The sequence below is a fragment of the Manis pentadactyla genome, chromosome 8 (genome assembly GCF_030020395.1).
Source record: "Manis pentadactyla isolate mManPen7 chromosome 8, mManPen7.hap1, whole genome shotgun sequence".
In the NCBI taxonomy this organism is placed as follows: domain Eukaryota; kingdom Metazoa; phylum Chordata; class Mammalia; order Pholidota; family Manidae; genus Manis; species Manis pentadactyla.
Window position 1 is genome coordinate 102,195,555 of NC_080026.1, and position 72,089 is coordinate 102,267,643.

At 41.0% G+C, this 72,089-nt stretch overlaps 1 pseudogene; it reads left to right on the forward strand.

The window, feature by feature from the left end:
• Positions 1–9,464: 9,464 nt before the first annotated feature.
• On the forward strand, positions 9,465–54,565 carry LOC130684478 (tigger transposable element-derived protein 1-like; annotated as a pseudogene).
• Positions 54,566–72,089: the final 17,524 nt, after the last annotated feature.

Genomic DNA, 72,089 nt, shown 5'->3' on the forward strand with positions numbered 1-72,089 from the left:
ATTTGTCTTGAGGTATCTTTACCACTTGGAGGAGTTATGATACTCGGTAAATTTGATATGAGGCACGAATTCTATTTAAGAATTCGTTGTAATTAGGAAGGAAGAAGAAAAGCTATAGAAGTAGCAGGCAGGAGAAAACATGGGAAGATTGATTATTTCTTTGACATATCTTCTTGTAGAGTAACTTCAGCATGTATAGATTTTAAGCTACTACTTAAATTGCGCACACACATTAACATAATAGGAGTATAGTTACATAACCAAAGCATACCTGTAATTACCAGCCATCTCCAGTGAAACCAAGAAAACCAGTTAGGCACCCTAGGCATTTGTGAAAACTTATCAATGATATGATGGTTATTATCTAACTGAATTTGAATAGTTTGAGAAAAATCAGACAAATTAAAACAACCCATTCCTGGGCACTGTTCACATCCCATATGTTCTTTTAACAGTAAATAGTCTGTAGTTGTAAGATTTTGGAGCGCTACAATTTGCACTTCTCCTAATTCTTGGTTGAGTTCCAACAGTATAGATCCAGTCAAATTTGTTGTTTTACTGTATGCCCAGGCCAGCTTAGATATCTCCTTCATTCCCATGGCAAGTCCAGGAGCTGGTGGGATGAGTGCATCTACAGCTGTAGCAGTGCGTGGATCTTTGTTGGGGTTTTTTGATGATCATCTTCTGGCATGAGTCTTCCCGAGAGTGCTGATGTTGGAAGTTCTCTTTCATATCGTATCTTAGTTCATTTTCGGGGTAGCCAAATTAGGCTTTGATCCTCTGTATAAACACAAACAGACCCTTTGCCTACACTTTTATATGTCCTTTATATCATTGTGTAGAACTCATTAGAGGTCACCACATAGGAACTGCATTTTTTTTTTTAATCATTAATCTACCCTTACATGACGAATACTTTGTTTACTAGGCTCTCCCCTATACCAGGTCCCCCCTATATACTCCTTTACAGTCACTGTCCATCAGCGTAGCAACCTGTTGTAGAATCACTACTTGTCTTCTCTGTGTTGTACAGCCCTCCCCTTTCTCCCACCCCGCTATGGATGCTAATCTTAATACCCCCCTACTTCTCCCCCCCTTATCCCTCCCTACCCACCCATCCTCCCCAGTCCCTTTCCCTTTGGTACCTGTTAGTCCATTCTTGAGTTCTGTGATTCTGCTGCTGTTTTGTTCCTTCAGTTTTTCCTTTGTTCTTATATTCCACAGATAAGTGAAATCATTTGGTATTTCTCTTTCTCCGCTTGGCTTGTTTCACTGAGCATAAAACCCTCCAGCTCCATCCATGTTGCTGCAAATGTTTGGATTTGCCCTTTTCTTATGGCTGAGTAGCATTCCATTGTGTATATGTACCACATCTTCTTTATCCATTCATCTATCGATGGACATTTAGGTTGCTTCCAATTCTTGGCTATTGTAAATAGTGCTGCGATAAACATAGGGGTACATTGGTCTTTCTCATACTTGATTGCTGCATTCTTAGGGTAAATTCCTAGGAGTGCAATTCCTGGGTCAAATGGTATGTCTGTTTTGAGCATTTTGATGTACCTCCATACTGCCTTCCACAATGGTTGAACAAGTTTACATTCCCACCAGCAGTGTAGGAGGGTTCCCCTTTCTCCACAGCATCGCCAACATTTGTTGTTGTTTGTCTTTTGGATGGCAGCCATCCTTACTGGTGTGAGGTGATACCTCATTGTAGTTTTAATTTGCATTTCTCTGATAATAGCGATGTGGAGCATCTTTTCATGTGTCTGTTGGCCATCTGTATTTCTTTTTTGGAGAACCATCTGTTCAGTTCCTTTGCCCATTTTTTAATTGGGTTATTTGTTTTTTGTTTGTTGAGGCGTGTGAGCTCTTTATATATTCTGGACGTCAAGCCTTGATCAGATGTGTCATTTTCAAAGATATTCTCCCATACTGTAGGGTTCCTTTTTGTTCTATTGATGGTGTCTTTTGCTGTACAGAAGCTTTTCAGCCTAATATAGCCCCACTTGTTCATTTTTGCTGTTGTTTTCCTTGCCCGGGGAGATATGTTCAAGAAGAGGTCACTCATGTTTATGTCTAAGAGGTTTGTGCCTATGTTTTCTTCCAAGAGTTTAATGGTTTCGTGACTTACATTCAGGTCTTTGATCCATTTTTAGTTTACTTTTATATATGGGGTTAGACAATGGTCCAGTTTCATTCTCCTACATGTAGCTGTCCAGTTTTGCCAGCAACATCTGTTGAAGAGACTGTCATTTCGCCATTGTATGTCCATGGCTCCTTTATCAAATATTAATTGACCATATATGTCTGGGTTAATGTCTGGATTGTCTAGTCTGTTCCATTGGTCTGTGGCTCTGTTCTTGTGCCAGTACCAAATTGTCTTGATTACTATAGCTTTATAATAGAGCTTGAAGTTGGGAAGTGAGATCCCCCCTACTTTATTCTTCTTTCTCAGGATTGCTTTGGCTATTCGGGGTCTTTGGTGGTTCCATATGAATTTTTGAATTATTTGTTCCAGTTCATTGAAGAATGTTGCTGGTAGTTTCATAGGGATTGCATCAAATCTGTATACTGCTTTGGGCAGGATGGCCATTTTGACGATATTAATTCTTCCTAGCCATGAGCATAGGATGCGTTTCCATCTGTTAGTTTCCCCTCTAATTTCTTTTAAGAGTGACTTGTAGTTTTCAGAATATAAGTCTTTCACTTCTTTGGTTAGGTTTATTCCTAGGTATTTTATTTTTTTGGATGCAATTGTGAATGGAGTTGTTTTCCTGATTTCTCTTTCTGTTGGTTCATTGTTGGTATATAGGAAAGCCACAGATTTCTGTGTGTTGATTTTGTATCCTGCAACTTTGCTCTATTCCGATATCAGTTCTAGTAGTTTTGGGGTGGAGTCTTTAGGGTTTTTATGTACAGTATCATGTCATCTGCAAATAGTGACAGTTTGACTTCTTCTTTGACAATCTGGATTCCTTGTATTTCTTTGTTTTGTCTGATTGCCGTGGCTAGGACCTCCAGTACTATGTTAAATAACAGTGGGGAGAGTGGGCATCCCTGTCTAGTTCCCGATCTCAGCGGAAATGCTTTCAGCTTCTCGCTATTCAATATAATGTTGGCTGTGGGTTTTTCATAGATGGCCTTTATTATGTTGAGGTACTTGCCCTCTATTCCCATTTTGCTAGAGTTTTTATCATGAATGGATGTTGAACTTTGTCAAATGCTTTTTCCGCATCTATGGAGATGATCATGTGGTTTTTGTCTTTCTTTTTGTTGATGTGGTGGATGATATTGATGGACTTTCGAATGTTGTGCCATCCTTGCATCCCTGGGATGAATCCCACTTGGTCATGGTGTACGATGGTTTTGATGTATTTTTGAATTCGGTTTGCTAAAATTTTGTTGAGTATTTTTGCGTCTACGTTCATCAGGGATATTGGTCTGTAGTTTTCTTTTTTGGTGGGGTCTTTGCCTGGTTTTGGTATTAGGGTGATGTTAGCTTCATAGAATGAGTTTGGGAGTGTCCCCTCCTCTTCTATTTCTTGGAAAACTTTAAGGAGAATGGGTATTATGTCTTCCCTGTATGTCTGATAAAATTCCGAGGTAAATCCATCTGGCCCGGGGGTTTTGTTCTTTGGTAGTTTTTTGATTACCGCTTCAATTTCGTTGCTGGTAATTGGTCTGTTTAGATTTTCTGTTTCTTTCTGGGTCAATCTTGGAAGGTTGTATTTTTCTAGGAAGTTGTCCATTTCTCCTACGTTTCCCAGCTTGTTAGCATATAGGTTTTCATAGTAGTCTCTAATAATTCTTTGTATTTCTGCGGGGTCCGTCGTGATTTTTCCTTTCTCATTTCTGATACTGTTGATTTGTGTTGACTCTCTTTTCCTCTTAATAAGTCTGGCTAGAGGCTTATCTATTTTGTTTATTTTCTCGAAGAACCAGCTCTTGGTTTCATTGATTTTTGCTATTGTTTTATTCTTCTCAATTTTATTTATTTCTTCTCTGATCTTTATTATGTCCCTCCTTCTGCTGACCTTAGGCCTCATTTGTTCTTCTTTTTCCAATTTCGATAATTGTGACATTAGACCGTTCATTTGGGATTGCTCTTCCTTTTTTAAATATGCTTGGATTGCTATATACTTTCCTCTTAAGACTGATTTTGCTGTGTCCCACAGAAGTTGGGGCTTAGTGTTGTTGTTGTCATTTGTTTCCATATACTGCTGGATCTCCATTTTGATTTGGTCATTGATCCATTGATTATTTAGGAGCGTGTTGTTTAGCCTCCATGTGTTTGTGAGCCTTTTTGCTTTCTTTGAACAGTTTATTTCTAGTTTAATGCCTTTGTGGTCTGAAAAGGTGGTTGGTAGGGTTTCAATCTTTTGGAATTTACTGAGGCTCTTTTTGTGTCCTAGTATGTGGTCTATTCTGGAGAATGTTCCATGTGCACTTGAGAAGAATGTGTATCCTGTTGCTTTTGGATGTAGAGTTCTGTAGATGTCTATTAGGTCCATCTGTTCTAATGTGTTGTTCAGTGCCTCTGTGTCCTTACTTATTTTCTGTCTGGTGGATCTGTCCTTTGGACTGAGTGGTGTGTTGAAGTCTCCTAGAATGAATGCATTGCATTCTATTTCCTCCTTTAGTTCTATTAATATTTGTTTCAGGTATGTTGGTGCTCTTGTATTGAGTGCATATATATTTATAATGGTTATATCCTCTTGATGTACTGAGCCCTTTATCATTATGTAATGGCCTTCTTTGTCTTTTGTTACTTTCTTTATTTTGAAGTCTGTTTTGTCTGATAGCAGAATTGCAACACCTGCTTTATTCTCTCTGTTGTTTGCTTGAAATATCTTTTTCCATCCCTTGACTTTAAGTCTGTGCGTGTCTTTGGGTTTGAGGTGAGTCTCTTGTAAGCAGCATATGGATGGATCTTGCTTTTTTATCCATTCTATTACTCTGTGTCTTTTGATTGGTGCATTCAGTCCATTTACATTTAGGGTGATTATTGAAAGGTATGAATTTATTGCCATTGCAGGCTTTAAGTTTGTGGTTACCAAAGGTTTAGGGTTAGCTTCTTTACTATCTTACTGTCTAACTTAACTCGCTTGTTGAGCTATTATAAACACGGTCTGATGATTCTTTATTTCTCTCCCTTCTTATTCCTCCTCCTCCCTTCTTCATATGTTGGGTGTTTTGTTCTGTGCTCTTTTTAGGAGTGCTCCCATCTAGAGCAGTCCCTGTAAGATACCCTGTAGAGGTGGTTTGTGGGAGGCAAATTCCCTCAACTTTTGCTTGTCTGGGAATTGTTTAATCCCTCCTTCATATTTAAATGATATTCGTGCTGGATACAGTAGTCTTGGTTCGAGGCCCTTCTGTTTCATTGCATTAAGTATATCATGCCATTCTCTGCTGGCCTGTAGGGTTTCTGTTGAGAAGTCTGATGATAGCCTGATGGGTTTTCCTTTGTAGGTAACCTTTTTTTTCTCTCTGGCTGCTTGTAATACTTTGTCCTTGTCTTTGATCTTTGCCATTTTAATTATTATGTGTCTTGGTGTTGCCCTCCTTGGATCCCTTGTCATGGGAGTTCTGTGTACCTCTGTGGTCTGAGAGGCCATTTCTTCCCCTAGTTTGGGGAAATTTTCAGCAATTATTTCTTCAAAGACATTTTCTATCCCCTTTTCTCTCTCTACTTCTTCTGGAATGCCTATGATTCTTATATTGTTCCTTTTATATTGATCACTCAGCTCTCTTAAAATTCTTTCATTCCTGGAGATCCTTTTATCTCTCTCTGCATCAGCTTCTCTGCGTTCCTGTTCTCTGTTTTCTAGTCCATTAATGGTCTCTTGCATCTCGTCCATTCTGTTTTGAAGTCCTTCCAGAGCTTGTTTTATTTCTGAATTCTCCTTCCTTAGTTCTTGCATATTTATCTGCAAGTCCATCAGCATGGTTATGACTTTTGTTTTGAATTCTTTTTCAGGTAGACTGGCTAAATCTATCTCCCCAGATTCCTTCTCAGGGGAAGATGTAGCAGATGCGGAAGCTGTCTGGGTTAGTCTTGTCTGGATCATATTTTTTTGCCTTTTCATGTTGACAGGTGCTATTGACTGTCAGCTGGGAGGGCCAAAATTTTCACTTACTACTGGCCTTTCTTTACTGGGGCAACTGCGACCCCTAGTGGCTTGTGTTGGGTAATTGCGTGGAGAGTGGGTCTTTGTGTCTTGCCTGGCCGGAAGGGAGAAATTTCCCTTTCTGTGGGCGGAATTTGTCTCAGGCTGCTTCTCTGCTTTCGCAGTGCCCGGTGGGGTGATGGATGGGGGTGCTGCTTGACTGTTTGCCTCCGTGAGGGGTCTCAGAGCTGTTGCCCAGGGGGTTAGTGCACCCGGTTTTCCCTGTAATTTCCAGCTGCTGTACTGTGACCTGGGTTGTTTCCGTCAAGCTGTTAAGTCCCTGTCCCTTTAAGACTTTCAAAAAGCCCCCGCTTTTCTTTGTCACAGGGGCATTAGCTTCAGCACCCGCTCAGAGGTCTTACTCCCTGCTCCCCCAGTATCCAGGGCCCCCTGGGCACGTACTGTGTCTGCGCTCTGGCCCGGATGGCTGGGGCTGGGTGTTCGGCAGTCCTGGGCTCCGTCTCCCTCCCGCTCTGCCTATTGTTCTCCCGCCGGGAGCTGGGGGGAGGGGCACTCGGGTCCCGCCGGGCCGGGGCTTGTATCTTACCCCTTTCACCAGTCGCTGGGTTCTCGCTGGTGTAGCTGCAGTCTGGCCACTGTCCTGCGTCTTCTGGTCTCTCTTTTAGGGCTAGTTGTGTTTGTTGTATTTTCAAAAGTATATATGTTTTTGGGAGGAGATTCCCACTGTCCTACTCACGCCGCCATGTTGGCTCCGCCCCTCCACAATTTCTTTAAATAAATTGAATGTTTAAAATTGTTTCCCAAAACTTTTAAGGCTGCAACTTTTAAGTATGATTCTTTCTGAGGAGTAGAGTCATGGATGACTTTAGTTTCTTCTTTATGCTTTTTCGGTATTTTTCAAATTTTGTACAATGAACACTTACTACTATTTTAATCAGAAAACAATGTTTACCAGAGTGTTATAAAATGTATGTCAAAAGAATGCCAGCTTCTGTAGTTGTTTAAAGGCAAGGGAAAATGTCCTGCTAAAGGTACAATTGTACAGATTATGGATATTTAAACTATTTATGAAATTGGACCTGAGGTTTAGATTCCTTTTTTAAATCTCTCCTTTAAAATATGAGTGGTGGTAACCTCTGTAGTAACATGATCCTGCTGACATACGATTTTTTCATTAGCCTCAAATTATAGCATTTTATCTCAGGTTAGACATGGGACACTTCCCCCTCTGAGAAAGGTGCCCCTCCTTCTGGACCCTGATCCCACTCCACTGCAGGGAGTCCCATTTCCTTGGTTTGACATTTGTCTAACAGGGAATCAGCACACAAGAAAGTAGAGACGGGCCATCATTTAATGAATTTGATCAAGGCAGAAAGAAAGTCTGAGCAGATGTCAGTGCAAATGATCTCCTCCAGGGCTAGGACTGGTCAGGGCATCAGGCTTCTCCAACAAGACCTTGGGTCAGGGCTGCCCAGAGTGCTAGAGCACAGACATGAAAGGACCACGTGGCGTCTTTCAGCACAGCCCCTGTGCTCAGTTAACTGCCTTGTAGCCAGCCACTGGCCTTCAGGATGAAGTAGGTGGCTAGTCTTCTCAAAGGCATACATTTGAGATATATTTAATGAAAGAGGGAACTGACTTTCCTTGAACTCACAGTTTCTTATGAAATGGGCTAAATGATGTAAAAAAACTAAATTTAGTGTGGAAAACTCTTCTTGTTTGGATTTTGCTTAATTAAGATGTGACTTGCAAAGGGTGCCTTATATGTTTATTATAAGTTCTCCCTCTTCTAAGAAGGATAGCTTGTCTAAAGCAGATGGTCATGTTGACTTCTTACATAATCTAACTCAAATCATAGGAGCAATAATCATTTTTCTTCTTCCTTCTAACAAAATTCAATGTGGTTCACTGTTCTAAAATGCTGACATACAAATGAGCAAAAAAAGATAGGGCATGAAAATTCATCTGGAAACAAAACAAAACAGAAGAGTGAAAGATTCCTCGAGGACTAGATTATAATCACAGATTTTGCATTATAGGAAATAAAGCCGTCACATCCTTAATCAAAGCTCTTACCCCAAAGACACTGAACTTTAGAAAGCACAAAAACAGATGCAGATGAAGACTGGAGTTCAAGACCAGACAGTCTGAAGGTACAAGGACCCTTTTCTTATCTAGGGGCTGCTCCTTTCCTCTATATCCTTATTACATACCCACTATCTCCATTGTTTGGAGGATGAGATTCAAAATAGTTATTTGCTGCTCTTCAAAATTGCTGGTTTGGCTCTAGTGTCAAGCAAAGACTGAGCCCTTGATCATTTTATTTTACAGGCATAGCCAGGTTATATAACTTGCAGAAATGTATCTCAGGATACCCAGATCAACCCCTCAGAACATAATTGTTGCTGTTACATCTCTTCATGAATCAGGACCAGAAGCTTACTATAAAAACTTAATATGCCTTTCATAAATATTCTCATTACAAACACTAATAAAATAGTCCCCCAAACATTTTCCCTTTTAGTTTAAAAATTGGAAATAACATGTTCAACTTGAAAAAAAATAACAGCTTTTAAGGCTTTATTAAGAGTGGTAGAAAATAGAAATCTGTAACCCGAGGGATACAAGTTAAACACATACTTTAAAGAAGTCAATATTTGAGAAATGTGTGAAGCAAATATGAGCACATTTGCTCAGTTTAAAATAAAAACTTGAGGTGATATACAATGACTTTTCTTGTGATTACAGGTTTCCCAGAGTGCCAAAGACTACATACTGGAAAAAAACAGATCATAGGTCATTCTTGAAATGTTCTGAAAACTACAAATCCTGACTTTGCTCACTTTTCCTAAAATGGAATAATCAGCAACCTAACATCTCCATTCTCTTACTAAGGCCATCTTATAATTGGAATGTGAGTTCTTCCAGTGTGATTTCTTTTTACGAATAAAAAGAGAATTTCATTAGACTAAGAAGAGGGTGGAAAAAACAAACAAAACACCTCCAATGGAAAATCATTTCCAACCTTTAGAGCTACGCCTGAGTCTTTTTGGTAGATTAAAAAGTAGCTTTTTGAAGTGGTCCTCATCAAGAAATGGGGCTATTTCCCCATTCCCAGATTCTGGATGGCTCTATTACCTGCCTTGGTCAATAAGTGTGATGGAAGCAAATGACACTGTGTATATCCTGAGCCTTTGCCACCGGCAGCCATGGAGCTTCCATTCTTGCCTTCATGGGATGCTGCTGTTGGTGAATGAGTCTGAGCTAGCCTGATGGAGCGGTCAGAGGGAGGAGAACTGAGGCACCTAGCTGAAAGCCCACATACTGCAAGACATGTTAAGTGCGGCCACTGAGACCATCCAGCCCCTGTTTAACTGCTGCCCCATAGGGGAGCCTAGACAAAACCAGCGTAAGAAGTTTCCAGCTGAGCCCACCCCAAACTGCTGATCCACAGAATCATGAGAAAATAAATGATTTTTGCTTTAAGCCACAATATTCTGTGGTGGTTTGTTGCTCAACAAATAACCAATACACTTGTCCTAATGTCCTGTGCTGTCAATCCCTTACTGACAGATGCCATAATTACCCAACCAGAAGAAAACATCTATTTCATATTTAAGACCTTCCATGTAAATGTTAGAATTATTTTTGACCATCAGGCACGAATCTACAGGTAATTCATTACTGTAGTCCTTGTTATCAAACTTGCTTCCCTTACACATACATGCACACACACAGTCACTCATTTTCGCCCTTATTTGGGCTGCTGCTTGAGAACCACTGTTATTAACGTTGTAATATTAAGGAAGTTTGCAAAACCAGAGTAACACAATACTTGAGAATCCGATGGCCAGACAAAATCGACTTTAATTTCTCCTACTCTTCCCTAAATCTCCCTTCCTGTCAAAGCCTGATTATTTCCTCCTCGTCTTTGATAAGTTGTCTAAAATTTTCACTGATGATAGACTTATTTGAGCTAACAAGCTTCCTCTTCAAAATATGCAAATATATGGGGGTGGTGGTGAAAGATTCATCATTCAAATCTTACTGTAACTTGATTTAATTAGCTGCTTTCTTTCATATCTCTGTCTGAGCTAGCTGTATACAAAACATGGGTATTTGAGTGGAGTTTGGAGGCAGGAAATTTGGAAATTATGGACTTGTGAGAAATGGCAGGCTAGGTTAGGAAATCAGTGTCATAGGGCATTATGTTGGCACAGGCTTCCTGAAGACCTCAGGTGTAAGAGATTGAAAGGACATTTAAGAGGAAGGAAGGAGAATATATAAGGTAAATACTTTATTAAAATACAGGCCTGCCTTATTTTATTGCACATTGATTTATTTGGCTTCACAGGTATTGCATTTTTTACAAATTGAAAGTCTGTGGCAACCTTGTATTGAGCAAATTTATTGGCACCATTTTTCCAACAGCCTTTGCTTACTTTGTATCTCTGTGTCACATTTTGGAAATTTTAGAAGTGTTTCAAGTTTTTCATTATTATTATATCTGTCATGGATATCTGTGTGATCAGTAATCTTTTGGTGTTACTACTGTAATTGTCTTGGGATGCCATGAACTGCACCCATATAAGATGGCAAACTTAACTAATAAATGTGTGTTCTGACTGTTCCACAAACTGGCCATTCCCTGTCTCTCCTCCTCAACCATCTATTCCCTAAGATACAACATTGAAACTAGACCGATTAATGTCCTCACAATGGCCTCTAAGCATCAAGTGAAAGGAAGAGTGGCATGTCTCTCACTTTAAATCAGAAGCTAGAAACGATGAACTTTAGTGAGGTAGGCATGTCAGAAGCCAAAATGGACCAAAAGCTAGGCCTCTTATGCCAAATGGTCAGCCAAGTTGCGCAAAGGAAATGTTCTTGAAGGAAATTAACACAGAAACAATAAGAAAGTGAAGTAACCTTACTGCTGATACCGGAGAAAGTTTGGTCTGGCTAGAAGATCAAACCAGCTACAGCATCCCCTTTAGCCAAAGCCTAATCCAGAGTAAAGCCCTGCCTCTCATCAATTCCGGGAATGCTGAGAGAGGTGAGAAGCTTCAGAACAAAATCTGAAGGTAGCAGAGGTTAGTTCGTGAAGATGAGGAAAGAAATGTCTCTGGAGCATAGAAATGCAAGGTGAAGCAGCAAGGGCTGATGTACAAGCTGCAGCAAGTTATCCAGAAAATCTAGCTAACATAATTAACAAAGGTGGCTACACTAAACAACAGCTTTTCAGTGTAGAGGAGACTGCCTTCTTTGGAAGAAGATGCCAGAAGTCAATGCCTGGCTTCAAAGCTTCAAAGGACAGGCTATCTCTTGCTAAGGGCTAATGCAGCTGGTGACTTTAAGTTGCAGCCAGTGCTCATTGACCATCCCCGAAGTCACAGGGCCCTTAAAAATTATGCTAAATCTATTCTGTCTGTGCTCTATAAATGGAACAACAAAGCCCAGATGACAGCACATCTGTTTATAATATGGTTTATTGAATATTTTAAGCCCACTGATGAGAACTACTGTTCAGAAAAAAGATTCCTTTCAAAAGATCACTGCTCACTGACAATGTACCTGGTCACCCAAGAGCTCTGATGGAGATGGACAAGATGAATGCTGCTTTCATGCCTGCTAACACAACATCCATTCTGTAGCCCCTGGATCAAGGAATAATTTTGACTTTCGAGTCTTATTATTTAAGAAAGACATTTTGTAAGGTGATAGCTGCCATAGATGGTGATTCCTGTGATGGATTTGGGCAAAGTAATTTGGAAACCTCTGGAAAAGATCCACCATTCTTGATGCCATTAAGAACATTTATGACTCATGGGAAGAGGTCAGAATATCAACATTAATAGGAGTTTGGAAGAAATTGATTCCAACCCTCATGGGTGACTTTGAGGGGATTAAGATTCCAGTGGAGGAAGTCTCTGCAGATGTGGTGGGAATAGCAAGAGAAGTAGAATTAGAAGTGGCGCCTGAAGATCTGACTGAAGTGCTGCAATCTGAGGATGAAACTTGAACGGATGAGGAGCTGCTTCTTAAGGATGATAAAGTGGTTTCTGGAGATGGATCAACTCCTAACGAAGAAACTGTGAAGACTGCTGAAGCGATGACAAAGGCTTTAGAATATTACATGAGCTTAGTTGATACAGCAGTGGCAGGTTTTGAGAGGACTGACTCCAATTTTGAAAGAAGTTCTAGTGTGGGTAAAGTGCTATCAAGCATCATCACATGCCAGAGAGAAATAATTTGTGAAAGGAAGGGTCAATCAATGCGGCAAACTTCATTGTTGTCTTATTTTAAGTAATTGCCACCAGAGCCATTCCAACCTTCAGCTGCCCCCACCCTGATCAGGCAGCAGCCTCAACATCAAGGCAAATCCTTCCATCAACAAAAAGTTTATGACTCATTGAAAGTTCAGGTGATGGTTAGTATTTTTTAGAAATAAAGTATTTTTAAATTCAGGTATATATATTTTTTAGACATGATGCTATTACACATTTATTAGACTATGGTACAGGTAAAAATAACTTTTATATGCACCGGGAAACCAAAAAATTAATTTGACTCATTTTATTGTGATATTAGTTTTATTGCAGTGGTCTAGAACTAAACCTGCAACACCTCCAAGGTGTGCCTGTATTGTACAGTGGGTTAATATCCCAAGTATATAAAAAACTCATATAACTTGATAACAAAACAATTACCAATTTAAAAATAGACAGAGGAACTGAATAGACATTTTTCCAAAGAAGACATACAAAAGGCCAACATGTACATGAAAAGATGCTCAGCATCTCTAATAATCCTGAAAATGCAAATCAAAACCACAGTGAGATATCACTTCACAGCTGTTCTACTGCCTATCATCAAGAAGAGAACAAGTGATGACAAGGATGTCAAGGAAAAGGAAATTTTGTGCAGTGTTCAGTGTGTAATATAAATTGGTTTAGCTACTATGGAAAACAAAATTAAGGTTCCTCAAAAAATTAAAAGTAGAACTACCAGTAGATCCAGCAATTCCACTTCTGTGTATATATCCATAGGAAATGAAAATAGGATATTGAAGATATTTCTGTATTCCCATGTACTTTGAAAGCATTATTCACAATAACCAAGATATGGAAAAAACCCGGCATCAACAGATGGATAGATAAGGAAGATGTCACACACACACACACACTGAAATACTATTCAGCCATAAGAAAGAAGGAAACCCTGCCTTTTCTGGCAACATGGATGAATTCACAGGTGTTATGTGACATGAGATAATTCAGACAAAGAAAGACAAATACTGTATGAAATCACTTATATGTGGAATCTAAAATATGAAATCACTTATATGTGGAATCTAAAAATGCCAAAGTCATAGAAACAGAGTAGAATGGAGGTTATTGGGGTTGGGGGCTAGGGAACTTGGGGAGATGTTGGTCAAAGGGTACAAACTTGCAGTTAGAAGAGGAATAAGTCCTGGTGATCTCATGCATAGCATAGTGATGATAGTCAACAATACTGTTTTATAACCTCAAAGTTCCTAAGAGACTAGACCTCAACTGTTCTTGCCACAAAAATGAAATGATAATTATGTGACATGATAGAGGTGTTAGCTAATGTTATGCTGGTAATCATCTTGCAATTTATAAATGTCAAATAACCCAGTGTATACCTTAAACCTATGCAATATTATATGTTAATTATATCTCAATAAAAAATGAATAAAATTTAATATGATTAATTTTGTATATATAAAAGTATTTCAGGAATTTGGTTGATATGTTACATTTTTCCCTCTCAACACAACTACATGAAACCAATTAAAAATATTATTTAGAAACATATGTATGCTACTATTCAAAAACAAGAAATACCTGTACAGCAGACGTTTTCCTTAATGAAAAGACAGTGATAGAAAACATCTGGCTGTACATTAGGAACATAACTCAACCGCAGTGAAACTAAATGTGTGATATAAACATATGTTTGACTACTCATGCTTTTAAAACAACATGCAACCTTACAATCAGCACCTTTTAGGATATTCATTTAGCAGAATGGTCACCATGGAAACAATATGAACCTGCTGATTTGCATGTGCTTTCTCATCTGAGCCCGAATGACGAAAGTAGACAACTTGGCAGCTGGTGTTTCCAGTTATAACAACATGCTCCCCAGAGTTCATAAAATTGCTCCTCAGTCGATCTGAGTCAGTTGCCGTGGTAGCCAACTACCACTGCCGTGGTAGTTGACCTTGCTGAAGATCCTGACATTTTGGACATTATAGACCAGAGTGGACCATTTTGGTCATATGATTTTCAAAGTAGAAGCATACTGGTTATGCCCACTGACCTTGCAGGGTAATCTGCAGCAAGATAGATTATTAGATAAAATCATGTAGGTGATTAAATAGGCATCTAGATAAAAACAAAAACCACTTAAATCATGTGGATAAGGAATTAATGCTTTATATTTTATTCAGATATTTAATATCATATAGACACAAAATTAATTTTTCATTTGTATCAGTTTTAGAGCAGAGTGATGACTATTGCTTTTCTTCTCATCAGCTAATCTCGCTTTAAAACTTAATATTAGGAAGAAAGTAAGAGATTTTTATGGGTGCAATTGGCATATGGAAGCTCATCAATGCATACTAGTTCAATGAATGAATGAACAATGAATTTCCCTGATTGGAAATTTCATAAAGAATATTAATTAAAACATGCTTATAGTTTATGATTTGGAAGTATAATTACAAAAATTTAATTTTTAATCTAGTGTGAAAGTTTATGATTATTCCAATTTTATAGGTGAGTAAATATGAGGTTAATAGAGATTGCATCTCAATCAAAAGCACAGGGCAGATAGTGGTAGATTAGAATTAAGTCCAAGATTTCCTAATGCTAAGTCTCATGGCCTTTAAAAGTTAATGTGATACTCAATATAGTAAATGAGTTCAAAATCATGTTAAGGAAAACAACAAGGTGAGATTTTACCCATTTACTTCATTGCAGTTTCTGCACAGTTTATAAGAGTTTGTTGAATGAATAAATGTTTCAAGTCGCAAATGTCAAAAACAGAATCTTAATAAGTTAGGAAGAAAATAAAGGAAGCTATCTTTTATACCTGAATGGAAAAGAAGCCATTAAGTAAACCACACACAAAAGCACAAACTGTAAGAAAAAGATCGGTAACTTAGTTGCATTAAAATTTTATTTATTACAAAGAACCCACAACTGAACTTAAAAGGCAAGTAAGTCAAGGACTGAAAGAAGTTATGTGAAATGCTTACAATAAAAAATAATTGTTATTTTGAATTTTTAGGGAAATTCTACAATTGAATAACCCCCAATAGAAAAATGAACAAAGAAATATGAATATAAAACTATGATCAAGTTTGCTGGGAATACAAAATAAATAAAACAAGAAATGAAGATTTAATCATTAAGATGCAGTTTCACATAAGCTATTCTGGTAGTGTCAGCAGCCTTGAGAGGAGCATTGACCAAGGGACAGTGGCTTTGATTGAAGGCTGCCAGCTCAAGACCACCTTTCAGAGAGAGCCATGGGAAATAGATATACTCACTTCACTCCCCTACCTCATTCTGATCTCCTGCCAGGACTCCCGATTGGCTGAACCCAACTATAAACTAGAGGGATATGAATGTGTTGATACAGTCCGTATGGCCAGACTGCCAGCACAGACAGCAGGTGAGGAAGAGTAGAGAGTATATCTGGAGGGATGAACTGAAGATACTTGGCACAGAGGTTCTGATGCTTGGTGGTCAAAAAATGGACAAATGTCTATAATTACTAAGTCTTTGTTAAAAATTGTACAATGGGCATATGTGGGAAAACAAACCATTTAAATTTTTTAAATGGTGAATTAAAAACTTCTTTTACATTATTATAAAAAGTCTAGTTTTAGACACTATGTAATAAATCCCTTTTTTGATTCAAGTACATAAATTATCTTTCTACTGGGAACATATTTTACAAAACAACCTATTCTTAAGACCAGGCTATAAAAACAGAACATTTTAGCAATACCACTTTAAAATAGATTTTTTGCGGCTTTACAAAAAGAGTCCTCATTTCTAGAAACAGTACAGAGAAGTATATTTATTCTCACTGTTGAACAAGATTCTTTATGTCCTATAATTTGTTTTTATTTTATGCTGTTGGCTTTTGGCCTTTGCAAGTAGTAATCTAAAATGTAAGAGTTCATTGTACTCACTTGACTGCTCTTTTAATTATATCCTTATGGCACTGAAGGAGCATCTACACAGCCTAGTTCTTTCTGAATTTAGACGGAAATGCATAAACTGAAATCCCTTGAAAACATTTACTTTCAAACGAGTTTAGAAATGACTTTCTTTACTATGTGAGCTGGGTGGCATCTACATTAGTTAAGGTAACTCAAACTACTTAAACAAATAAACATTTAATTCTTAGTGGTTTAATGAAATTCGACAATTTGTCCAAAACATATATTTTGAGTGCCTTCTAAGTGTTCGAGAAGTTTGGGCTACATCACTGAATTATAAAGATTCCTGTGCTTTTGAAACTCATATTTTAGCAGTGGAGACAAATAATAATTAATGAAATAACAAAGATATAAATTCCATAGTATGTTAGAAATGGATATAGTCTATGGAGCAAATAAAGTAGGGCAGAATAAGAGGTACTGGGATGTGGACATGTTGCTTACTTAGGATTAGCTCCATTGAGAAGGTCGTATTTGTACCAAGATTTGAAGCTATAGCTAACCATATATAGAGAAAGAGAGAGAGAGAGAGAGAAAGACCCGAATTTAAAATAGAAACTTAACCTCTTATTTTACTTTATCTCATATTACATATGTACTACTAATATTATTACCACCAGTTTATGATTACTGAAAATAGTTAAGAAACATTTTTGGCTCTTCCAATTTTCCCCCATTACTTGTGATTATACCATGCTTACATTGTAAGAGCATATAGCCATTGCATATTATACTTTCTCCTTTTTATTTACAATAAGTATTAATTCCATAAGTAAGTATATATTTGATGTTTACCGCCAGTCTTATATTGTATCTCTATAAATATTGATTGTCTTAAGTTTGATATTTAATTGCTCAGTGAGAGATTATGGCAACAATGCTTCCTGAATTCTTGTACACTGATAACAGGTGTGCCAATTACATTTGAAAGTCAGTTTTGCTGGATATAAAATCCTTTCCTAAATATTTAAAATATATAAATCCATATTCATTCTGGTATAAAGTTCTGTTGTCTAAATTCAGATGATAATCCAATACTATTTTTCATATACTATTTTTATCTAGACACCATAGTATTTTATTCTTTCTTTTTAAGATCTATACTAAAATGTGTCTTTTGGTTGGCTGTTGTAGGTTATACATATAACCATAGGTATACAGTATGCCCTTTAAAATTTAATTTTCCTAATATACTTCAATTTGTTTTGAAATGCTAAGTTACAGTTTTAATCTGTTTTATGGATATGCCCATCTGGCATTGCGTTAGTTAGCTATGTGAATTTTATTTTGCTCCTTATTCTCCTCTTTCCTTATGGTAATTTTGTGTGGATTTGTTCCTGATACCTTTCTATATAGGTCAGTTTCATTTGAAATTAGCTTTCTTGGGCTTTTAGAAGGTTTAATTTGGAATGGCTTCTCTAATTGAACAGAACCCCATTTCTATTATTTTCATGTAGTATGTAAGAATATGGTGATTTGCTTTCTGAACGTTCATATTCATTTCAATTTTAATTATGCTCCCAGCACTTTCTCTTCAAGGTTGAGCCCTGTCTTGGAAGGGAGCCCTGCTTAGTGTCAAGAGTTCACAGGGGCTGGATTGCTCCAATTTCTTTAGACTTTGTCATGGACCCCTCATGTTTCCTTACTCTTGGAGTAGTCAAAACTCTTTCAGTTGTAGATATTGTTCTATGCTTTTCAGTGAGTATCTGGGTTACTTAGGGCTCTATATTCTTAGGTCATCCATTTTTCAGTGGCCCCATTTTTCTCTCTGCTTCTTCCTTCAGAAATGCTGATACTGGGAAGTTCTAGAAGGTGTTGGTAGATTTTTGTTACAAATTTGTACCTTGGGGTTAAAGGGAATGCTTTGTTGTCTATAGCTTTCAAGTTTTGTTACTTAGTTGTTCTGCCTATTGGGATTGGGAAGTTATTTAAATTATGCTTCCTCTATAGCCACCATCTTCCTAGGATCTCCCTCATCTTACCTTTTAAAATTGAAATACATCTACTTAAATTTGATCTCATTGATTATTTGAAATCATTATCCCATCCATGGATTGTTGCAGTCCATAACTTGCTATAAGAATTCTCATGACAATTAACCCAAGAACAACCTACAAAATGACTAGCTAACCTGTTTAGAGGATCAGATCACTTTCAGTAATATTTCTTGGTTGAATTCTTTCTAAGACTCAGACCTTCTGCAAACTGTTTGGAACCTAAGAGATCAATGCTAGGTATTCCCCTGGTAGGTAGCAAATTTTCCATTATGTGCCCAAAATTATCTTTCTCAAACTTTCTGCCCTTCAATAGAAAAACATGATCATTATTTTTAGAATGATTGTCATTTAAGTAGTTATCACTGATCTGATCTGGGCCTAAATAAGCTAAAGACATTTTGGGATTTGGCATGCTACCACATCTTCAAATGGGCCACTTACCAGGGTTTCATGTTTAAGTTCCTCACAATCATAAAAGAGATGAGAAGATTTTGATATTATTAATATAGCTTTTAAAAGATGATAAATGAATCATCATATTCAGTCAATTATTCACTTTTTATTACCCCCCCACCATTTTTAATCATGATGTTATTATTTGGGGCCAATAGTCCCAATGACTAAATTATCTGAGATATAGAAAATTTTATTAATGAGTCATTGCCTAACACCCTGCATGATTCAACAATATCTTGAAGTAACAGTTATCTGGATGTACAAATCCAGGAAGAAGATTAAGGGACATTCTTTAAATAGATATAGTCAGTACTACAGCACCTAATTAAACAGATTTCTACTGGGGGTGAAAATGTCACTAAATTAGCTGTGGTAATGCTCTGATTAGTCATTCAAGTAAACTGCCAAAGCCAAATGAATCTCCAAGCAGCCATAAGCTTTCTAATAATGCATGTATTTTAGAATGTTTTTCCTTGAGATCAATGTCAATTCCACTGAGCAATAGTTTTCAGAATTCATCACATTCTACATTTTTTGAAAACTCAGGCAACATCAGCTACATTATTCTATCCATTTTTCTATCACATTTCTGGCTCATTAGAATTTGTCAGAGATTATCAGCAGTGGTTCCTTCAGAAGGGATTTGGTTAAAAACTTTTAAACCTTTCTGTTAGTGTAAACATGGCTTTCACATGCTTTGGTGGTGCGATAAAAGTTATCATAAATGTTCTGCAGGGTACTTCAAAAAGTCTAAAAAAGTATAGTCTCTTTAATTTGGCAATCCCACTTTCAGGGATATATGTATTCTGAAGAAACAATGAGAGCTGTACACATAATTTTATGTGAAAAGGATGCTCATTGCAGTATTTTATAACAGGGGAATATTAGAAACAATCACATTCCACTGCTATTAGGAGAATGTCAGCCATTAGGAGAATTGGTAATAATGTGTGCAGCAGCTACATTGATGGTGGAAAACCATAAAGCCATGGGTATCGTATTTGTGAGTATTTGGAAATAGACATTACATTTAATTTTTTAAAGCAAGCTAAAAATTGGTATATGAATTATGAAAGCTTTTTAGTGCATAAATTATAAATTTAAATATACCTATATGGAGAGAAAAGATAGAGACAGACACAGAAAAACAGAGAGAGAGAATGAATTTTAGATACTAACATCAGGCTGTAAGAAATGTTACATTCCTATATTTCTTTATTTCTTATTTAGTTTTTTCCAAGACGTCACTCATTACACCATTACAAAATTTAGTCTGTCACCGTTAGGGCCTCCTGCTATCTCATAGGAGCTTAAAAATAATTCTGGATTCAAGGAGTGCCAGAAAATATAGGAAGGAACTAAGTTATTAATTAATCCACAATAGTTAATATCTTTCCATTGTTCCTAAGCTACAGGATATTTCTATCAAGTACAGTCTCAACTATTTGTCCCTCAGACACTAGTGCTTCTGGAAGCTTCAGGGACATGTCTCAAGTGGTCCTCCTCATTGGCACACATTTGGTACCCTAGAACTATTATTTCCCAATCTAGAAATCTCATTCCTCATTGTTCCCCAATCTAAAGGGAAGCACTAAATTTCCCCAGCTCTTTACTTCTGACTCTCTCAAACTCCTCCCTTATGAGACACATTGAATCCTCAGAAAGGGAACCGAACCCCAAAGCTCTTGACTTTCACAATAGGTTGGAAGGAGATAATAGGGAAAGTAGTTTTCTTTCCTATTGGTGGAAGTGGAAAAAAGAGATGTTAGCACCCATGTACGTCTTCATTACTGACCCTATGACATAAACTAAGTAGAAAAAATTTAAGACTGAAAGTATACAAGAAAACAATGGTCATGATTGAGAATGAAGACAGTGAGTGTTTTTTCAGTTACATTTTTACTTCTAGGTATTTTCCAGATTTTCTACAATGAACATATAGAATTAGATAAAAATTATAATAAAAAAATAAGTATTTCATGTTTAATGGGAGAAAACCATACTAGAGTAATAGCTGTCCCCACTGAGAAGAATTACCAAGTCTACTGGAATAAGAATATGCTAAACATTTGTATTACTCAAGAATTATTGACAAATAGTCAATATCACCAAAAAAAGTCTAACTGGACCAGTAAATGTAGGATCCCAGATACTGGATATGGGGAGGAAGAGCAAGTATGTGAAACTATGGAATGTGTGAAGTTGATATTGAGAAGATCAAAAATGTAAGCATGAGGATGAAAGGACAAGGTGCTTTGAAGTAAACAAACCAGTGTTTGGTCCTTTACGGACAGCCTGCTGTGACATCATGAGATAAGCAGAAAGAAAGGAAAAGAAAGTAACTTGATAGGAGAGAAGTGTCTGTTGGCACTTTGTCCAGGACTATGACCTGGGAAGGGAAAAACATTTCAAAGTAACTACTGGATAACAGATTCTGTTCTATCACAGTTGTCCTTATCATATTCAATCAGTAGCATACTAATCTCTGCAGTTTTCCTTCTAAATAATTCCTAGTGAATGATCTTCCTTAAGGTCTTTATTACTGCCTTTCTTGACCATTCACTCATTCATAGAGCCAACAACTTTGAAAGCCTACTATGGGCATTGCACAGGTCTAAGGAAACATTAGCAGGAAAAGGGAAGGGAGAGTAGAAAGGAAAACTATAGATATGATGGACAGGGTAAGTGCTTCAGATGTTCTAGAAATACAGAATTAGAAATTTCTTTTCCTGGTCCTACCAACAATAAGTGGCTATGATAGGATTTGTGCGAGGAAATAGCAGTATCAAAATATGGTTTCCAGTAACCGTATTTGAGCAGCAGGAAAGACTGGATGGAGAAAATTCTGGGACAAAAATAGAACATAAAGTTATAATGGTGCTGGTTTCCATGAAGAAGTAGGGGGAGGGGCTTCCATTCCAACTAACTAGGCCTACGCTCCTTTTGGTGACTTTAGTGTTCCATCCAAAACCCTCATTTCTCAGTTTGTGATATCCTCACTTATAACTATTCCTTCCTCTACATTTTTCTACCACCCACTCACATGGTCACATCCTAGATTTTGTCATTATAAAATATGGCACCATTCCATAAAGGCCATCTGTCATCCTAGTGTCCAGCAGGATTGATTCAGTTCCTCGGGCTAGAGAGGTGGGAGTCCCTCCATCCTTCCCCACTCCAAGTGTGTCCCTCTTGAAGGTGTAGGATATAACTCTCTGTGGTAAAGGAAGACTTTTCTCTCATAAAGAATCACAGATCCACATGGTGCCATAGTAGGAAAACATGTCAGATCAGAACTGAATTCTTCTGCCTGCCAGAGTCTGGCTCCGGCGAGTCCAGGAGTCCCTGAAGGATGAACGGTGTCAGCAACTAACGGAATGAATGAGGACACAGACACTAGCAAAAGCTGAGCCTGGCCTGTTTTATTGAAGTTTAGCAAGGTCATATATGTTTTGAGTATGCAGTTTCACAAAGATTAGATCACTTGATTCTTTCAGAAAAAATGTTCACATAAAGGTCAATCTTTAAAGATGGGAGATTATTGGCACCTTAGCAACCATTAATTTTTTGCACTTATGCTTGCTTGGCTTCCCTGTCGGTCTGGGAACAAACATGACTTGTTCCCTCATGCCTGGTTGGCCTGGGCCCTACTTGCAGTTTCCTTATTATTGATTCCAAAATAGCCATGGTTACTATTCATCTGATTAACAAATAGAGCTAAGTCTATTTTTCTAGGTCTAGAGCATTATGTGCAGATTTAAAGAAAAACATCAATACAGTGTATCATTAAAGTAGTATAGCAAGACTAAGCTAATTGTAATTGAGGGAACTGAAAACTCTGTACTCTTGGGTAGGTGCCCAGTTTCATAGAGACGAAAGCGTTGCACCTGGGGGATGAGGTCAGGGGATAATGAGCACTGATCAGAAGGCAGAGGGGCCCAGTGGGGCTGCTTCTCTTCCTAAGGGGGGAAGCAGGGGCATGTCTGTCTTAGTTTCCTTAAGCCATTTACAATCATATCTGTGGTAGTGGGAGAGTCTCTGTAATCATGCCAGGCCCTTTCACGTGCCATCATTCGTGCTGACTTTCGCTTACTGTTCCATTATTCCCAGAGACCCAATAGGTCTAGGAGTCATTTAGAAATTCCTCACGGGCCGAGTTGGGTGGGGAGAGGGAACTGGAACCTACTTAAAAAATTCTTATTTATTATAACTTGGTACTTGGTTCCAATATCTTCTCCGCATCCCCTTACTATTATCTTTTAATAAAATGTTGAAATAGTAGGTAAAAGTAATAAAGATTACAGTTTCTAATACAAAGCTGTTTTAACACATTCACTTTTTCATAAAAGATATTTAAATCGATGTAAAATAAAGATGGAAAGTAGAGTTTAGTGCAGTAGGAAAGCAAGTGTAGACTGTCAGATCCATGCCTATGAACTGGGTATTGATCCGAGTGAGACAAGGGCAACAACAGCCATGGGCGCAGAAGGTTTTTTCTCTCAAAACTGGGGGGTGAGATTCTGAGCCTCACCTCTGTTGACCCCCTGTTGTTCACCTGATGGCCCCCCTGCAACTGTGCCTGTCTTAGGTTGTTCCTCCCTTGAGGAATCTTACCCGTCACTGGCTAACCAGTCATATTCCGGGGCCATACAGGGAAATGTAAAGTTGGTAAGTGAGAGAGAAGCAATGTTCTTTGAAAAGGTTAGCTTTTTACTTCTTTGCAGATTTATGTCCCGTGGCTTCTATGCCCAGCAGTTGTCTTGAGGTATCTTTACCACCTGGAAGAATTAGGGGGGTCTTGCCTCCAACATTTCTCCCAAAGTATTTTAAATTTGGTTTTCTAATTTAGGTGTATAAGTGACCGATAACAACATTTCCAAACACCATAGTAATAAGGAGAGATAGTGGGGATGTTCTTTTCAGAAGTCCACTTTGCGGTTCCTTCTTTCTGGGCGTCTGGGCGGTGCCATCAGACGGGTGGTTTGGACTGGCTCCTGACATCTGACTACTATTTTTGTTTTATTTTCCATTTATTTATTTTTTAAAAATGAGCTCAAGAATGAGAGAATGCAGACTTCTGGCTCTCACTTTCCGTGAGAAAATTTCACTCAATTTTTCCCTGGGGCTTGTAACCAACTCTGTTGATTTTGTACTATAAATTCAAAGAAAAGGGCTTCATGAAAGACCACAGCAAACTCTTTGGTCATCAATTTTTACTATCAGTCCCCAGAGACTTGGGCTGCATATTTGTAAGTGATAAGTATGTCAAAAGTCTGTTATTTTAATCATAATAGATAACAGAAAAGGGCTTTCCTTTCTGAAGTTTGTACAGATTGAATTCTGGTCACTAAGAATAAGGCTTAATGACATAAGTCTTCATACTTAAGTTTAAAATTCCATATTCCTCTGCTCTTGAAATATTTTTCTTTCTCTATCAAGTCAATTATAAGAGACATATTTTATTACATGTCAAAGATGAGTCAAATCTAAATTTCTCTTTAGAATAACATCTAGAATGAATCAATAACATCTGTTGATAAGGAACTATAATGAATATAAAATGTTAAGAATTTTCTTAGTTATAATAAATGACTAATTATTTTGACTATATGACTGCATTATATGACTATAATAATTAATTAACTCAAATCCTCTTTGAGAAGTGATTGAGGTTTCTTAGATGTATATTTCCAATATGGAATGTGTAAAATGAAAACAAATGTTTTAAATTAGAATGAATTTCTCATAAAGTCAACCCTTTGTCTAAAACCATAAAAGGGTTGGATTGCAAATTTTAGGACAAAAAAGCAATATGCAACTTCAGGGCAGGCCCAGGAGACCACTCCAATTTACCTTTCCATTTTGCATTTACCTTAGGAGCACAAGCCTTCTACCTTTTCTCAATCTCTTTAAAATTTAATGTCTGACCTATAAAAACCACAAAACATTGTATTGTTGCATTTTTTAAAGTATCCTTTAATATATATGTTTCATTTTCACCTGGATGGTAAATTCTTGAGTACAAACACCATTTCTCTTTGTTTTTAAAATTTGCTTTAGCCACTTATCACAGTGCTAGAGGAATGTGGAACACAGTAGGCACTGAATAAGTATATTAATAGCTAATCTTCCTAATATAGCTCTTAAGAGTATTAGGTTAATTCTTCCCAGACCTGTACATATTAGAATCATTTGAGTAACTTAAAATTCAGGTCTCCAGAGTCTCTGAGTATATAATGGGGTTAAAGAATCAGTAGATACTGATGTAGCATTGCTCAGTATTTTATTAGTTATTTTATTTAAAAGGCCTTTAATACTCTTAACAACCCTCTAAAGTAGATGCTAACAGCTATATTATATAAATAATAACAACAGCTAACATTTGCTATGTGCCTACTCTGTACGAAAGTTCTAAGTACCTACTTTTCATACATAACTGAGAAGAGGACAAAATGACTTTGGTGACTTCCTCAGGTCTGACAGCCAGCACAGGCAAGAGGCTAGACAGGACTCATCTTTTCAACTTCAAAGCTTTTTTTACTGCACCGTGCTGTCTTCCAGCAGAAATTTTATTTGCTGACTTATGGCAAAACCCAACATTTTCACATTAGTTAAAAGCATCTTAAATCAAACTCCTTCCATTCCCTCTATGGTTTTAGTCTTCTGTGATTTCTATGGATTTTGTCTCCTGCCCAAAGCCTCCTCGGCCTGCCTTTGAGGTAGCTTCCAGGCTAATACACAAGCAGAAGCACTCTCAGACTTCTCTGTTTACCAAAACCTCTGAGGCCAACTGCCTGGACTCACTGGTCTACACAGTCCAGATGAAGAGAAGATGTGAGTGGTTCCTCCGTGAGACAAATACATATTGATAAATAGCTAAGTCAGACAACGGTATTATCTTCTATTATAATAGTGATGACCCTATTCTTATTAATTGCCTTATTTTCTATAATTGCCAGAGTTCATCTTAGAGAAAATCCAGTTCTTCACGATCTTTCCTATTTTCATATCAGTCCAGCTGTGCTGTGTAAACAAAGTTAGGCTTTCCCTCAGATCTGACAGAACTTTCATTTTCCACTTTAAAGCCATCAGCTGGAATCATAGTCACTATCCAACATTCTCTGCCTGCTCCTGCAACAAAACCAAATTCAGGGGTTCTTACTGAGGTTGTATTCATTTACATGCTAAAGAATAAAGTGTTTAAATACTGTGTCCAAAATTAACACTTAGCTTTCTTTGTACCTTCCAGGATACCACATACAAAATGAAGTGTTCAGATAAAGCATGAGATAGAAAAGACACAGGAATTTGGAGTGGAGAGCCTTGGGCTGTGGAACTGTTTCTGGCTTCACCAAATTGTACAAGAAATGTCACCATGCTCCACCTCCATTTTCTCATTTGCAAAATGGGGTAATGACATGTACAGGGTAAGGTTGTGGTAGAGATTAATGAGACAATATATATGCCTGCCTGCAAGCACAGGGACTAGCTCACTGGTCTCAGTGCGCAACATTTCCTTCCAGCCCACTGACGTGCCTTTTCTCTGCAAGGAAGTGGGGGCAGAATCTGAAGCTACACTTAACCTCATGCCCACACTAACTCAGCAATGAGTAGCCTCTGCCACTCACGCCCACTGACACATGCTCCTCAGGATCCCTATCAAGTTAAGTCAGAGTTCTAAGACTTATGACATAAACTAGAAACCCTGTAAAAGCAACATAATGCAATGGTGAGGGGAAAGAGAAAAGAAATGTGAGATTATATAATAAATGTGTGTGGGCAGAGAGGTAAGACGGGCGTCATCCTAAAGAAATAATTTCTCAGGATATGTTTTTTTGTCTCTAATATCATTTACTAATTGTCTAAATATCAGCCTAATTGTTTTAAGTAAATAAGAATGAGGAAGCTATAATTTGTCTATACAAAGTGTCTCAAGTGTTGCATTCCCTTTGAAACTGGTGTGCAGGGATTAAAAAAAAAACATGGATACCTCTAGATCTTGGAATGCCATATACTTAGAGTTCCAAGAGTAATTTGAACAGCATAGAATTTTATGAAACTTTTCACCTGTATTTTATTTGATTCTCTCAAAAACTCTCTGAGATACACAAGGAAGATACTACTATAGTCCCCATTGTCTAAATGAGAAAACTGTGATGGCTGTACAAAGCCACTAAGTCATGCTGCATAAGGAACCTCAACTTTCAGTCGGTTGCAATGACAAGTATTTATTTCTCACTCACCTATAGGGCAGGTGTGAATGGACTTCGACTCTGTCCCATATCTCCTTCATTCCAGGACCCAGGCTGGAAAAGCAGCCCTGACTTGTTTGCATGACACAGGTGAAAGGGCAATGATAGAATACCACATAGGTCTTTAAAAAAGCTTTTGCTGGGACTTCACATACAATACTTCACTCACATTTCACGGCCAAAGCAAGTCACATGTCCAAACCTGTTTTTAGGAGTAGAGGAAATATAATTCTCTTATAGGGACAGGGTATAATTGAGGACAACAGGCACAGAGAGAAAGCATTAGAGTTGGAATTTAAACTGAGGTTTCCTGATCTTTAAATGCAGTACTATTGGATCTTGCGTGCTCCATGGTGAATGAACACTGCAGGTGCTGAAAACTAATCTACTGAATGAGTAAGTGAATGAAAGAAAAAAGAAAGAATGAATGCTATCCATTCATTTTCCCCTCCCTGTATGAGGATTCTCTTGGACAATATTGGCCTACACCTATAACTTTGTAGGACTGAGAACTGGGACCAATACTAGAGATATATCAACACAATCAAATAAATGCTGCAACAGGAATATTTTCTACATGATAATAAGCAGTGAGATCCTCTAAGAACAGGCCTTGAATGAAAACTAAAGATTAATCATTTTTACCAGTAGGACATTGAGAATGACTGACATGAAGATAAAGGTTCTGATTCTGTTGTTTCACAAATATGCTCATATGAATCAAGTGAAAGACTAAGTTTGTGAAGTGCGCTGTAAGAAGTTGCACCTGTGCAAGCTGGAATGCACAGTTGATTATTTTAATTCACCCTTTCTCCTTATTAGACTGCGAACGTCTTGCTTAGTCATCCAACAAGTATTTATTGGGTGCTAATGATATGCCAGAAACTACTAAAGGTACAAGGAATATAAATTTAAAAAGAAATAAAAACTTCCTACTCACATGAACCTTCCTTTCTAGTGCAATAAACTATTACTTCTCTATACATATAAGAAAGTAAAATATATGAAGAGTCAGATGGTAATAAATTCTGTAGATCAAAAAATAAAGGGAGTAAGAATTACCAGGGTAGAGTTGATAATGGGACTCATAATTTAATAGACTGGGTGTAAAAGAACTTGTTGAGAAGGTGACAGAGATGGTGTTTGGTAAATGTTTGTTGACTGAGATTAATCCCTGTTCATGACAAACCAACAGTAAACATTACTTATAGTTGAACACTGGAGTTAATGTAGGTGAAGCAGTCCTGAATAACTTGGAATGTCTGTGGAGTGTTTCAGTGTTAGAATCCCATCCCGTGGAACCAGACGCTGCTGGGCTTCACGTGGTGGAGTGACCTGAGGATGAATCAGCACTGACTCATGGATCCAGCTCATTTCACCTGCGAAACTCACTGTAAGTCACTATGACCTTTTCTGACGACTTGTAATGGCAGCACAGTGGGACCACAGTTCCTGGATAGTGCACCATTAATAGAGTGGCTAGACAGTACTGTTTCTGGTCCCTTGGAGTGAAAGAGAAAGTGAAGCCAAAAACAGGTATTTAATACCACATTTTTCTCCACTCAATTGAGAAATATATCTGAAAACACTATAAAACTTCCCATTGTAACAAGTAGTCTTTGCAAGGTGATTTTGGTTTTTTTCAGATAGTGAAGGACTTTTTAAAGGCATTAAAGAATCTATTACTTTTACTTATGTAGAATAAAGGATAACACAGAAATGCAGGGATCAAGCAATGCTGAAATAACCTTTTTAGAAATCTTCTGATTGGAGAACAAGTTTCCATTACTAAGAGAAATATTAGACTAGGTAATCATGAATCATTTCCAACACAAAATTCATATTAGTTATAAAACTGCTAAGATTCAAATACTGTTTTGATTGATGTAGGAAGTTGGCCAAATGCCTTGACAGAGTAGCCAGCTACTGGAGACTGAGTTGTGTCCCTACAAATTCACATACTGATGCTCCAGCCCCCAGCATGGCTATATCTGGAGAGAGAGTCTTTAGGAGGTAATTAAGATTAAATGAAGTCATAAGGGTGGCCTTCTGAGAAGAGAATGAGACACTTCTCCCCACTCCTCCCTCTCCCTGCCAAGTGAGGACACAGTGAGGAGGCAGCCAACCGCAAGCCGGGAAGGGGACCCTCACTGCCACCAGGCCTGCTGACACCTTAATCTTGGACTTCCAATCTTGAGAACTGTGAGAAAATCAATTTCTGTTTTTTAAGCCACCCAGTATATGGTATTTTGTTACTGCAGTCTCTGCAGATTAAAACATCAGCCAACCCACTGTTCTAGAAATGGTTGTTCCTGAGGAACAGTGGATTCAAATCTCATTCTTGGTCAAGGGGTGAATTCTGAAAATTTAGGGAACAGTAAAATTTGTGCTATGGAAATGTTTAACTGTTTTGAGAAATATTAAGAGACGTTAAGATTCTCCCTCAGACTGCTAGTGTTTGGTGGTAGGAACTGTTTACCAGTACATGCTGAGCAAATGAACACATGCAGGCAAAAAATCTGTTCAACAGTGACAGACTGAAAAATGAAAAATACTGGATAATATGTTGCCTTGCAGAGTTTATGTTAAATGAGAGCCTTAACTATCTTTCTGAACACCTTTGTGTTCAGTATGTATCAGGATATTAAGAGCAGAATATTAAGATTGATTGTGCTTGTTATTTTTCTAAGTCAAAATTATTGGCTTGATACTGGCTAAGTTAGGATCAAGATTCTTTCCTTAGATCAATAAAAGCAATCACATTTTAATGCTTCTGTGGACTTAGGTGCCTGAGATTTAGCACTACCCTCAAATAGATGTCAGCACATAAAAAAGAAACAAAGTTTAGCACACACAAGAAAATGTAAGTACATAAAAAAGTACTAATCCTTTCCCCTTGATATTTTTAAAGCTGTTCACATGTTCCTTCAATATTCTTATTATTAGTACAAGTCAGATTACCGAAACTCCCATTTTTCCTTTCAGTGAGTTGATCTTGTAAAAAAAAGTCATAAAATGTTACACTTATTAAAAGTGAAAGAAAAATGTTGGCAATAATTGAGGTCTGTTTGCCAACCAGTTGATGAGAGACCTGGCCTAGTGGATGCAAAGGCTGGCTCTCAGGCAGAGTTCATTACCTCCCTGCTTGGCAGCTGAGGGAATATATATTTTGTCCCTTCCATAACTCCAGATGGCAAATTTTTGTACTGTGTTAATCTAGAAAAGAAGATCCAGAGTAACTGGCTCCCAGAACTGTGTGAACTTTGTATTTAAAATATATTAGGATTAAAAGCATCAATATGAGTGTCCTGGATCATTATAGAAATAATCTGGGACACTTGTATGAGGAATTGACATCTGGCAAGTCTTCTATAAACAGCTCTTCTCTATTCCTTCTGTCTCTGACCCCTTACTTGATGCTCTGAGATCTTTCACTGGCTGGACACTATCTCTCCCATCCCTGGGAAGGCAATATAGAAAAACAGCAAATTACTGTTTATCAAGTTTTAGAATCAGAACGAATTTAAGGCCCAGCTGATCCATTTAATAGTTGCACAATCTTGGGCAAAGTATTCATCTCTGTATGACTCAGTTTCCTCATTTCTAACAATTATAGGATTGTAGATGGATTCAATGAAATCTTGTAGGTAATATTCCTTGCCTATGTAGGTGGTCCAAATGTTAGCCATCATTATTTCATGATTGCACTTTAGGCTTCTTGTAAAGTAAGCTTATTAATTTACTTTGTCTTTTATCTTTTTCCTTTTTCTAAGGATATTAGGGGAAAAAAACTGATCAGCTTCCTCTATAGCAATTTTATAACATGAGACAACTGTCCTTTTGAGGGAACCCTCAGCTGTCTCTGCATCTCCTTGTTGTCTCCTGCTATCCCGGTTTTATCTTATTTTGCTGTTTTCTATCATTCCTTCCCCAAATTCAAATGGCTTTTCATCTCTCTTTTCTATGGGCAGCTTCAACTCCCTGTATTCGGTTTCATTACCATTTGAGCATCTCCCCTATATTCATCTGTGTACTTGCTCTCAGCCTGGAGTTTCTCTGCCACTGTTGTCTTTGTCCAGGCAGCTGGGCTGTGTCCCCTGTGCTTTCAAATGAGGGTCTTGGCAAGTTTTCAAAACTTTAACCCTTTGTTCCAAAATGTTACAAACAAAATACATATTCACTGAGGTTCCAGAGGCTAGGTTCTTCCTCTTTCACACATCCTCATTCTTTTTTTGCCTGCTTCTTTCAACTTTACCTGAAATCATTCCTGCTAGCTCATTCTCCTCTGACTCTCCTCTCAGTATGCCTTGGACACTATTCTAGTTTTGGGCTTGGGTCTTCTTTCATGCTCATCTCTTTGGTAGGAATTTTCTTCTCTTTCTTCTTTTCTTGATCAGTTTTAATTCATGTTTTATATGTCAACTAATCTGTCAGGAAACTTATGTGATCTCTCAGGTTTCTCATTTTCCACATTTGGTGAACACAATGCTTCTTAAGCCAAATTTTTAAAAAATAAATTACTTGTGTACTTATTTTTCAAGTGGCTGCCCCTTGTGCCTGACCATAGTTGGGTGCTATCTTTACTGATACAACTTCAGCATCTAACATAATATCTGGCAGAGAACAGATTCTCAGTACACAGATGTTGTATAAATGAATGAGTGCATGAATGAACGTATATTTGCACACCCCTTTCCCATTACTTCTCATGGTATAATACAGCCTCTCTCTGACTAGTTCCACTACCAAAACTAACCATTCTATACCCATAATGAAATATGCCGGGGTTCATCTTATCTTCCATTCCACAGTTTTGTATTTATATTTCTCAGTTGAAAACTCAAATAAGCATTTCTTGCTGACATCTCAGAGAGTTGGAGGGTTTCCTTAAACAATTTCCAATAAGTAGCTATCAATTTCTTCATCCTTAGTTTGCTCAGCTGAATCTTATGGGCTCTGTCCATAAGAGCCTCTCTGGTAGCATTCAAGATGACAGCATGAGAGTTGAGACAGAGAATTCCTCCCAGAACCACAAATAGTATGAAAATACAGTTAATAAATACAACTAACCCTAAAACAGTAACAGGAAAGAAGGCTGAACCAGACTGCATACAGACATCACGAACACAGAAGACCTCACAAAACAGGGTGATGTACCAAAGCCTTCATCTGGGAGGACCTGAGCCCTTCCCCCACGCCAGCTCACCAGCGGGAGGAAGAGAAACAGAGCAGGGAAGCAGGTGGAGGCCTGGGACTAAAGAACTCCTGGCCCTGGAGACCTGCTTTGCGAGCAGAAACCTACCTTGTGTGGTGCTCTGTAGGATGGGGAGCTGGGACAGGCAGAGTGCTGGAGAGACAGATTCCAGCCATTTGTGGAGATCCACACCTGGCTGCTCTGAGACAAGGGAAAGGCAGACAGTCTGAAAGGCTTCCTAGCAGCGAGAGGGCTGCTGAAGGAGCAGGGTTGGCATGGACCTTGCTGCGCGGGGGAGGGGAGAGCTGGACAAGGTTGTCTGGGTGCGTTCTGCCCAGCAGGTTGGGAACTTTGAGGTGCTTCAGGCCCTCCATCCCCCTGGCTGGCTGCACAGCTCCGAGGCCCCCCCACTGCAACACGCAGCCTGCCGAGCCTTCTTCCTGGCCTGACAGCAACAGCTTGCAAACTGGCAGTCGCTGCACTGGTATCAGGCCAGCCAGGGGGAGGCCCCACCTACAACAGCTAGAGACGCCAAGCACAGAGGCTTACACCTGTGTGCTTGGCCCACTGGCTATGATACTGGAAACAGACACTACAGCCATGAATAAAGAAACAGATCTTTCCTCACCCCAGGCACCAGCTCCACTTCCCAAAGACCCCAAACCTCACTCTAGGGGCTGAGCAGCTCCAGAGACTGGAGCTTCTGGGCACTAGAGGGCAACACATAGAAATATGAAACATCAAAAGAACCTGGTTCAGAACAAAATCTCACAAACCCCAGAAAAAGGGCTAAATCAACCTTAACTCACCAATATTACTGAAAGAGAGTGCAAAATAAAAATCATAAACATGCTCATGGAAGTACAGAAAAATATTCAAGAACTCAGGAATGAATTTAAGTCAGAGACTCAATCATTAAGAAATTCCATACCTGAAATGAAACATACAATGGAGGGATTTAAAAGCAGGTTGGATATGGTGGAGGAGAAATAGAAACTAGAGAAGAGGAATACAAAGAAGCTGGGGCACAGAGAGAAAAAAGGATCTCTAAGAATGAAAGAATGTGCGAATGAAAGAATGAAAGAATGAAAGAATGAGAGAACTGTGTGACCAATCCAAAAGGAACAATATTCGCATTATAGGGGTACCAGAAGAAGAGAGAGAAAAAGGGATAGAAAGTGTCCCTTGAACCAAAGGGAGAGAAAAAGGGATAGAAGGGCCTTGATCCAAGAATACTCTACCTGGCAAGGTTATAATTTATATTTGAAGGAGGGATTAAACAATTTTCAGATAAGCAAAAGCTGAGAGAATTTACCTCCCACAAACCACCTCTACAGTGCATTTTGGAGGGACTCCTATAAAGGGAAATATTCCTAAGGCCAAATAGATGTCACCGAAGGGGTAGACAAAAAGAACAGAAAATGATTCATAACATACAAAAATGGAGGAGGAAGAAAAAGAAAAAGGAGGAAAAAAAAAAAGAACCTTTACGGTGTGTTTGCAACAGCATACATACAAAGTGAGTTAAATTAGACTGTTAGATAGTAAGGGAATTACTTTGAACCTTTGGGAACCACAAATCTAAAGCCTGCAATGGAAATAAGTACATACCTATCGATAATCACCCTAAATGTAAATGGTCTGATAGCACCAATCAAAAGACACAGAGTCATGGAATGGATAAAAAAACAAGACCCTTCTATATGCTGCCTACAAGAGACACATGTCAAACTCAAAGACATACACAGACTGAAAATAAAGGAATGGAAAAAGACATTTCACGGAAGTAGTAGGGAGAAAAAAGCAGGAGTTGCAGAACTTGTATCAGACAAAATAGACTTCAAAACAAAGAAAGTCACAAGAGACAAAGAAGGACATTACATAATGATAAAGGGGTCAGTCCAACAAGAGGATATAACTATTATAAATATCTACACACCCAACACAGAATCACCTACATATGTGAAACAAATACTAACAGAATTAAAGGGGGAAATACAATGCAATGCATTCATTTTAGGAGACTTCAACACACCACTCACTCCAGAGGACAGATCAACCACACAGAAAATAAGTAAAGAGATGGAGGCACTGAACAATGTATTAGAACAGATGGACCTAATGGACATCTACAGAACACTCCATCCAAAAGCAAAAGGATACACATTCTTCTCAAGTGCACATGGAACATTTTCAAGAATAGATCATATGCTAGGCCACAAAAAGAATCTCAGTAAATTCAAAAAGATTGAAATTGTACCAACCAGCTTCTCAGATCACAAAAGTATGAAACTAGAAATAAATTACACAAAGAAAATGAAAAAGCCCACAAACACATGGAGGCTTAATAACATGCTCCTAAATAATCAATAGATCAATGACCAAATAAAAACAGAGATCAAGCAATATATGGAGACAAATGATAACAATAATTCAACAACACAAAAATCTGTGGGACGCAGCAAAGGCAGTGCTTAGAGTGAAATATATTGCAATACAGGCCTACCTCAGGAGAGAAGAACAATCCCAAATGAACAGTCTAAACTCACAATTAATGAAACTAGAAAAGGAAGAACAAATGACACCCAAAATCAGTAGAAGGAGGGATATAATAAAGATTAAAGCAGAAACAAATAAAATTGAGAAGAATAAAATAATAGAAAGAATCAATGAAAGCAGGAGCTGGTTCTTCAAGAAAACAAAAAAGATAACCCCCTAGCCAGACTTATCAAGAAAAAAAGAGAGTCTACACACATAAACAGAATCAGAAATGTGAAAGGAAAAATCACAATGGAAGCCACAGAAATACAAAGAATTATGAGAGAATACTATGAAAAATTATATGGTAACAAACTGAATAACCTAGAAGAAATGGAAAACTTTCTAGAAAAATACAACCTTTCAAGGCTGACCCAGGAAGAAACAGAAAATCTGAATAGCCCATTAACAGCAAAGAAATTGAATTGCTAATCAAAAAACTACCTAAGAACAAAAGCCATCGACCAAATGGTTTCACTGCTGAATTTTACCAAACATTCAGTGAAGACCTAATACCCATCCTCCTAAAAGGTTTCCAAAAAGTAGAAGAGGAGGGAATTCTCCCAAACTCATTCTACGAGGCCAACATCACACTAATAGCAAAACCAGGCAAAGACACCACAAAAAAAGAAAATTATGGAGCATTATCAGTAACAGACATATATGCAAAAATACTCAACAAAATATTAGGAAACTGAATTCAAATATACATCAAAAAGATCATCATCATGATCAACTGGGATTCATCTCAGGGATGCAAGGATGGTACAACATTCGAAAATCCATTAACATCATCCACTACAATAACAAAAAGGACTAAAACCACATGATGATTTACATAGATGCTGAAAAAGCATTCGACAAAATTCAACATCCATTCATGATAAAACTCTCAAAAAAATGGGTATAGAGGGCAAGTACCTCAACATAATAAAGGCCATATATGACAAACCCACAGCCATCATTATACTTAACAGAGAGAAGCTGAAAGCTTTTTCTTTAAGATTGGGAACAAGACAAGGATACCACTTTCCCCACTTTTATTCAACATAGTTTTGGAGGTCCTAGCCATGGCAATCAGACAACACAAAGAAACAAAAGGCATCCAGATTGGCAAGGAAGAAGTCTAACTGTCCCTGTTTGCAGATAACATGATATAGTACATAAAAAAACCCTAAAGAATCCACTCCAAAACTACTAGATCTGAATTCAGCAAAGTTGCAGGATTCAAAATTAATAGACAGAAATCTATTGCATTACTATACACTAATGATGAACTAGCAGAAAGAGAAATCAGGAAAACAATTCCATTCACAATTGCATCAAAAAGAATAAAATACCTAGGAATAAACCTAACCAAGAAAGTGAAAGACTTACACTCTGAAAACTACAAGACACTCATGAGAGAAATTAAAGAAGAAACCAATAAATGGAAACATATCTTGTCCTCATGGATAGGAAGAATTAATATTGTCAAAATGGCCATCCTGCCTAAAGCAATCTACATATTCAATGCAATCCCTATCAAAATACCAACAGAATTCTTCAATGAACTAGAGCAGATAGTTCTAAAATTCATATGGAATCAAAAAAGACCACGAATAGCCAAAGCAATCCTGAGAAGGAAGAATAAGCTGGGAGGATTATGTTCCTTGACTTCAAGCACTACTACACAGCCACAGTAATCAAGACAGTTTGGTACTGGCACAAGAACAGACCCACAGACCAATGGAACAGACTAGAAAGCCCAGATATAAACCCAAGAATATATTGTCAAAATATACCATAAAGGAGCCATGGATATGCAATGGGGAAATGACAGCCTCTTCAACAGCTGGTGTTGGCAAGACTGGACAGCTACATGTAAGAGAATGAAACTGGATTATTGTCTAACCACATACACAGAAGTAAACTCAAAGTGGATCAAAGACCTGAATGTAAGTCATGAAACCATGAACCTCTTAGAAAAAAACATAGGCAAAAATCTTTTGGACATAAAGATGAGCAACTTCTTCATGAACATATCTCCCCAGGCAAGGGAAACAAAAGCAAAACTGAACAAGTGGGACTATACCAAAATAAAAAGCTTCTGTATAGCAAAGGACACCATCAGTAGAACAAAAATACATCCTAGAGCATGGAAGAATATATTCATAAATGACATAGCCGATAAGGAGTTGACATCCAAATTTTATAGAGATCACATACCTCAACAAACAGAAAGTAAATAAACCAATTAAAAAATGGGCAGAGGAGCTGAACAGACATTTCTCCAAAGAAGAAATTCAGATGGACAACAGGCACATGAAAAGATTCTCCACATCTCTAATCATCAGGGAAATGCAAATTAAAACCACAATGAAATATCACCTCACACCAGTTAGAATGGCCACCATCCAAAAGACAAACAACAACAAATGTTGGTGAGGTTGTGGAGAAAGGGGAACCCTCCTACACTGCTGGTAGGATGTAAATTAGTTCAACCATTGTGGAAAGCAGTATGGAGGTTCCTCAAAAATCTCAAAATAGAAATACCATTTGACCCAGGAATTCCACTCCTAGGAATTGACCTAAGAATGCAGCAGCTCAGTTTGAAAAAGCCATATGCACCCCTATTTTTATCGCAGCATATTTACAATAGCTAAAAAATGGAAAATGGAAACAACCTAAGTTGTTCAGTAGATGAACAGATAAAGAAGAGGTGGTACACATACACAATGGAATATTATTCAGCCATAAGAAGAAAATAAATCCTCTATTTGCAACAACATGGATGGAGCTAGAGGATATTATGCTCAGTGAAATAAGCCAGGCAGAGAAAGACAAATATCAAATGATTTCACTCATCTGTGGAATATAAGAACAAAGAAAAAACTGAAGGAACAAAACAGCAGCAGACTCACAGAACCCAAGAATAGACTAACAGTTACCAAAAGGAAAGGGATTGGGGAGGATGGGTGGGAAGGGAGGGATAAGGGGGAAAAAGGGTCATTACAATTAGCACATACAATGTAGCAGGGGCAACATGGGGAAGGCAGTATAACCCAGAGAAGACAAGTAGTGATTCTATAGCATCTTACTATGTTGATGGACAGTGACTATAATGGGGTATGTGGTGGGGACTTGATAATAGGGGGAGTCTACTAACCGTAATGTTGTTCATGTAATCGTACATTAATGATAGCAAAAAAATTTTTTTAAAGAGTCTCTCTGGTGATCTCTGTGGCTGAAGAACTGCTCTCAGTGACTGTGAAGCAGATGCTCATGGCCAATCTCGTCTTGACGATGAGCTCTAAATAGCTCTTGCTCTCACTGTGGTCCACAGCATTTTTTGTTTTATGTGATCTTTGTCTTTATGACCCTTGCTGGAAACAGGGGAGGCACGTGCAAGACCCTTACAGATTTGCTTCTGCTGCCTTTTCCTGTCTCTCTCTAGCAGCTATTTTGACATTTAAGCCTGGCATGCCAGGCTGCTCCAAGTCCCTGGCAAGTTTCTTGCCTGGCCACAGTGACTCCAGTTGTAACTCTCACTTTTTTTTCTTTTTTTCAAACATTCCTCCGTGCATTTTTAATTATTCCTATATACTACGGAGGAGCTACTGTCATCCTCATGGCCGTGTGTGAAGTCAGCAAACGTCAGGATGAATCTGGGGGAAAACCATGGACTCAGTGTCTGACACCTGCACTCCAGGTGAATCTCCAATTGAGGTTTCAACTTCATCTCAAATATGTGAAAGAAATATATGTTTTGGTGGAGAATTTTATTCTCCAAAAATGCTCCATTGAATTTCCCAGAGGAAAACCAGTTAGAGTGAGTAAAGGTCCAAGTTCCCAGGGGGTTCTTGGTGTTTATGTCCATGGAAAGGGAAGACTCGGGGCCTGAAACCCGGCATTCTTTAGTCATCTCAGTGTGGCCTGGTGCGACCTTTAGTAGGAGCCAGAATTCCTGGTGGCCAGTCACCTGGGCAGCTGCTGGCGGAGCACTGTGATCAGAGAGGACGATGGAGAGCGGGTGGAAGAGAAGCTGAAGAATGTGGACTAAGGTGAGGAAGAAGTAGGGGTATTTAGCAAGGTAGAGTGAGGGAACTGCTATGTAGTGCCAAGGCCTGGGGAAGTGGGGAAAGGAAAAAAGGAGATTATTGCTGTGGATTACAAATTGTAATTTTAAGATGCATAATCAGTATTATATTCCTCTTTAGTTATATTTGGTTGTTAGACTCTGTTTTTTAGATTGCAATGCTCTCCAGAGACTGGGCCACAAAAGATGCCAGGCTTTTTATTTTAGTTTGTTTTTTGTTTTTGGGGGGGGGTTGTTTTGCTTTGGATTTCATTTCTTAAAAGAGAATTTTCTGCTTAGTTGTAATCCTCAGCTACACTTCTGATTAACAAAATCAACACAGGTCTATGCCAAAGGGCATTTTCATCATACCTGCCTGACTGGACACAGGAGATAAGGGAGCAGGGCTTAATTAGATATGAGTCATTATGGTTCTTGGAATATATAAATACAGTCAGTGAGGAAGAACACAGTTGAGGCCAGGATGCTGTAGGCAAACAGACTTGTACAACATTGTATGAAATTGTAAATCTGAAAGGACTGCAGCTTTGAATTTGAACTCCATGGAACCTCAGTTTCTTAAGTTATCAGAGTCCTTTTAGGACAGCAAGAGGAGGGCAACGTCAGACCCTATTAGAATGACTGTATATTATGGCTCTGCTACCCCAGTGAGACGGTTCCCTGAAGACTGGGCTGTTTCAGGCCAACTTCAATGAAACAATTTTTCAATCCAAGAAAGTATAAACTTTCTTGCAGCAGAAACAATAAATTCTCAGGAAGAACCAAGCCAAATGACAGAGAAAAGACCTTTGAGTCATAGTTTAAATATGCCATTAAAATGGTGCTGGGATTTTTAAATCCTCAGAGGCTGAGAAATGCTCACGCCAAGGGTAAGTCCACATGTTCTCAGGGCCGTTCCCAGCCACCCAGCCATGGAGACAGCTTTTCCCATGGAGAACTGCACTACTCTTTCAACAAGAGTGTGGTAGGTAGACAGCAGCTGGGACTGATAAGACTAACTTGTGACCAGGTAACAGGAGAACAGGGGAGAATTGCTACAGCTAAATGTTAGAAGAATTCCAACAGTGAACTCCCCATCAGGGCTGCAAAATGATGCTCAGAGCATCACAACCAGCACCAAAATAAAGAATGCTGGAACAAATAGTGGGAACAAATTAGAGTCCAGATTCACTAAGCAATTTTGTAATTCATGGTGACCCAAAGGGATTCCAATAATTCTCTCTGTAAGTACAGCTAATTAGTGCCTAGGGACGGAAGAAGGATTTCATGTCAGTACTTTCAGACTGAGGCAGAATATTGGGTCTTTGCTCAAAGATGGCTCAGAGGACTCTGGCAGCCAGGATGCTACAGGAAATCAGGTCTCTTGAAGTCAGACCTTCTCTCCTCATACAAGACCTAGAAAAGTACAACAAGAGAGCTCCTTCATCCCAATTCGGGGACAGAGTCCTGGAAGGTTGGAGGCTGAATTCTGGGACTAGTTTCCAATAAGGTTGTGTTGCTACAATCATTCCCTTGTATCTCCTTTCCCATTGCACAGTGGAACATTCTAAATAACCATTCGCAGGCTGTCTGCAGTTTTAACAGCTGGAGAGATCTCTGGCATCAGTTAGAATGGGGGTCAATAACTAACAGCCTGCTTTTCACAAGAGGTAGAGAAACTAGGAAACATCACATTCTTTACTTGTCCTAGTCACAGACCTTGAGAAGAGAAAATTGAAATGTCCAACCACCATTTCACTAGTAAAAACACTCCATTCCCTAAATACAAAGATTGCAAGAAGAGACCTAATAGAAAACCAGAACTATGTTTCTCATGGGTTTCCATGTGCCTCCTCCTAAGAGGTGCTGTGGGGGATCAGGGAAGACAGAGAAACTGTCCTCTTGCCATTGTCCCATGATCAACCTCAGCCCTCCGATGGTCCTGGCTATGTGTCTCACTGCGGGGTCAGTGAGAAGGAGTTTGAACCTGCCAATACTGCTGCATCTTCTCTCACTCCACCAACAGGACAATCTTCAGAAAGCAACAGCTGCTGCCTCACTTCTCCTTTCCAAATATTGCACTAGTGTCTCTTTGGCCAACTCTAAGTTGGAACTGTGCAGGAAATGTAAGGTAGTTCCAGCTTATGTAAGCTGACATTGTGCAAAGCTATCACAGAAACTGCAACTAGGCATGTTTGTATCATAGATTTGAGGATAGGACCAGGGAATCTGTAAATGTCAGCTTCACACAGTTGTCTTTCTCTGTTGGTGTCAGAGTCCCTTATAGCAATAGAGATTTCATGGGATCATCTATTAGATTTATTTTAGTTTCTCTAAATTACTTGGCCATGATAATGTATTAGGCATCAATGGATAAGGGGTATATTAGAGATAAATGGATATGTGAGACATAGTTGCTGCCTTAGTATCAAGTATACGGAGAAGGCAGATATAAACAGTCAATGTTAACAGTGCATCAGGGGCTTAGCATAAATGGCAGGCCCAGCGGGGAGGCCCCTGATGAAGCCTGGGTGGGGAGACGGTGGGTCTTTGTACACTAGGTAAAATCCAAACTGAGTATTAAAAGATGAGTGCAAATTTGTCAGAAGGAGGATGCCAGGGGCAAAAGCATGGAGTAAACAGCATGGGGTTCCTGGGAATTAAAGTGTGCACATGGGAATGGCAAGAGGTGAGCATAACAAGGTAAGCAAGGCCACTCTGAGGACATGTGGGACCTTTTAGGCAAGTATATTTTGCAAGGCCCAGATTTATATAAATAATTCAATTAAAGCCATATTAGAAAACACATGGATTCATGTGGGGTGAAGATTTAGAATGATGGGTAGAAAGGAGGCTTCTTATTCCTTCTGTGCATGTGAAGATTCTTCGTAGTATTTAGGTGCCATCTCTTCTCGATCATGTTAAAGAACCATCTCTTCATGTTCTACATTGTCAAATGTACTGTTCCAGCCTAATTTCACATTTTCCACTATGAGAAAAAGATAGCAATACTGTTATAACTCCACGTGGCCACAGCTCTTCAGAATATGATTGTTTTGACACACTGCAGATTTCTCTGCCTCTAAGGTCCCCTGGCACCCCCCATTTAATGCTGGTTATATAATTACTCATGATTCTGTATTATCTCTCATGCCACTTTCATGACTCTCTTAAAAGTTATTATGCTTTCCTGATGGTGACTATACATATAACTTTTATACAGGAAAATGTGAAAGAGAATTTTCTGCCATAATAAATTTATTATTCAGAGTGTTATGGTAGAACAATACATCCTCTTCCACATCTTCTCCTGAGCTCTTTATACTCACAACAATCCTAGAAGATGATTTCTCTAGGTTGATTTTACCTCTGTCTCCCACCCACTGCCACAAGTAGGATACAGAGGTGAGAGGCCAGGCAGAGTAAGAAAAGTATTCCCATTCACACAAGTCATGCCTGTCCCTCATCCAGCTCAAGACCGATCTAGGAAACAGTGTCACCACACAGGCGGTGCTTGCCCTCATGAAAGCCCTCAGATGAGATACAAGCAGCCACCTGCAGAGAACTGCCTGGCAAGCAGCATGGAGCCTATGGTGGGGGTCCCTCTGCCACGTTGGGTAAAGGACACCTGCCACCATTCCTGCTCCCCTTGGGTGATGTAGACTAAAGGTGGCACAGCAGTCAGACCACAGATGGGTGAGAACCAGCACCAGAGGGCCACACACGCAGCTGAAGCCCAGAAGTCGGCACCAGAGCTATCAGGATGCAACATGGGATACAGATAACAGAGCTGTCTGTGTTCAACACTAGGGCAGCCACCCCAAATCAACATGTCAGCATCCTCTGGTGGTCCATTTCCATGAAGTCATGCCGAGAAAGTACTGTGCCAGTCAGCAAGGGTGATCCTGGCATCAGAGCCAGCCACAGGCCCCAGAGTTTCATGAGGGTATCTAGTTAGCCTCATAGGTTAGATAGTACCTGGAAGGGAATAAATAAGGACCAGAGCCCACACTGGTCCCAATTGGACCTCAAACATGCCTCGTCCGGGTGGTATTTCTATCTCAGATGGTTCCAGGATTTCCAGGAAGGGGATTTAGAAACTTTCAGGGAAGGTGCTACACAGCACAGCAGGCCTCCTGAAGCCTCAGCCAATCAGGGCTGACATTTGTCAGAGTCTAAGGGCAGGACTGAAGGTAACCAAGATCCACTACACAGAATACCTTATAAGACCATGCTTGGGAACCTAAATTTTATCTGTAAGTTTGTGCTTTCAACATGTCTTATTTTGCTGTGCAAAGAATGTTATTAGGTAACTTAAAAAAAAAGTTATGGTCAAATAATTTGACCACATGGTCAACACTGGACTTCTGATAGCCTTTCATGCATTAATATGAATTTTGAATTTTCTATGAAGATAGACTATGCATCCTTTTGAAACCTTATCTTAAAAAGTAACTCATGAAATCCTTAATGTGTTATGAAGTATACTGTTTAATTATTCTACAGAACACACTTTAGAAAAAGCTACAATAGACATGAGAGCCATTGCAAGGGTTTCATGCAGAACAGGCTTTCATTTTAGAAAAGTCACTGATGGTGGCAGGAAAGCCACAGTTAGGAGAGAGCGCAGACAAAGGGAAAAATCAAGAGAGGAGGTCAGGCAGTTGCTGCAAGAAACAGTCAAGTGATGATGAGGTCTGAACTGGGCCAATGTGAGCAGTACAGGGCAGGCACAAAAACAAATATACATTTCTTAGATAAATTAAACTATGTGTATCTGGTTAAAAATGACTAAATAAAGAAAAGAGCCATTTCATTATTTCAGACAGTTGGGCCTGCTCCTGCACTCTAGATAGTGTGTGAGGCTGTTGCCTGGCAATCTTAGTTATCAAGTGCATTTTATTCAAAACCAGCTAGCCCCTCTAAGTGTGATTCTCATATTTAAAGACATGTATTTTCCATAAGACATTGCCTTTAAACAAGAGTCAAGTCACATCCTCTGGGACTCAGTCTGTTCCATTGCTGCAGGGAAAACTGGCCACATTGGATATACTGAGAAGCAGTATGTCAGGCCCTGATGTGACAACTTCCTAACATATCCTCAAGGGGAGCTGACCATAGGTGACTGTTATCCCTGAAGATGACTTCAGTCCCCCATCCCAGGGTAGGATACAGTTGAATTCACAGGTAACACTGAGGAGCACATGTCAACCCTTTCTCTATAGTTATGCGATTCTATAGCCCCAATCACACATAAGGAAATTTGTATCCTTTTAAAGGACTGGGAGTTTGAATAATCTCTGGACAAAGATAAAACCACCATGTGTATTAGAAGCTTGAATGGGCTGGAAAAAAGGTAAACCCAAATTGTCTTATCCTTTTCAGAAATTTTAGTCTCTAGTGACTATACAGCTCTCTTAGAGTACTCTAGAAAAGCATAGTAGGTTGTGGGTTGGATCCCTCATGGATGGCACCTTGGCTTAAGTTAGGCTGACACCTAGGCTTCCGACCCCTTCTGCAGATATGTGTCCATGAGAAGCAACAGGCATTCTGGGAAACCGAAGAACAGAATAGCAGGAGCTGCTATGGCTGTAATGGTTAGTTAGGGAAATATACAATGTCATTCGGAGAGTGCTGTGATGTTGGGTGAGACGGGCAGAGGGTAAGACGGAAAAGACTAAGGCAGAGGAGCCCAGGGGGACAGGAAGCCAAAGCTGCTGTTCCAAAGCTGCTGACACTACGGCAGCACCAGTAATGCCAGCATGTCATCTGCAGCAACCTGGAGCCACACAAGGTGATCTGCACAGAAACAAGATCCCAAAGCCTCTGTGTGACAGGGACATTAAGGAACAAAACTAGGCAACTGAATTTCCTGTATTTTTCTAGAAACTTCAGAATGCTGTGAAAACATACTAGAAAGAAGGGAAGTTATAGAACAGCGGTGCATAATCCCACCTGTGTTTTTTAAAAATGTATGTATGTGTTTACATGTCTGCTTGCATATGTATGAGAGACTGTGTGTGTATTTGAGTGTATACATGCACATATATACATATGTCTGTCTAAGCACAGGGGAATACCTAAAAGCATACCAAATTGACCACAATGTTTACTATACTTACCTCTGGTTGTCAAATAAGACAGGTGGAAGAGGGCACTCTCTCTTAATTGTACATATTAAGGTCTGAAATGAGTGGCAGTAGTGACAGATTTTACTTTCTTTTAGTGTTTCTCCATATTTCTAACACACACACACACACACACACACATTTTTTTTTAAGTCAAATTCTGTTTTTTAGCCCTATTTAGTTGTGGAAATTTGAAACAAATTTCTTCACATGTTATCTTTATTTTCCAGCTCTGTAAAATGAGCTCACCCTTCTGACCAGGCAGAAGTTCAAATGAGCTGATTCTTCCAACAGTGTTCTGTAAGTGGGGGAGCAATGCAGTATTCATATGAGCTTGGCCTTTTTTATTTCTGTTGAGAAGGTAAGAGTACACTTGAAATACCCTTGTAGAAGGACTGACATTCCAGAAGGTGGAGGAAAGACTTATTTTTACATGTTTCCCCCAAATTCATGTTTTTGGAGGTCCTATACCAATGACCATCCATGGGGATTTGCTCAAACCAAAGAACACTTCTGTAATGTTCCCAGTGTGGGCTTCCCACTCTCCCTCTCTATTCTGAACTGAGAAGAACTTATTAATATAGCTAACTAAGAGGTGGCTGAAGGAGCTTTATTTATCCCTGGACTTGCTTTCTCTGTTCTTTGCTTCAAATAATAGCCCGGACAAGCAAGAGAAATAATACCCAAATTAAAAAGATAAAACTAGAATTTTATTCTTTCTCACTTATAAGCTTTCTCCCCACATGCCACTACATATGCAGTAGGAAAAACTTATCTTCTAAGAGTCACATATCATTCATTAAAATAAATAACAAGGCTTTGTAAATGAGGCTTTATAGAGTTTCATTCCCAACACTCATTATTTTTTGCTAACTAGAATCCTCTAACTCCAGCCCCCAGTAATAACCCCCACAAAGAGCATTTGCTTTCAAATTTAATGTGCATGGGAATAATCTGGAGTGCTTCTTTCAAGTGTAGATTCCTAGTACCAGAGATGCTACTAGAATTAGTCTGATTTAGTTTAGATCTGGGGTGTGTTCCACGAATCTGCATTTTAACCTGGACCCCAGATGATTCTAATGCAGGCAATCTAAAAATTGAGGGTCCACTGAAGTGGCTTCAGGCATCTAGAATAGGATACAAATCCTAATTGTCATTTTAAAAAGATAATAGCCTTAGAAATATGCAGCATTCATTCATTCATTGATTTAATATATATGCACTGAGTACATGTTCCAAGCACCAGGTGCTAAGGGTACTGACACAAGGCAGCTTCCACCCTCACGGAGTTCATGATGTTTCTTTTAGGAGCTGAGCTAAGTTTTTGCTGCCCTCCCCCCATGACCAATCAATATTCTGCTATGACCATTACTTTTGGTATCACCTGGGAGCACAAGAAAATATCCTTAAAAAATTTTCATGTTTTGGGAAGAAGTACTACCTAAATGACAGTGGAGGAACCACAAAAGATTCAGGTTCTTTATGATGCAATTTTTTTCTTTTGGAGGGAAATACAAAGTTGGTAAAGTATATATATATACAACAGCAAAGTATCCCTTCTATTTGTCAGAATCCCTCAATGCATAAGTCTTGATGGAAGTCTGAGCCATTTGGATGGTCATGTCTAGCACTTTGAATCTGAAGAATTGGTGCAAGGATAGTTTGTCATGATAGTACTTGTCACAGAGACTGTAGAGAATTGAGGATTCAGACACAGCAGCAGTAAGTAGACAATGTTGACAGTGCCTGTGGCAGCATCCTAACCAGCCTGTTTCTGGGGATGAGGTGACATCCTTCAGCTCCAGCCCACTGCCCAAGAATGGCTTTCCAACCTTCTGATTGATTCTTTCTGATAAATTCATTTTGTAAAGAAGTGCAAAGAGCAGCAGAAGTCAGGAAAAAGAACTAATAAAACCTAGCTAAACCATAGAGCAAGAGCCACCCAGTTTTCGTAGAAACTGCCCGAAGCTAACATGCTTGCCCTAAGTTAGATAACCAGAGGTGGGCAGTAGCCTCAGGACATAACCCATGATAAGTCACGTAGACACGCTTGTGTGAGCTAGAGATTACGGGAAGCGGTTAGGTAACCGGGGCGTTCTCGTTTCAACTCCATTGGTTAAAATATAGAATATAAAGAATGTGTTTTAAAATTATTGGTTGTAGAAATGCGCGGGCTTCGGTGCAATGCCTGTGAAAACCCTATATAATCCATACCTAAAGTTGCCTAGGTGTTGGCAGCTCGGACTCGGCCTGCGTGTCAGGGGAGGTGCTGTCGGCCCCAGCTAGCTGGCTGAATAAAGACTTTGCTTGGATTTACATCTCCATGTCCGTGTGGTTTGCTCTCTGGGGAAACCCCCGAGTCCTGTACCCTAACATTTTGGGGGCTCGTCCGGGATCCGAGTGGCTTCCCTGAGAACAAAGGACGGCTGGAGGCAAGGTCTAATTGTCCAGACGGGGCAGTGTAATTCGAGGGTCGCCCCTCGTGTCTGCATAAACCTATTATAAAGCGGGAGTCGCCATCCCGTGTATGGTCTCGGGTTAGCGACCCCGAGTGAGGAAGTCCAGGTTGGTAGTCCCGGCCCCCAGGTTAGCGACCCTGGGTGAAATCCAGGTAACCAATCCTGGCCCTGGGGTCCGAGTGACTCGGCCTTGGGAAGGCAAGTCCGATCGGCAGGAACCTGGTGCCTGAGGAGGAAAAGATTGAGCTCATCACCCTGCGGCAGTCTGAGTGGACACCTTTCGGGAGAATCACGAGAGTTTTTGAGGATCCTGAAAGTAGTGGGTGTGGTGCGCACCAGAGTGAGAGAAGGACCGATCCGAGTGAGTGGGATCAGATGTGGTGTGTGTGTTTAGTGTTATTGTTGCTTGTTTTATTGTGTTTTGGTTTATATTTCTTTCTGTGCTTATCATTTTAAGTTTCCCCTATTCTGAGGTTCTCCTGTTCTTTCTGTTCCTCCTTTCTGCCACTAAATCATTCCCCGCGGGCACGGGTCGGGCAATTAAGAGCCATTAGGGCACCCGCCACTAGAAGACTCCCGTGACAGGATAAGGGGGTCACAGCCGCGAATCCCAGATAAATTCGCGTCCCCCGCAGAAGAAAAAATTGTGCAACGACAGGCACCCGTTCACAAGCACATACACCAGTCATCTTGTTTTAAGTGGCATCTCTATCTTTCGCCTTTGTCTTCCTCACTATGGGCCAAACTCAGGCTACTCCTAAAGGTCTGATCCTTTCCCATTTTCCGAAGGTCAAAGAACAGGCCTTAAATATGGGTCTTAGCATCAAGAAAGGTAAGCTCGACACCCTTTGCTTGGCCGAGTGGCCTTCCTTTGGAGTAGGCTGGCCGATGCAGGGGTCTCTTTCCTTGGACCTTATCGGCAAAGTCAAGGCCATTATCTCCTGGCCAGACCCTGAGGGCCACCCCGACCAACTTCCCTATATTCTTGTCTGGGAAAATTTGGCCGAGAATCCCCCTTCCTGGCTGAGGCCCTTTTTGGTGGGGAAACCTCACACCGACCCACTAAAGACCTCCGTCCTAGTTGCCTGGGAAGATTTAAAGCCCTCTGATCGCAGGGCCAGAACCCCGAGTGCACTGCCCGTTCTCCCGGACAGTTCTCCCCTCTACCTCCCTCTGCCAATTGAGCAGCCACCCCCGTATGCGGCTCCGAGGGAGGAATGGGGTGAAGCCGCCGGGGGGGTAGAAAACAAGGTTGGGGAGCCCAGCAGGGACCAGACGGCTGCAGCTTCTCCAGATACTTCAGCAAGAGAAGACAGGAGGCCAGGGAGAGTGGGAGGAATGGCCGCAGCTTTTCCAGGCTCTCCAGCAAGAGAGGGCAGGAGGCCAGGGATAGCGAGAGGAATGCAGTTAAGGCCTCGGGGGGCCAGGGAACAAGAAGGGGAGGCTCCCTCCTCCACCTCAGAAGGAGCAGTGCCGGTCCTGCCTGTGCGTGCCATCGGTGCAGGCAGTCCGGACGGAGCTCAACAATATCAGTACTGGCCTTTTTCATCTAGTGACCTCTATAATTGGAGGACTCAGAACCTTCCCTTCTCGGAGGACCCCAAGTGTCTTATAGGTCTGGTGGAGTCCATTATGTTTACCCATTGTCCCACATGGGACGACTGCCAGCAATTGCTCTGCACCCTCTTCACAACGGAAGAGCAAGAGCGTATCCTCAATGAGGCCAGGAAAAATGTCCTCAGAGAAAATGGAAGACCTACTACCCTCCAGCCCATCATCGACGAGGCGTTCCCACTTGCGCACCCGAATTGGGACTTCGGGACTGCAGAAGGTAGGGAGCGTCTCCGGGTCTACCGCCAGACTCTGATGATTGGTGTCCAGGTGGCCGCCAGGCGGCCCACTAACCTGGCTAAAGTAAAAACAATTGTTCAGGGGGAAATGGAAAGCCCGACCACGTATCTGGAAAGGCTGTTTGATGCTTACAGGCAATATACCCCCATAAACCCAGAAGCAGAGGAACATAGATCAGCTGTAGTCCTTTCATTCATTAACCAGGCAGCCCCCGATATCCGGAGGAAACTCCACAAGCGGGATGACCTGAGGGAAATATCTATTAGAGAAATGCTGCAGCAAGTGGAGAAGGTCTTCAATGCTAAGGAAACTCCAGAAGACAGAGAGGAAAGGCTGAGGAAAGAGAAATGGGTAATGCAGGAGAAAAATAGGAAAGAAGACAGAGAATTTCAGAGGAGGGAGAATAAAAAGCAGAGGGAGGAGATGGCCAGGATATTCCTGGCCGGAGTGAAGGAGAGCCCCAGATCACCTCAAAGAACGGGGCCCCGCCAATCCCGACTAGGACGAGATCAATGCGCCCTGTGTAAGAGATATGGGCATTGGAAGAGGGAGTGCCCCAAAAGGAGGGAACAAGGCGGAGGGAACCCCCTTAAGACCCTACACCTAGGAGAGGAGAATTGACGGGGATGGGGCTCGGCACCCCTCCCTGAGTCCTGGGTAACCCTGTGCGTGGAGGGGACTCCCATTAGGTTCATGGTAGATATTGGGGCACAGTATTCAGTTCTCAACCAAGCCCACGGTCCCCTAAACCCAGGACGCACAAGTATAGTCCAAGGAGCGACAGGGTCCAAGAGATGTGCCTGGACTACTAACAGAAAAGTAGACCTAGGAAGCCATCAGGTCGCTCACTCATTTCTGGTTGTACCCGAGAGCCCCGCACCGTTGCTGGGCAGAGACTTACTAACCAAGGTCGGGGCACGCATCCATTTTGAACCCGAGGGGATAAAGATCATGGACAAAGAAGGGCAGCCCTTACAACCGGTACATGTGTTGACTCTATCCCTGGCCGATGAACATCGCCTGTTTCAGGTGGATCAAGAAGAGGGGGGCCAGGGAGAACAGAGAGAAATTGACTTTTGGTTGCAGAAGTTCCCTTCCGCATGGGCCGAAACCGGAGGAATCAGTCTCACCAAACATCTGCCCCCGGTTGTTGTTCAACTCAAAGCCGTGGCCCTACCCATCCGGGTCCGGCAGTATCCAATACCGGAAGAGGCTAGGAAAGGGATAGTACCCCATATCCACAGACTGTTGGAGACAGGAATCCTTAAACCCTGCCGATCCGCATGGAATACGCCCCTGCTTCCAGTAAGCAAGCCTGGCAGTGGGGATTACAGACCAGTGCAGGACTTGCGAAAGGTCAATGAGAGAATAGAAGACATCCACCCTACAGTGCCCAACCCTTACACCCTACTCAGCCACCTGCCACCCTCACATGTGTGGTATACTACTCTGGACCTGAAAGATGCCTTCTTCAGTATCCCACTCTCTGAAGTTAGTCAGCCTTTGTTTGCCTTTGAGTGGCAGGAGCCAGGGGGAGGAAGAAATGGGCAACTTACCTGGACTAGACTGCCACAGGGCTTCAAAAACTCTCCCACCTTATTCAATGAAGCCCTAAGCCAGAACCTGGAGCCCTTTCGTAGGAGCCACCCCCGCGTGACACTGCTGCAGTATGTAGATGACCTGTTGCTGGCCACAGAAACCCGTCAAGAGTGCGAAGAAGCCATGGAGAACTTGCTGGCTGAACTAGGTGCACTGGGATATCGAGCCAGCGCCAAGAAAGCCCACATCTGTCAGAGGTCAGTGGTCTACCTGGGGTATAAAATATCTAATAGAGCCAGGTAGCTAACGCAGGCCATGAAACAAACTATCCTGACTATCCCCATCCCTTCCTCACCCCGGGGAGTGAGGGAATTTCTTGGCTCAGCCGGGTTTTGCAGGCTCTAGATTCCAGGATATGCAGAAATAGCCCAACCGCTATATGAGGCGACCAAAGAAGGGCTGAGCTGGCAATGGAATCAAGAACAACAAGAAGCTTTTGACAGACTGAAAGAAGCTCTCCTCCGGGCCCCCGCCCTATCTCTGCCAGACCCAGAAAAACCCTTCCTCCTGTTTGTAGATGAAAAGAAGGGAGTGGCTAAAGGAGTCCTGGCTCAGCAGCTGGGCCCGTGGAAGAGACCTGTGGCCTATTTGTCCAAGCGGCTGGACCCAGTAGCCTCTGGGTGGCCACCTTGTCTGCGTATCCTAGCAGCCATCGCTCTACTAGTAAAAGAGGCAGACAAGCTGACTTTTGGCCAGAACCTGAGGGTAACAACCCCGCACACTGTAGAGGGGATCCTCAGGCATCCTCCAGGAAAATGGATGACGAATACAAGACTCACCCACTACCAAGAGCTCCTACTAGATTCTCCACGAATTGTCTTCTCTGACTCGGTGACCCTAAATCCTGCCACCCTTCTGCCGGACCCAGATCTGTTGACCCCCATCCATGACTGTAGAGACATCCTTTCCGAAATTATACAGGTGCGAGCAGACCTGAAAGACACACCGTTACCGAACTGTGAGCTAAATTGGTACACAGATGGGAGCAGCTTTGTGCAGGAAGGGGTCAGGAGAGCAAGGGCAGCAGTAGTGACCCACGAAGGGGAAGTTGTCTAGAGCACAGCTCTGCCCCCTGGCACCTCAGCACAGAAGGCGGAACTTGTTGCTCTCGCTGAGGCCCTGGAAAAAGCCGAAGGCAAGCGGGCCAACATCTACACAGATAGCAAGTATGCTTTTGGCACTGTCCACATCCACGGTGCCATCTACCGAGAAAGAGGATTCCGTTCCGTGGAAGGAAAGGAACTGAAGAATCTACAAGAAGTCCAAAGACTACGAGCCGCTATCGAAAAACCAAAAGCGGTAGCAGTTATACATGTACCGGGCCACCAACCAAAGAAGACACCTGAGGCCATTGGCAACAACCATGCTGATGCGGAAGCTAGGAGGGCGGCCCTCTCGGACTCCCTTGTACTTGCAGCCCTCGAGGTACCCATACCTGAACTGCCGGCCCTGCCACCCAAACCTGAGTATTCCCCTCAGGACCTCGAGTGGATTAGGAAACAAGTCTTGGGGAAAGTGTTTGGGGAAGGAAATTAGAGTAGGGACCAAGAAGGTAGATTGATTCTGCCAGAAGCATTAGGACAGTATATGCTTGCTAATCTGCATAAGTCCACCCATCTAGGTTGGAAAAAGCTGCTCAGTCTTTTCCAGTCTGCACAGTTGGTGTTTCCCCACCAGAATGAGGCAGCTCGTCAGATCACGAAAGAATGTAGTAGCTGTGCAATGCTAAGACCAGCCCCAAGAGAGCTGCACCTGGCAGGTACTCGGGAAAGGAAGAGGGCTCCAGGGAGGAATTGGGAAATAGACTTCACCGAAGTAAAACCAGGGAAGTATGGATATAAGTATTTGCTGGTTATAGTAGATACCTTCTCGGGGTGGGTGGAGGCTTTCCCAACCAAGCATGAGACCAGCCAAGTAGTAGCAAAAAAAATAATTGAAGAGATCGTCCCCAGATATGGGGTCCCTGAAGCCATAGGTTCCAATAACGGCCCAGCTTTCGTTAGCAAAGTCCTGCAGGGACTAGCCCTGGCTTTGGGGGTGGATTGGAAGTTACATTGTGCTTACAACCCACAAAGCTCTGGGCAGGTAGAGAATAAATCGAACCTTGAAGGAGACCCTTTCTAAATTGGTATTAGAGACTGGCGGGGACTGGGTGACCTTTCTTTCCTTAGCCATCTTCCGCGCTCGGAACTCCCCCTATGTACATGGTTTAACTCCATTTGAGATAATGTATGGGGCCCCTCCACCCATAACTCGGTGAGTGCAGCTTCCGGGTGCAGAGGACCCAGCCCCTGACTATCTGAATGTGTTGCAAGCTCTTGCTAAAGTGCAGCAGGAAATCTGGCCCCTGATCAGAGCATTACGAGGGCGGGAAAATTCCGAGCCCAGAACATGGCATAGTCCCAGGGGATATGGTATGGGTCAAGAGACACCAAGTGAAGACTCTCGAGCCCAGGTGGAAGGGGCCTTATGTTGTATTGTTTACCACCCCCACTGCTCTCAAGGTTGATGGTATCGCTCCCTGGGTTCATCACACCCACGTTCAGAAGGTCCTGCCTCATAAAGATCCAGGGGCCTGCAAGGAAGAGTGGAAGGTGCAGCAGCATCCTGCGAATCCCCTAAAACTACACCTAAGCCGAAGATGAAGGGGATCCTGCTGATAAGCACCTTAATATGGACCTTCAAGGGAACCATGCTCGAAAGCACCAACCCCCCTCAGCCATGGGACCTGACCTGGATGCTGGTTAATGGCGCAACTGGGGAGGTCATCAGTACCAGAGAACACACTGCGCCACTCGGAACCTGGTGGCCTGACCTGTTTTTCTGCCTTCAACAGATCAACCAAGGTTACCGAACCCTTTGGGGGCAGCCCAACGTCCCTCAAAACTTGGCTCGCTCCCATGGATTTTATGCTTCCCCAGAAGCAGGTAAAAGAGAATCATGTGGGTGGGGGCCCTTCTGGTGTGCCAACATAAGGGACTGTGTGACCTTGAATGATGGAGATCAGAGATGGCCAGTTACAAAAAAGGATGCTGTCAAATTTTCTTATGTCAACCAGGGAATCCCTCGTCACGTGCCTATGGACAAAGCTTGTGACCGAAGAGAGCAGGATTGGGTACGAATTCAATTCACCGAGACAGGCAAAAAGACTGAGGTATCGCGTTGGATAAAAGGACTAAAATGGGGGATAAAGTACTATAAATATGGGGGACATAGGAAACATGAAGGCTCAATCCTCACCATCAAATTAGCCGTGTCAACTCCCAGCACCGCCTTAGGTCCCAACCCGGTTATACATCCCCAGACACCTTCGATCCAAGACAAGAGCCTGAGCCAAAGGGACAAGAAAATGTCGACCAGACATACGCCTGCGCCTTACGCCCAGCTCAGCTCCCCGAGGGGCACCCTGGTGGGTACCGACGGCCACATCCACCGGCCAACCACCGGAACACATGCCCCGGACCCACCTGTAGTAGTAGCCAGGGCCGTAGCCGTAATAGCCATGGGGCGAGTCGTCGGAGCCGCCATAGCCTGGCCCGTAGCCCTGCTGGTAGCCGTAGCCCTAGTTCCAGTAGGTGCTGTAGCCTTGATTCCAGAGCCCACAAGAGGACTGGGTCTGAGTCCCTCCGGGTCAAATAACCCCATGTGGGAAATGGTGCAGGCAGTAGCAGAGACTCTTAACCACACCACTCCCTCCCTCACCGATCCCTGTTGGCTATGCTACCCAGGTTCACCTCCCTTCTATGAGGCAATCGGGATAAATAGCTCCTACACTATCAGCAACTCCCATCCCACTTACTGGGACAAGAAACCATGGGGACTTACGATCGCTCAGGTTTCAGTCGCTGGTACGTGTGTAGGCACAGTCTCGATGGCCCAGGGCCAGTTATGCTCTTCCTATGCTTACACCACGTGGGAGCAGGAAAAGTAGATTATACCCTCCTCGGGCTGGTGGCTCTGCTCAAAGACAGGCCTCACTCCGGCCCTATCCACCTCTGTGTTCAATGCTAACAGTGAGTTTTGTGTGCTGGTGGCCATTCTACCTCGCCTAATGTATCATTCTCATGAATCTCTCCTTTCTTATTGGGAAGAAAGGCCGAGCCCCCACCGGAGCAAGAGGGAGGTTGTTACCGCCCTGACCATTGGGACCCTCTTCTCCCTAGAGATAGCAGGGGCAGGCACTGGGGCCGCAGCCCTTGTAACTCGGGAAAAAGGGCTCACAGCCCTGAGGCTGGCAGTCAACAGGGACCTAGAACAACTCCGACAGTCAATATCAGACCTGGAGCAATCCCTCACCTCCTTGTCAGAGGTGGTCCTACAAAACCGAAGGGGCCTGGACCTCTTGTTTTTAAAGGAAGGTGGACTGTGTACAGCCCTAAAGGAAAAGTGCTGTTTCTATGTAGATAAGACAGGTGCAGTCAGAGATTCCTTAGCCAAACAAAAAACGGATCTAGAGAAGAGGCGTAAAGAATATGAAAGTAACGAAAGCTGGTTTGAGTCTTGGTTCAAATACAAGCCTTGGTTCGCTACCCTCCTCTCGGCCATTGTGAGGCCATTAGTCATCCTGTTGTTGTTGCTTACAATCGGTCCGTGCATAATAAACAGGCTGCTTAGGTTTGTACGGGAGAGGGTTAACACCGGCCAACTTCTGGTCCTTTGTCAAAAGTATCAGGCCCTAGGTGCCGCTGTAGAAGATTCCTCAGTCTGATCAAGAAAAGGGGGGAATGTAAAGAAGTGCAAAGAGCAGCAAAAGTCAGGAAAAAGAACTAATAAAACCTAGCTAAACCATAGAGCAAGAGCCACCCAGTTTTCGTAGAAACTGCCCGAAGCTAACACGTCTGCCCTAAGTTAGATAACCAGAGGTGGGCAGTAGCCTCGGGACAGAACCCGTGATAAGTCACGTAGACACGCTTGTGTGAGCTAGAGATTACGGGAAGTGGTTAGGTAACCGGGGCGTTCTCGTTTCAACTCCATTGGTTAAAATATAGAATATATAGAATGTGTTTTAAAATTATTGGTTGTAGAAATGCGCGGGCTTCGGTGCAACGGCTTTGAAAACCCTATATAATCCCTACCTAAAGTTGCTTGGGGGTTGGCAGCTCGGACTCGGCCTGCGTGTCAGGGGAGGTGCTGTCGGCCCCAGCTAGCTGGCTGAATAAAGACTTTGCTTGGATTTACATCTCCGTGTCCGTGTGGTTTGCTCTCTGGGGAAACCCCGGAGTCCTGGACCCTAACACATTTCTTCCTTTTGTTAGTCAGGTCAGTTTCTGTTGCTTACAATCCAGAACCCTGATGGATAGCAAAACTAGTACCAGCTCCTAGGTACCAGCAAACCTGAGATTAGATATATGGATTATGTGGGTCTGAAGTCAGGGGACTTCATCAACATGGCAATCTGAACACCCCAAGAAGGTAAAGTAATCAGCCAATTAAACTATCATTGTTCTTTACCTGGAATGAAATGCCCAGTGGGGTTAAGTCTTTCTGGAGTCAAGTTGTCACATTCATAGAAAAGTGAAAGGAATATAGAAGTCAAGGACTATAGTATGAGATGTTGTCTATCACTTTACTGGAAAGCTCACATAAAGAGAATTACAATTCCCAAAATTCTCACATAAAGACACCAAATAAAACTCAGAGACTCTTAAAAGACCAAGCTGAAAGAATGTTTTATGTATTTACATAAGGTGGCTCGGATAATTATATCTGTTGAATTTACTGCCATTGTTCATTACGTACCATCTGGGGATGATGGTACTCCTGGGAATATATAGGAGGTTTGGAAAAACTTGGAGTATGCTCTGTCCTCACCTCCCACTGAGTGTTTTCTACCAGCCTCCTGACTATCAGTGAGGCCATCCTCCCTTGCTTGAAGACACTGCCTTCAGCCACTGGAAGGAGTGACCTTCCCTGAAGCCATTCTCCTCATGTTTCACTCTCTGCTGCTCTTTGGCTCCAAGTCTCCAAGGTCAAGTCAGGAAAGAAAAGGAAGAGAAGGGCTGCATGCAGACATCTTTAGTACTCTGCTAATTTATACCTGCTATAATCTGGATATGTGTGGAAATGGATCCTAAGGGGCTTGGCCAAGGATGGACTGGCCTGAATTTATGGATATGGGTACCAGCGATGCTACATTAAGCATTCTCATCAAACAGCTGAGGTAGGTCTAATTCTCTGCTCATCTGGTTAAGAAAATACTGAACAATATATGGTGCTGAACAGTTAAGAGATAATATTAATGTGAAATGCTAGTAGCTTTTTGGACAAAGGTAGAAAAAGGAACCCAAAGTTTGAAAATAGAAGTTCTGGAGTAGCTTTGTCCTGTGCAATCTAGCCAACCATATTCACTCCTCGATTAAACTCCAATAAGACCCAGAAATTAGCTGCTTCACCACCTGAGAAGTACAATGACAAGGGAGCTGTCAGCATATTTGAAGATGAAAGGAATGGAGAAGCCATAAAGATAAAATGAGCCCCTTGATTTGAATGTGGATGAAAGAACTCTGAAGTGGCAAAAACAAAAAACAAACCCCCCAAAAGCCCCAGGTAATTTTAGGTAGTCACAGAGGCATTGTACGTGCCATGTGGCATATATCTGCCATCATTACCAGGATAGTTGACCCACAAGGATCTTCATTTTTATTTGGTCACTGGATACCAGATGTGGAGTTCACTAAGGTCCTACTTGATGAGAAGAGCAGAGAAACCCAGCAAACTTCAAAGCTAATGAGCAGAGATCTGCTTGGAGACTCCATGAGAGCCACAGTCCCTCTACCTTTTCTCTCACCTGAGTTAGTTCACAGGCCCAGAACTCTTTCAAAATGAAAATGACTTTGAGGAAAGGCCTTGGGGAGTGAGGAGGCAGTTAGAAAGAAAAAATGGACCAGCTTTGGTACATTGGAGATTCAGGAGCTGAAAGATGTGAGGCTGTGGGGTTATTATATCTCTAGACAATATTTTGGTTGTTCCTTTACATATTGTTATACAAGGGTCCTGGCATTAACATTTTAAACTTTTCAAATTTTGTAAAAAGCATTTCAAAGGGATGTTTTCCATTTAACTCTTCAAATCTTGAAGACAAGCATATATTAGAATACCTATAAAATGGCCATTCTTTTTTATTTCCATATTATTTTTTACCTGAACTGACCTTATCTATGTCTTAGCCATTTAGTTTTCTCTTTTGAATGTTGTGTTTATTTAACTCATCTTTCCAAAGATTTTTTTGAATGCCATATGAGTCAGCGTTACAATCGAATTCTTACCTGTCTTGTCAGAAAAAAAGTTTTTCTTTTGCATTTGGAGAAAATGTTAATTAACACATTAGGAACGTATTTGGTACATTTGGTTGCAAATGCAAACAGTCTAATCTTCTATTCATTAGAGCCTTTGTCTGAATCATTCAAGTGAGTAACAGGTTGTACTGAGACATCACCAAAATGACTCAGTTATCCTACAAGTAATCCTTTTGTTTTTCTGGGAAAAGTCATATATTTTGAATTACTCAAATTGCATTCTCATTTCTTCACCATGGTAACTACTTAGGGCAACACTTCAAGAGATGGCCATGTTAATTACTTCACTGAACAAGAGATTCTGGTCAAATTTTCTGTGAACTTAGCAGAGAATGTTAACAGCATCCACAGGAACTAAACATCAGAGGTTCTGTACCTTGGAGTTTTATATTGATTTGGAAGGAACACTAGTGAAGAGGCTGAGGTTCATTGAGATGGCTGGGCTTAATTTTCCCCTGTGGGTTCCATTCTCTTTCTCCTTAGCATTCATGTGTTGGGTGAAATCAACATGACTGTTTTATTTAAGAAGACCATGGTCCAAGAGCAGCCTATCAGTGTGCTTCAATAAATTACTCTAAAGCTCCTTCATTTGGAGACATCATAAATATTTTTTCTACAGCAGGTGATAGGTACAGCAAAGAGGTTGCACTTAATCAATACATCAAGTGGAGCGGCATGATGCATCTAATTAGTGTCCTAAGAGATCATGCTGTACACATACTGATGCCATCTGTGTGTGAGAGAAGGCACGGATAAGGATTTAACGTGGTAGATTACCTCAACCTCCTTTGGGGATGGAGAGGGCATATGTGACATTATCTTGGGCATATGGACCAGAAAATTTCTGACTGTAGTTTCAACCTCTCCCAGGAATGTAGTCACTTAGGTTAGATATTAAGCCCTGGTTTGGTGACTTGGCCTGGCAGAAGTGACTCCACATTGGGCCTGTGTCTTTCTTTTTAACACATGTTTATCCTTCCCTACGGAAGAGCACCACAGAAGGGAAAAGAGAAGGTCATTTATCAAGTGCCTACTGTGTGCTGGTGCTTTCTCTCTATGATCTGATTTAATCTCCCCAACAGTCATATGGGGGTAAGTGCTATTGATTTTCCTCTTGACAGATGAGAAAACAGGCTCAGAGAAATGAGTTCATTCAGTTATTCATCTTATAAACAGGTATTGACTGTTTTCTTTCAGCAACATGGACCAAACCTTACAAACAGAATTAATGAAGCTGATATTTAACACGAAAGTCCAGCTGACTCCAAAGCCCATGCTTTTTCTACTACATGGTTTTTATCTCCAGGCAGTGTTGAGTTTCAGTGTGTCTTCCCCAGCTGCAAGTCTTGCCTATGTTGGGGAGGGGAAATTTTCCCCCTACCCTTCTTGGTTCTTCTGGCTGGTCTCATAATTAAATTGATATGGGACAGGAAAAAAAAAGCAGAACAAATTTAATTCTGTATATATAGGGGTCAAATAGGTATGAGACCTAAGATGTGACCAAAGCAGGCTGTTTATCTTTCAGACAGAGAAATAACAAATTTGTGAAGAACTAACATGACAAAGTAATTTAGACTTGGGTACTAATTAGTGAAGAAACTAAGCAGAGATTGTTTACACAGCCTCTGTGGCCCTGAATTCTCTAGGGATAAGGATGCCTCTCTACCTCCTGGCCCAGAGGGTATCTTTCACATGAGAGATTTATTTCCTACTTTTGAGGGAGGGCAGGGACATGGGACAAGCATCATGATTAACTTTTCCTGCCTATGATAAAAAATGCCAAGATACAAATAATATAGTAAGAACAGGAGGGACTCCATCTTGAGGCTAAGATTCCATTTTTAAAAAACAGAGTTAAGAGGTAAGATTCCCAGCATATTTTATGGTAATTAGACAATAACCAACCCTATCTCAAGACAGGGCTAGTAGACCTAAATGATATGTCTTCACTGCTTGAGGACATATGCTTCACTTCACTCCACTATCTTGGAGAAGAACAGGATCAAGAAATTCCTTGTGTTTAAGTTTATCTCACAGAACATCTAGAGGACAGATTACGGATGGTGACATAATGTCTCTCACTGGAGATACACATCATGAGACTACAAGTCAAGCCTACCTGCAATGACCCTTGCCCCCCACCCTTTGCCCCATTCTTGAAAGCCTTAAAAGACAGAATCTTAAGCCTTTGAGTGCATCTCCTGAGGTTGCCTGCAGTCCCCTTTCTTCAAGTGTGTATTTTTTAACTTAAAAAAAAGATTTATCATTGCTTAATTTATTGTATTTTTGTCTCTGTGGTAGTCCAGTGGTAAGTGTCTTGGTTACTATGCTATTTCATCCTATTTTCTAGACATATGCACAGGTGTTCACTCACTCTCTCCTACTTCAGACAAGTAGGGCAGGGCTTCAGAGATCTCTTATTTGGGCTTGCAAGTTACTGTTGCCTAAGGGACCCAGACAGGACTACAGCTGTGTGATCATGCTCTGTGGTAGCCTGCCTGAAAATCTTTCTTTGTGTAGAGAAAATGGAAATTGTATGAACAAGATTCTCACCTGGCTTAAATATCTCCCATTGTATACTTAAAATAGCCTGTTTGCATACCTATGGGCGCCAGGATGTTTACCAGCGGACAGGGCCACCTCGTGCAAACCCTCAGTCACTGAAGTACCAACCCAGGGGAGGAGTGCATAGGAAACTCACAAGCACCTGTACGTAATTGATTGGGCATCCACCAGTCACCATAGAGAGCCACCCATAGAGTCCCTCCTGTGTGAGGGGTGGGGAGTTGCCAGACTCCAGCTCCGGGAGTCCAGGAGTCCCTGAAGGATGAACGGCGTCAGCAACTAACGGAATGAATGAGGACACAGACCCTGGCAAAAGCTGAGCCTGGCCTGTTCTATTGAAGTTGAGCAAGGTCATATATGTTTTGAGATTGCAGTTTCACAAAGATTAGATCACTTGATTCTTTCAGAAAAAGGTTCACATAAAGGTCAATCTTTAAAGATGGGAGATTATTGGCACCTTAGCAACCATTAATTTTTGCACTTACACTTGCTTGGCTTCCCTGGCGGTCTGGGAACAAACATGACTTGTTCCCTCATGCCTGGTTGGCCTGGGTCCTACTTGCAGTTTCCTTATTATTGATTCCAAAATAGCCATGGTTACTATTCATCTGATTAACAAATAGAGCTAAGTCTATTTTTCTACATCTAGAGCATTTAGATTCTAGATTTAAAGAAAAACATTGAAACAGTGTATCATTAAAGTAGTGTAGCAAGACTGAGCTAATTGCAATCGCAGGAACTGAAAACTCTGTACTCTTGGGTAGGTGCCCAGTTTCATAGAGATGAAAGTGTTGCACCTGGGGGGTGAGGTCAGGGGATAATGACCACTGAGTCAGAAGGCAGAGGGGCTCAGTTGGGCCACTTCTCTTCCTAAGGGGGAAGCAGGGGCATGTCTGTCTTAGAGTTTCCTTAAGCCATTTACAATCATATCTGTGGTAGTGGGAGAGTCTCTGTAACCATGCCAGGCCCTTTTACATGCCATCATTCATGCTGACTTTACTGTTCTATTATTCCCAGAGACCCAATAGGTCTAGGAATCATTTAGAAATTCCTCATGGGCCTCATCCCCCTCCTATTATTTTTTAATAAAATGTTGAAATAGTAGGTAAAAGTAATAAAGATTACAGTTTCTAATAGAAATCTGTTTAACACAGTTTACCTTTTCATAAAAGATATTTAAATCTTGATGTAAAATAAAGATGGAAAGTAGAGTTTAGTGCAGTAGGAAAGCAAGTGTAGACTGTCAGATCCATGCCTATAAACTGGGTATTGATCCGAGCGAGACAAGGGCAACAACAGCCATGGCACAGAAGGTTTTTTCTCTCAAAACTGGGGGTGAGATTCTGAGCCTCACCTCTGTTGACCCCTATTGTTCACCTGATGGACCCCCTGCAACTGTGTGTGTCTTAGGTTGTTCCTCCCTTGAGGGATCTTATCCGTCTCTGGCTAACCAGTCATATTCCGGGGCCATACACGGAGACGTCAAGTTGGTAAGTGAGAGAGAAGCAATGTTCTTTGAAAAGGTTAGCTTTTACTTTGCAGATTTATGCCATGTCTTCTATGCCCAGCAGTTGTCTTGAGGTATCTTTACCACCTGGAAGAATTAGGGGGGTCTTGCCTCTAACATTTCTCCCAAAGTATTTTAAATTTGGTTTTCTAATTTAGGTGTGTAAGTGACCGATAACAACATTTCCAAACACCATAGTAATAAGGAGAGAGAGCGGGGATGTTCGTTTCAGAAGTCCGCTTTGCGGTTCCTTCTTTCCGGGCGTCTGGGCGGTGCCATCAGACGGGCGGTCGGGCTGGCTCCCGGCAGGAGGTGGTGAGGAGAAAGCCAGAGAGCAGTGGGAGCAGAGAGAGGGAGCAGGAAGTAGAAGCTGCACAGCTCTGGTGCCGGAAAGGGAGAAGACAGCCCCACGCTGGGGAGCAGGAGGAGCCCTGGAGCTAGGAGGGGCAGAGTTGCTTGTATGTAGTCAGGTAACCATTGTGGGAATAAACTTGGTATAAGCCCCTTTTAACCCCCAACTTTCTGTTGTCTTATTTGATCATTGAATTCATAGTGAACTTGCTTAGAGTGGGGAACACCTTTCTCCTGGAGCAGCACTTTGCTTTGGGAAGTTCTCACTCCATCCAGAGCCCTGCGACTCCCCTAAATCCTGGTGTGGTAGGGATGTAGTTCCCACACTGTGCAGATTCAAGCAGACACTGGACGCCAGGTGACTCTGGCTTCAGGAGTTCACAAGGGATCCGCCTCTGCTGAGCAGGAGTTCAGAGCCTCCTTTTCTTCCCTCTGCTCTTCCTAGGTATTATATATATATTCATTTCCTTTATGAAGAGAAACTGAGGCATGGAGATGTAATGAGTATTAAATGTTAGGGTCTACGATACAAATCCAGGTTTGTGTGATTCTAAACACCTGTTATTTCTCCATGTCAAGCTTCTTCCATGGTGGTAAGTGAATGGATGGACTGATGGATGGATAAGTGAATGAGTGAATGAACACAGGAAGTAACTCTGTATGTATACATGGGTTACAGTTGATTAGGTGGCTGCAGTTTAGTACAAACCTATAGAAAGTAATAATATTTCATTGGGTCATAGTTTGGGTATAGGGGCTTTTATAATGCTAGATCTTACTTCATTGAACTGTATTCTTGTAATGGAAATATATCAAAAAATAGTTGGAATCTTTGCACACAGTATATACCACACCATGAATAGTTAACCTATCCTAATGGAATCCTCCATGTGTAATTAGTGTGTAGGCTGTCATTGTCTGCTGGTTTTGTCTGTACTGAAAATAAAATTTGCTAATCTGTTTTTATCCACAGAATGTCAGTATTCTTTCTGCTCAAAGAATGAATGCCTTTGAAAATGGGTGACCAGTTATAATACTACTGGGGTTAGAAAGCCTGGGGATTTTAAAGTGCACATGGGCAGAGCCAGTCTTCCTGTAGTATGCGCTCCTGTACGTCTCCGTGTGTCGTCCATGTGCATATGAGCTCCCTCTGTAAACTTGAAGGCTTTCTTTCCCTTTTACAGAACATCCAGTATATTGCTAGACATGTACTGGAAGCTTAATTAAACCTATTCAATGGAAAACATCTCTCAAAGCCAAGGAGAACCCTTGGTGCAAGAACTGGAATACAACATTTCAAAGTAGTCACCTGCTCAGAAACGCAAGTGTGTGTAATATGGAAGTTGACAAGAGATACTTACAAGGAAAATAGGAGAGAGGACAGATTCAATAATGTCCTCTCTTTGCAGACATCACCCTATTTTGAATTCCAGTGCTGGCTGCCAACTCTCCTCCCCTTCACACCAACCCAAGACATAATCTGGCCCTTAGTAATGATTATATGGTACTTCTAGGCTCCAGGATAAATGTGGAAATAGATACGTCCTAGCAATGAATACTGATAAGAAAAAATAAAAAAACACGTTTTCAGGTAAATTTCAATGGCTGAAGGGAGGTAAGTAGGCTTGTATGGCTGAAATACATATATAATATTTTCTTGTTTATTTTCCATCCTGAAGATTTTATTGGACGGGGAGAGAGTTTTAAACTGTCTCCTCTTATGAAACAGTGAGACTCACCCACACCGCACATCCCCTTGGCATGTACTATTTCGTTTGAAACTTGCAAAAACCTAACCAGATAGGGAAACTAGGTATATTTTCTCCATTTAGATGAGAAAAATACCAAGTTCCAGGGAGGTTCTGTAACTAGCCCAAGTAAATCCGTACAGAAGATCTGACTGCCAACCCAGGGCTCTTCCCTCTCTGCCCTGCTGGCTCCCTAATAATGACAATTGCAGGATGGTCACCACTCAGCTTTGTGTGAGGAGGCTGAGACTATGGACTCGTTTTTCTCTCTCATGCTTTTCTCTCACCTTTCTCCCTGCCTGCCTTCTGCTATTCTATTGCCTCTTGTTTTCTCTGGGTACCAAAGGAATGAAGAGCAATATTCAAATTAAACCTTTGTTGCCTTTTTTGAGCTGATTTTGGAGAATTTGGCATAATAGTTTGAGAAGCTATTTACTTATTTCACCATTCCACCATTACAGCAAGTATTTTGGAAAAATACAGCTCTTGATATAGACAGAAATTACTCACCAGTATTTGTGAGATCGAAATGACCCTCATTAAGGCTATCAAAAATGAGGTGTACATGGCATTCTATCTGCTACATTGATTTGACTTTTGCTGCCAGCATAGCAAAGGAGAATTTTAGGGGACTTCTAAAAACAATTGGAAAATTGCAACAACCAACACATTATTGAGCAGCAGGGGAGTAGAAATGGTGGGGTAGGGTTGTGTAGACCAGACACAGGAAATTGGCCCTGCCAGTGGCTCCTCTGGCCCACACTGTGCGGTCCGTTAGCCACTAACCACATGGGCTACTTCAATTTAAAATAAAGCCATATTTAAAATTCAATTATTTAGTCACACAGGGCACATTTCAAATGCCCACTAGCCCCATGTGGCTAGTGACTACCGTACTGGATAGTGGAAACATATATTCGTCTTGCTGCAGGGATTTAATTGTGTCATCTGCTCCAGGCAAAAAAGCAAAGTCATTTAAATATGGGAAGAACAATGAGCCATCCCTAAGGATCCCTCTCTCCTTCTTTTCCTACCTTTTTTCATTCCTTTGTACCTTTCTCCCTTCCTTTTTCTTTCCTTCCAACAAATATTTAGTGAGTAATTACAATGAGCCTGGCACTGTTACTGGGCAGCTGCATCTGGGGAAGTTTCTCTCTGAGCACTAGATGAAACCTCAACTTGGACAGGGGAGGGTTCTTGATTCTGACTGGGAAAGAATTACCCATAAGGTCAAACAAGTGCCAGCAAGAAAGGAATTCATTAAAGCAAGAGTAGGAGCAAATGTCAGCAGCCAGGTAGGCAATAGAGAGCAAGGAAGAACAGAGAGAAAAGGGAAGTTCACTGAACTCCTTCTCAGTGTAGGGCAGATCCCTTGCCAACTCCTAAAGCCAGGGTCACCTGGCATCCAGTGTCTGCTTGATTGACACAGCATGAGAATTATATCCCTACCACTCCAGAACGTTGGGGAGCCATGAAACACTGATGGAGTGAGTTTATGTTCTGAGAACTTCCACTTCCCTACTAGTCTGAAATAAAACAGGGAGAAAAAGATTGTGTTAAGACTAGAAAGCTGAACTAAACAGCAAAGTGACAAAAACATTTACCACCTGAGGTGGAGGTTGGAGAGTTCTTGTCTTTATCATGGAAAAGAGTTCAGAGGCAAGTGCAACTGTCTTATGCAACAAGGAAGTTTATTTGATATAAGACAGTACACACTCATATGGGAGTGAGGGTGACCTCAGAAAGGAAGTACACTTAAGGATTGTGAGTTTAATAAAACTTAAGGATTTTACATGGCCTTTTGGGTAGGGGTCAGCATAAGGTACGATGTGTATAGCTCATTCATAATTCCTTTGAAGTTCTGTCTTAAGAATAGGGTTATTTAGGTGACTGTGTTGATCCAGATCTCAGTATTCTTTATCTACATAGGTTTATTTGTACTTCAGAGGTCTGCCTTTCATCCTGGTTACAAAGTTAGGGTAGAGAAAATGGAAATTATTGTCAGGATCCTCACTGGCTTTACTATCTCCCATTGTGTACATAAGGAGCCTGCCTTGCATGTCTATGGGCAGCAGGATGTTTACCAGAGACAGAGCAGCTGGTCAGTCACAGGAGTGTACCCACCTAGGAGAGGGGTGGAGAGGAAACACCCAGTCTCTCCTCTCCTCAGTTCCTGATATGTAATTGGTTGGGAGTCCATCAGTCACCATAGAGACCACCCACAGAGTTCCTCCTGGGGCTAGGAGTGGGAAGCAGAGAACAGGAGAGAGTGGAGGAGGGAAGCATTGAGGGAAATCTATGAGAAAATAAAGGCTGGCAGTAGAAAGCCACAGAGCCCTGGTGCTAGGAGAGGGTTAAGTCCATGCTAGGGTGCAGGAAGGAGCAGCAACTGGAGCCAGGAAAGACTGGGCTTTCGTTGGCACTTGTATGTAGCTGGGCAGATGGGACTCTAGCACTTGTCCTACTGCCATGAGAATAAAGCTGGGTTACAATGAGTCCCTTTTAACCCCCCTCCAACTTGCTCTTGTCTTTATTCATTCTCACCAAATTCATAGCAAACTTGTCTGGATTGGGGAACCCCCTTCTCCTGGGGCAAGAGTTATTTAATTGATTAAGAGGATGGAAGAAGAGGAAGAAAAGCATATTACAGATCAAGTTAAAGAATAAGCTGGGCCTTTTTCTCAGGCTAAGTAGATTTTACAATGGCATGGCCCTTGTCCCATTTCTTTGCTTTATGTCAGCACTGTGCAAGTGTTGAGACTACAATGGTAAACATGAAAAGAAGTGGCTTCTGCCCTCAGACAAGTGACAGTCTAGTAAAGGGTGTAGACAAGTGAAAACTGGCAGTTACAATCCAGTGTAATAGGTGCTCTGTGACTCTTAACCTAGTTTTGGGCTGAGGTACACACAGAAAGAGAACAGAAGGCTGACACCTAGACTATTAGTTTTAGACATCCGGGCATAGAAGGGACAGGAAAAAGAAGGAGGTAGTGTGTTTTAGATAGATGAATAGGGTGGAAGAAAGAACAGGATGCACTCTAGGAACAGAGAGAAATTGAAAATGACCAGAGGATACAGTGTAAACAGAAAGAGAAATATGATACTGAGCAAAGTTGGGCCCACTTGCCCATGCAGTGGAAAGCCAATTTCTGAGACACGGTCTTAAGTAGAGAAAATTTATTGCCAGGCAGCTGAGCAAGGAGGCAGGAGTCAGGGCTCAACTCTGTCTCTACAATGATGGGAAAAAAGGATATTTTGGGCATCTGGACAAGGTTAGGATAGACATGCTCAGAGTTTGGTTAAGTGTGATTGGTTGAAGGCTGGGAAATTCTAGTTCTCTTTCATTGCAGGTCCTGGCTGCAGCAGTTAGTGGTGCCCTTCACTTCAGATTGTCTTCCCCAGTCTTTGGAGCTGAACTTCCAGTTCTGTTGCCTAAAGAATTTTTGTTCCAGGACGGGGAAATGTCATTGACTGGGCAGGCAGATCCCTTCTTCACAGGCTCCAATGAGAGGTCTGGGCCTCAACCAGCTTGGGCTACACTGCTCTGGGTGAAGCTGGCTCCAAATGTCCTACTAAACAACTTGTGACTTCTGTATCAGAGTTATCCTAAAAGAACAGCACAGAAAGTCATAATAAAGATTAACAATGGGGTGAGTAACTGAGGCAGAGAATGATTTTTGCCTTTTTAATCAAAAGGCCATGGTTTCAATAGGATGGAAGAAAGAGCAGGGTGTATTCTAGGAATACATAGAAATCAAAAACTAGTGCAAGCCAAAAGGAAGAGGCTACAGAAACGAGCAGAAGACAGATTCTAAAGGGTTTTATAAGCTAAGTTAAGGTATTTGTATTTCATGCTAATGGAACCAGGAAGTTCCTAAGAGGTTTAACATAAGGTGACTCCAATACTTTTGTATTTTTGATAGATCACTTTTGCTGCATTGTGGAAAATGAATTTTGATGGGCAGAACCAACAGGAGGACAAGAGTGGAGGCATAAAAACCAACTGGGAGGCTACTGAGTTTGTTCAGATAGATGTTGGTTAGTGGCATGGACAACAGTTACCCAGGTGACAAAGGGAAAATCACTTTTTAATATAGAAAGACAAGATCTCATGATTGAGTGGGGGTTGAGGGAGCAAGAGAAGTGGGAGAAGACTTGTTTTTCTCTTTTTAGCAAGCAGATAGATTGTGGAGCCATTTGTAGAGGTGGAGATGTTGAAAAGGAAAATTTTTTCTCTACCTTTGAGGTTCTTCCAGCTGGTCTAAGAATCAAATTAACATGAGACAGCTTAACAGGAGAAAAAAAATTTTAATTATGTGTGTATGGGCTCCACAAGATTCCAAAGACAATCATGCAAAATTTAGTATACATGTTTTATACTTATATATAACATATATGTTGCTGGGAAGGAAGAAATTTCCTCTACCCATCAAGGTTCTTCTAGCTGGTCTAGGAATCAAATTGAAATGAGACAGATTAACAGAAGGAAAAAAAAACAAAACCAAAGTTTAATTATGTACAAACAGGGAAGCCATAGACATAGATTCCAAAAATAATCCAGGGAGAATGAGGCATATGTGTCATTCTGAACCAAGGAGAAGAGAGGGTCTGAGACTTCAAAGAAAAAGGGAAGCAAATCACAAGAATATGAAAAGAGTAAATGTTTGTAAAGAAAATACCTGATAGGCCACACAGAAACAATGGGGCACAGAGAGAAATGTTAACAGGCTTTGTCACACTCCTTCCTGTTTGTCACCGTAGTTTGCATTACAATATAGCTATCTGTGGCCATAGCTCTCCTGGAACAGTTCCTCCATCTATAACATCCTTTTTTTTTTTTTTTTTTTTTTTTTTATTGAAGGGTAGATGACAACAGCATTGCATTACATTAGTTTCAGGTGTACAACACAGCGACTCAACATTTATATACATGATATTTCTAGGTACCAGGTATCACCATACCAAGTTGTTACAATATTTTGACTATATTCCTTATGCTATACATTACATCCCGGTTACTTATTTATTTTACAATTGGAAGTGTGTTTATATATATATATATATATATATATATATATATATATATAGTGAGGGCATCTCTCATATTTATTGATCAAATAGTTGTTAAACACAACAAATCTCTGTATAGGGGGGTCAATACTCAATGCACAATCATTAATCCACCCCAAGCCCAATTTTCGTCAGTCTCCAATCTTCTGATGCATAACGAACAAATTCTTACATGGAGTACAAATTCTTACATAGTGAATAAGTTACATGGTGAACAGTGCAAGGGCAGTCATCACAGAAGCTTTCGGTTTTGTTAATGCATTATGAACTATACACAGTCAGTTCAAATATGAATATTCATTTGATTTTTAAACCTGATTTATATGTGGATACCACATTTCTCTATTATTATTATTTTTAATAAAATGCTGAAGTGGTAGGTAGATACGAGATAAAGGTAGAAAACAGAGTTTAGTGTTGTAAGAGAGCAAATGTAGATGATCAGGTGTGTGCCTGTAGACTATGTGTTAATCCGCGCTAGACGAGGGCAATAAACATCCGTGTATGCAGAAGATTTCTCTCAGAACATGAGGGGGGAGGTTCTAAGCCTCACCTCTGCTGCTCCCCATTTTCTCACCAGATGGCCCCCTGCGACTGTGCCTGTCTTAGGTTGTTCCTCCCTTGAGGAATCTTACCTGTCTCTGGCTAACCAGTCATCTTCCGGGGCCATACAGGGAAATGTTAAGTTGGTAAGTGAGAGAGAAGCCTTATCGTTTGAAAAGGTTAGCTTTTTACTTCTTTGCATATTTATGCCCTGTGGCTTCTATGCCCAGCATTTGTCTTGAGGTGTCTTTACCACTTGGAAGAATTATGATACTCGGTAAATTCGACATGTGGCACGAGTTCTATTTAAAGGTTGTGATTAGGTAGGAAGAAGAAAAGCTACAGAAGTAGCAGGCGGAAGAAAACCTGGGAGGATTGATTATTTCTTTGACATATCTTCTTGTAGAGTAACTTCAGCATGGATAGGTTTTAAACGACTAATTAAATTGTGCACACACATTAACATAATAGGAATATAGTTAACTAAAAAAAGCATACCTGTAATTAACAGCCATCTCCAGTGAAACCAAGAAAACCAGTTAGGCACCTTAGGCATTTGTGAAAACTTATCTATGATATGGTGGATATTGTCCGACTGAACTTAAACAGTCTGAGAGAATTCAGATAAACTAGAACAACCCATTCCTGGGGACTGTTCACATTCCATATGTTCTTTTAACAGTAAATAGTCTGTAGTTGTAAGATTTTGGAGCGCTACAATTTGCACTTCTCCTAATTCTTGGTTGAGTTCCAACAGTATAGATCCAGTCAAATTTGTTGTTTTACTGTATGCACAGGCCAGCTTAGATATCTCCTTCATCTTTCCCATGGCAAGTCCAGGAACTGGTGGGATGAGTGCATCTACACCTGTGACAGTGTGTGGATCTTTGTTGAAGTTTTTTTTTTTTTTTTTTTTTCTGATCATCTTCTGTCATGAGTCTTCCCGAGAGTGCTGATGTTGGAAGTTCTTTTGCATATCGTATCTTAGTTCATTTTCGGGGTAGCCAAATTAGGCTTTGATCCTCTGTATAAACACAAACAGACCCTTTGCCTACACTTTTATATGTCCTTTATATCATTGTGTAGAACTCATTAGAGGTCACCACATAGGAACTGCATTTTTTTTTTTTTAATCATTAATCTACACTTACATGACGAATACTTTGTTTACTAGGCTCTCCCCTATACCAGGTCCCCCCTATATACCCCTTTACAGTCACTGTCCATCAGCGTAGCAACCTGTTGTAGAATCACTACTTGTCTTCTCTGTGTTGTACAGCCCTCCCCTTTCTCCCACCCCGCTATGGATGCTAATCTTAATACCCCCCTACTTCTGCCCCCCTTATCCCTCCCTACCCACCCATCCTCCCCAGTCCCTTTCCCTTTGGTACCTGTGAGTCTATTCTTGAGTTCTGTGATTCTGCTGCTGTTTTGTTCCTTCAGTTTTTCCTTTGTTCTTATATTCCACAGATGAGTGAAATCATTTGGTATTTCTCTTTCTCTGCTTGGCTTGTTTCACTGAGCAAAATACCCTCCAGCTCCATCCATGTTGCTGCAAATGGTTGGATTTGCCCTTTTCTTATGGCTGAGTAGTATTCCATTGTGTATATGTACCACTTCTTCTTTATCCATTCATCTATCGATGGACATTTAGGTTGCTTCCAATTCTTGGCTATTGTAAATAGTGCTGCGATAAACATAGGAGTGCACTGATCTTTCTCATACTTGATTGCTGCATTCTTAGGGTAAATTCCTAGGAGTGCAATTCCTGGGTCAAATGGTAAGTCTGTTTTGAGCATTTTGATGTACCTCCATACTGCTTTCCACAATGGTTGAACAAGTTTACATTCCCACCAGCAGTGTAGGAGGGTTCCCCTTTCTCCACAGCCTCGCCAACATTTGTTGTTGTTTGTCTTTTGGATGGCAGCCATCCTTACTGGTGTGAGGTGATACCTCATTGTAGTTTTAATTTGCATTTCTCTGATAATTAGCGATGTGGAGCATCTTTTCATGTGTCTGTTGGCCATCTGTATTTCTTTTTTGGAGAACCGTCTGTTCAGTTCCTTTGCCCATTTTTTAATTGG